The sequence below is a fragment of the Schistocerca cancellata genome, chromosome 3 (genome assembly GCF_023864275.1).
Source record: "Schistocerca cancellata isolate TAMUIC-IGC-003103 chromosome 3, iqSchCanc2.1, whole genome shotgun sequence".
Lineage (NCBI taxonomy): Eukaryota > Metazoa > Arthropoda > Insecta > Orthoptera > Acrididae > Schistocerca > Schistocerca cancellata.
In genome coordinates, this window is record NC_064628.1 from 453455456 (window position 1) to 453527544 (window position 72089).

At 42.7% G+C, this 72089-nt stretch overlaps 1 protein-coding gene across 1 annotated transcript; it reads right to left on the reverse strand.

Moving 5' to 3' along the window:
* Nucleotides 1–30041: 30041 nt before the first annotated feature.
* LOC126176744 (peritrophin-1-like) lies at nt 30042–46518 on the reverse strand. Its single transcript, XM_049923913.1, has 2 exons — nt 46388–46518; nt 30042–30783 (listed from the first exon to the last, which is right to left on the reverse strand). The coding sequence occupies exons 1-2, from the start codon at nt 46392–46394 to the stop codon at nt 30158–30160; spliced, it is 633 nt and encodes a 210-aa protein (XP_049779870.1). The 5' UTR covers nt 46395–46518; the 3' UTR covers nt 30042–30157.
* Nucleotides 46519–72089: the final 25571 nt, after the last annotated feature.

The window sequence follows — 72089 nt, forward strand, 5'->3', positions numbered from 1 at the left end:
AAGGAAACTAAAGCGAAATGGAGGCAGGAAAAATATGAAGAAACAAAACAATGATTGTCTGAAGGACTGACTCAGCATGTAGGAAACTCAAAAGAGTCTTCGGTGAAATTGAAAGCAAATTTGGTAACATTAAGAGTCAATGGGTATATCCCGGCTAAATGCAGAGGAAAGAAAAAGACTTGTCTGATGCCGTGATATGCTAGAGTATAGGTAGGCGGTCCAGTATTAGAATCAGAATTTAAAAGAGATTTTTAAGATCGAATAAGAATGAAAGGGTAGACAACATTCCATCACAGTTTTGAATATCATTGCAGGAATTGGTAAAAAAACGACTATTCGCGTTGGTGTGTAAGAGTTTGGCGATATACCATCTGAGTGTAGGAAAAACTTATGCACACAATTCTCAAGATTGCAGGAGCCGACAAGTGTGAGATTTATCGAGGGACACCTTTGAGTGTGCAGCTGCGGAGATTACAGGATAGGGCTAAGCGTTATGTAAAGAAGATAAATGTTGTTTCAGTTAAGGAGGGAGATGGTAGGGAGACTTTAAACGACTTGTTGGATAGCGCTGTGCGGGCAATCGTCATTAGGAAATTTTAGTCTGCGACATCCTTGCAGGATAGTTGCATAGATTTTAATGTTATTGGAGGAGGTTAATGAAGTGGAGAAGGTAGAGCTACAAAAAGTGGAAAGTAAAATGAGGAAAACACAGTTCATTGTTACCTCACCCATTAGAGGGAGTGATGAGTAATAGGAGGGTTATCCAGAAACTAAGGTTATGAGGCACGTAGCTTTAGCATGGAATGTCCATGGGGGAAGTTGGTACACTCACTGCCACGTAGCGGGATGCCAGCGGAAGGAACGAGCATTCGTAACTGTTGGAAACGAGCCTTCTCATTCCAGCTCGCGCCAAGTGCGAAGTGCGCGCTGTAATTCCCTACCTAAGTGTTAGAAGCATGAACGCCGCTGCGATTCAACGCGAAATTGTTTCAGTTTATGGAGAGGACGCAATTTCACGGCAAGATGTAACGAAATGGGTACGGAGTTTAAATTTTGGAAGGACGAATATTCACGATGAAGGCAGAAGCGGAAGGCCGTCTTTTGTGACAGATGATGTGATGCAGAAAATTGAAGAACATCTTCTCTCTGATCGCCGTTCGACAATTAACGACCTACAGGCAGTTTGTCCAAACATTTGACGAACTGGCTCATGAAACCGCAACTGATCAACTAAATTATCACAAGTTGTGGTGAACAGTCAGTGATGCTCGCGAATTTCTTGACCGTTTTGAGGCTGTAGGCGAGGCTTTTCGCAACTCTATAGTGAAAGGACATGACACTTGGGCTTATCACTATACTCCAAAGAGCAAACGACAGTCAATGCATTGACGCCATACTCATTCTCCTTCAGCCAAATTATTCAAAACTCAGCAAACAGCGAAGAAAGTCTTGGTGTCAGTGTTTTGGGACAGAAAATACGTTCTGGTCGTTAATGATTTTTAAAGAGGTGAAACAATAAATGCTGCAAGATATTGTCAGACCATAAAGAAACTTGTCAGAGCCATACAAAACAAGCTTCGCGGAATGTTGACAACGAGAGTCTGTCTCCTTCATGACAACGCGCGTCCGCGCCCCGTTCATGCAACACAAGAGATGTTGACTTTGTTTGGTTGGAATGTTTTAAGCCACCCCTCTCGCCCCTCGCACCTAGTAATTATCACCTGTTCACTAAACTGAAGGAAAATCTTCGTGGAAAACACGACGAGGTGAAAATCTAAGTGTCGAACTGGCTGACAAAGGTGGCGGAAGACGTCTATGAACAGGAATCAAGAAAATCATCCCACGGAAGACAAAATGTATTGAGGTAAATGGTGATTATAATGCAAGACTTATACTACAATGCATATAAATTTTAGTGAAACAATTTCAATTTTTGTATTTCAAAAAATTCTTGTAACCTTACTTTCTGGGGTAGTCTCGTAGTTTTCTTTGGATAAAATACCAGAAACTATAAATGTTTACACTATGTGGCTTCGCTAAGCGAACAGAACGAAATTATTTAGTTAAGGTGTCAAGAACTATTATATTTATTGTATCCCCATGCTGAAGGTAGTTTAGTACAAAGAACAGCGATTCCTGTCACTGAAGGGGAAATAGTTGGAGGTTTACAGTAACAATTATGTGGTAAGTTAATTCCATTTACAGCAATGCGGAAGTAGACGATCTGCCTCATAGCCGTGAGCAGGGAGTAAGACAGCTGTTCGGTAAATGTAAATAAAATACGAAAGTCTGTCATTAAGTCTTCCAGACACTGAGGCAGAAGTTGTAGGCAAAAAATGAAAGGGATCAAACAAGCTGATTGCTGGTGAGTGATGTTTCCCAGCCCGTTCAAACATTAGACTTTGACGAACTACCATAGTGGATCGAAGGATTTAGGTGTGTTGACGGGGGGAGAAGGTTTAAAGAGAGGAAGTTGTGGATCATGAAAGAACCATTTGATGAGAGCAAGGAGCAAAATCGAGGCGCTGTTTTCTCTGTGGCGCTATAGGCCATTTTAGGCATGTTTACCCATGCCTGCAGCATAACACTCGAACTCGGTTTGATATTAAGTGTGCAGCAGAGAGTGTGGGCAGGAAAACACTACTGCTAGTGGTTGTAGGACCATGTTTACGCTCCAGCGAAAAAGAAATTAGTGGTGAGCTGGTTTGTGGTCTTCAAATTTATCGACCTTCGAAGTGAATACGCTTTCTGGTGACAATTTCTCTGTACAATTATTATAATGCTGACAAGTTTATTTTATATGTGTGGTCTACAATAGCAACTTGTAGTCGTTTACATCATGGCCATTTATGCCTGCTAAACTTGAAATAGGACGATGACCGAAACTATAGCTCGCGTCACATTAGACGGCGCTTTCGCGCATAAAGTCAGAGCAGTGGAGGGACGAGAACTGCGCATGCGCAGCAGCAAAGAGCAGGCAAAGTCCACGTTCCCGAACTGCGTTGCTGCAGACAACAATCAAGCTCATTCGACTACGGAACACAGTATTATACATTCAAGTCTATGAGGGAAATAATAAATATTAAAACCAATTTCGATCAGTCGTCATGAGAGAAATATTAATTTACATCTTGACGACGTTGCGCCCACTACTCCACAGAATTACTCTGCGTGATGTCGGGAGTTGAGAACAGCTGACACAGTTTTTTGAAGATGTGAAGTACAATTTGTCTCAAAATGACAATTGTCTAACGACAGGATTATTGATATTGCTTGCAGTAATTATCATTTACTGCGATTTGAACTGTATTATAAGTAAAAACTTAATACACAACAAATATTACTTCGAGGACTAACTAAATCATTATATTTGCTTGACACAATAGAATTTTTAAAAATGTGTATAAGGTGTGTGTGTGTTGATGTGTTTGACTATAGTTGGGTGTAACCACTGTGTGCAAAAAAGAATTGGTGGTAGGAAAGACTAATGAAAAGACTATCGTATGAATGGTCAGCAAGTTGTCATATATTTCGACGTTAACGGGTATTATGAGCGTAAATTGACTCGTTCGACATTACAGTGAGAGACTGCATTTATAATCCATTGAACAAGCAAACAATTAACCATCATCTGTGAATAACTCCAGGGAATGATGACCGATAACATCTAAAACCATAGATATCTCGACCAGTAGCAGTTACTGTCATTTTAGGGCCTTCTAGTTCGTTCTTGGAAAATGACAGGGGTTCACATCTGCCCCAATATCGGACTTTTGACGATTTCATCCAGCTGATTTCTAATGTCATTAGAGCATACAACATGGTGGGAGAAGCTTAACTTCTCCTTGGGCAATAAGTTGAACATTATAGTCTTTATAATTCAAAGGATACAAAATCCTAATCAAAAAGGCTAGGAAGTTCTCATTATTATGTATGCAGCTGATATGTTGCCAAAAACGTTTTATAAACCACGAGTCTTTAAAACTAAGAAATATTATTACTTTCTTCCAAAGTCTACATCGTAATACCACCGTCATTCTATTTTAGTCTGTTTCACAAATTGTAAATTTACAATGATAGATTCGAGGCTTATACCCATCATCAATTCCCTGTCAAATTATTCTTTCTGAAGATTTCCAACATGCCGCACAGACTGTGGCCACGCTACAGTTGGGATGTTATCTACACTCCTGGAAATTGAAATAAGAACACCGTGAATTCATTGTCCCAGGAAGGGGAAACTTTATTGACACATTCCTGGGGTCAGATACATCACATGATCACACTGACAGAACCACAGGCACATAGACACAGGCAACAGAGCATGCACAATGTCGGCACTAGTACAGTGTATATCCACCTTTCGCAGCAATGCAGGCTGCTATTCTCCCATGGAGACGATCGAAGAGATGTTGGATGTAGGCCTGTGGAACGGCTTGCCATGCCATTTCCACCTGGCGCCTCAGTTGGACCAGCGTTCGTGCTGGACGTGCAGACCGCGTGAGACGACGCTTCATCCAGTCCCAAACATGCTCAATGGGGGACAGATCCGGAGATCTTGCTGGCCAGGGTAGTTGACTTACACCTTCTAGAGCACGTTGGGTGGCACGGGATACATGCGGACGTGCACTGTCCTGTTGGAACAGCAAGTTCCCTTGCCGGTCTAGGAATGGTAGAACGATGGGTTCGATGACGATTTGGATGTACCGTGCACTATTCAGTGTCCCCTCGACGATCACCAGTGGTGTACGGCCAGTGTAGGAGATGGCTCCCCACACCATGATGCCGGGTGTTGGCCCTGTGTGCCTCGGTCGTATGCAGTCCTGATTGTGGCGCTCACGAGCACGGCGCCAAACACGCATACGACCATCATTGGCACCAAGGCAGAAGCGACTCTCATCGCTGAAGACGACACGTCTCCATTCGTCCCTCCATTCACGCCTGTCGCGACACCACTGAAGGCGGGCTGCACGATGTTGGGGCGTGAGCGGAAGACGGCCTAACGGTGTGCGGGACCGTAGCCCAGCTTCATGGAGACGGTTGCGAATGGTCCTCGCCGATACCCCAGGAGCAACAGTGTCCCTAATTTGCTGGGAAGTGGCGGTGCGGTCCCCTACGGCACTGCGTAGGATCCTACGGTCTTGGCGTGCATCCGTGCGTAGCTGCGGTCCGGTCCCAGGTCGACGGGCACGTGCACCTTCCGCCGACCACTGGCGACAACATCGATGTACTGTGGAGACCTCACGCCCCACGTGTTGAGCAATTCGGCGGTACGTCCACCCGGCCTCCCGCATGCCCACTATACGCCCTCGCTCAAAGTCCGTCAACTGCACATACGGTTCACGTCCACGCTGTCGCGGCATGCTACCAGTGTTAAAGACTGCGATGGAGCTCCGTATGCCACGGCAAACTGGCTGACACTGACGGCGGCGGTGCACAAATGCTGCGCAGCTAGCGCCATTCGACGGCCAACACCGCGGTTCCTGATGTGTCCGCTGTGCCGTGCGTGTGATCATTGCTTGTACAGCCCTCTCGCAGTGTCCGGAGCAAGTATGGTGGGTCTGACACACCGGTGTCAATGTGTTCTTTTTCCCATTTCCAGGAGTGTATTTCCTCATGTACAAGCGACTCAGTGAATGTTAGCTTAAATGTTTTTTTCTCCCATATAGCCTTATCCCTTCCCCAGATTAATTCCATATGGCTACACTGGCAGTGATACGTGATTAAACGCAAAGCTGTGACACCCCATTAACATACAAGGAAGTTAAGTTTGTACATTCTGTCACGTGAGTTGCATAAATTAACGAACTGCAGGAGATTGGAACGAGTCTGGTTTATACTGTGCTTAGTATTTTTATTTTTAAGCCAGGGAAAAATATACGCTTTTCTTTTGTTTATACCTAGTGTTTTCTCTGTAACAGTTGAATTATAACTGGCAATGACCGACTTCGAATCAGGGAATGACAAGAATTGTGAATAACTTCACGGAACTGACAGCATTCAGTTCCTAATGGTGGTGCCGGCCTGAGTGGCCGAGCGGTTCTAGGCGCTACAGTCTGGAACCGCGCGACCGCTACGGTCGCAGGTTCGAATCCTGCATCGGGCATGGATGTGTGTGCTGTCCTTAGCTTAGTTAGGTTTAAGTAGTTCTAAGTTCTAGGGGACTGATGACCTCAGAAGATAAGTCCCATAGTGCTCAGAGCCATTTGAACCTAATGGTGGTCACTGGTGTTTTTCTTAGTTGTACGTAGATGTTTACTCTCAGAAACAAATACCAAAAGACCAGTCATCATGCAGAATAATTATCCGAGAGCCTGTTCCTATGAAAACTTTAAAACCGCCAGTACCATCACTCGTTTTCACATGGAGCACTTTAAAACATCATTGCTAAAACCATCCATTTGTGTCACAGGTTCCTTGCGTTTTCGATACTTTCCAGTCGACACGAAAACAACTTTTTCTACAGTTCCTACAGCTCTGATGCCTTCGTTTACAATTCTCTTTGCATTTCTCTTGCCAACGCCACATGGTTCTGGAGTCCGTTCTTGTGTCTTCAACTGTCAACAGTAGGAGACCTGCTTTTAAATTCACGTTTGAAAAAGTTATAAATGCAGTAAATAATCCCCCTCGCCTGCTTGTGAAGCACTTCAGATTTATTGTCGTTACCTGGCTTTGTTTTAAAACGCACTTGAACATTTGCAGATATACATTCACACCTATACAGCTACAAGAAAAAAACAGAAAACTGACAGTTGAATGAATAATTCGGTTGTCGCAAAGTACTGCAACATTGCAGCATGCAGGAGTGAGATTCTCGCTGTCTAGCTGTAACTCGCTGCTAGCCACTCGGAAAGGGAATGAATATTTTTGGCTGCCAGTCGCCAGTGGAGGTGGATGCGCAGAACGACTGAAAATTGGGCTGCCTTCCAACACGACGTGGACTTTAGTAGCACTGTGCAAAATAAAAGCCGTGGCAGCTTGCTCAGAGTCGATCTTCTACCGAAGGCAAACAGTATCTCTGATCGGTCACCACACGAAAGAGATAGGTGGCAGTCGGGCAGCGATGTGACGTGGTTCGTGAGAAACGAGTTACGCTGGGTCGTTGAAGTGGAGCTGAAGGTCTAACAAATGAGTTTGTGATGGCCGATGTTGCGGCTTTCATCGCAGATTTTGCGGCACGTGTTGTTCTGGGCCTGGCAGTGCACTGCTGTCGCCATCAACCTAAAACTGGACCTCTGTATTCATCGTGTTGTTTTATTTTCTTCAGTCTTTCCTCTTGGTGTCCGGGACGAACTTGAAAGGAATGAAGATTAAAATTTTGGAAGTTGATGTATTACGTCTTCGCGCTCTTAATCGTTGATTCGTTAGCGCTTTGTCCTGCGTTTTCACTTATTGGTGGTGTGAGAGAAAGGTAGCCTCTCAGTTACTATTAGAACATCGCTGCGTCTCGGAGATAGCAATACTTACAAGTACGACGTTGTATTGGTTTTAAGTCAGCTTGTGAGCGGCTTAAGTTTAATGCTTGGAGCACTTTGTTTGGAACTGATGTATATTTTAGTATGTACACAGAGAACGCTAAATCTAAGGTGTGCCCTGCGACACCTTGTAATTCTGCCGGTTGATGTCCAGGACGTGTTATTTACCTGCCTGCTTCCTGACGGGGAAGACGCAAACAATAAGCTGGCAGCGTTTTCACTTCTCCAACTTTCTAAATTTTACTTAATGCTAATAAGTGAAGGACGCCCCACAGGGCCCTGAGGTGCTTGTATTAATCCATTTAATAAAGTTGACATAGTATTTTTATTTTAATAAACTACCCTTTATGTTGTTGTTGTTGTGGTCTGCAGTCCTGAGACTGGTTTGATGCAGTTCTCCATGCTACTCTATCCTGTGCAAGCTTCTTCATCTCCCAGTATCTACTGCAACCTACATCCTTCTGAATCTGCTTAGTGTATTCATCTCTTGGTCTCCCTCTACGATTTTTACCCTCCACACTGCCCTCCAATGCTAAATTTGTGATCCCTTGATGCCTCAAAACATGTCCTACCAACCGATCCCTTCTTCTAGTCAAGTTGTGCCACAAACTTCTCTTCTCCCCAATCCTATTCAATACCTCCTCATTAGTTACGTGATCTACCCACCTTATCTTCAGCATTCTTCTGTAGCACCACATTTCGAAAGCTTCTATTCTCTTCTTGTCCAAACTAGTTATCGTCCATGTTTCACTTCCATACATGGCTACACTCCATACAAATACTTTCAGAAACGACTTCCTGACACTTAAATCTATACTCGATGTTAACAAATTCCTCTTCTTGAGAAACGCTTTCCTTGCCATTGCCAGTCATTGCCTCTCTACTTCGACCATCATCGGTTATTTTACTCCCTAAATAGCAAAACTCCTTTACTACTTTAAGTGTCTCATTTCCTAATCTAATTCCCTCAGCATCACCCGACTTAATTTGACTACATTCCATTATCCTCGTTTTGCTTTTGTTGATGTTCATCTTATATCCTCCTTTCAAGACACTGTCCATTCCGTTTAACTGCTCTTCCAAGTCCTTTGCTGTCTCTGACAGAATTACAATGTCATCGGCGAACCTCAAAGTTTTTACTTCTTCTCCATGAATTTTAATACCTACTCCGAATTTTTCTTTTGTTTCCTTTACTGCTTGCTCAATATACAGATTGAATAACATCGGGGAGAGGCTACAACCCTGTCTTACTCCTTTCCCAACCACTGCTTCCCTTTCATGCCCCTCGACTCTTATAACTGCCATCTGGTTTCTGTACAAACTGTAAATAGCCTTTCGCTCCCTGTATTTTACCCCTGCCACCTTCAGAATTTGAAAGAGAGTATTCCAGTTAACATTGTCAAAAGCTTTCTCTAAGTCTACAAATGCTAGAAACGTAGGTTTGCCTTTCCTTAATCTTTCTTCTAAGATAAGTCGTAAAGTAAGTATTGCCCCACGTGTTCCAACATTTCTACGGAATCCAAACTGATCTTCCCCGATGTCGGCTTCTACCAGTTTTTCCATTCGTCTGTAAAGAATTCGCGTTAGTATTTTGCAGCTGTGACTTATTAAACTGATAGTTCGGTAATTTTCACATCTGTCAACACCTGCTTTCTTTGGGATTGGAATTATTATATTCTTCTACTACCCTTTATATTTATTCATATTTGTTGTGTCGCGTAGGGCGAAAACTGTTCAAAGGGTCTCGTTGTCTTATGTTTATTAGTCGGCACTTGCTACTTTTTTTTGAGTCGTCGGTGTTCTGACTGGTTTGATGCGAACCACCACAAATTCTTCTCCTGTGCCAACCTCCTCATCTCAGAGTAGCACTTGCAACCTACGCCCTCAATACTTTGCTGGATGTATTCCAATCTCTGTCTTCCTCTACAGTTTCTGCCCTCCTCGCTCTAGTACCATGGTAGTCATTCCCCGATATCTTAACAGGTGTCCTACCGTCCTGCCCCTTCTCTTTGTCAGTGTTTTCCAAAAGTTCCTTTCCTCTCCAATTCAGAACAGAACCTCCTCATTACTTATCTTATGAGTCCATCTAATTTTCAATATTCGTCTGTAGCAAATACATCTCATATGCTTCGATTCTCTCCCGTTCCTCTTTTTCCACAGTCCACGTTTCACTACCATACAATATTGTGTCCAAAAGCACATTCTAAGAAATTCCTTCCATTATTTAATGTCTATATTTGATACTAGTAGACTTCTCTTGGCCAGGAATGCTCTTTTGGTCAGTGCTAGTTTGCATTTAATGTCCTCCTTCAGCAGATTCTGTAATTATTCTTCACTTTCATTCAGGATAGCAATGTCTTCAGTAAATTGTGCCATTGATACCCTTTCAACTTGAATTTTAATTCCACTCCTGAACCTTTCTTTCTTTTCCATCATTGCTTCTTCGATATGGAGATTGAACAGTAGGAGCAAAAGACTACATATTTGTTTACACCCTCTTTAATCCGAGAACTTTGTTATTGGTCGTCCACTCTTGCTATTACCTATTGACTCTTGTACATATTGTATAATATCCGTCTCTCCCTATAGCTTACACTTATTTTTCTCAGAATTCCGAACATCTGGCGCCAATTTACATTGCTGAACGCTTTTTCCAGGTCGACAAATCCTATGAACATGATTTTTATTTAGTATTCCTTCCATTATCAACTGCAGCTTCAGAATTTCCTCTGTGGTGCCTTTAACATTCCTAAAGAGAAACTGATATTCATCTAACACATCCTCAATCTTCTTTTCCGTTCTTGTGTACATTATTCAGCAAGTTGGATACATGAGGTGTTACGCGGATAGTGCTATAGTTCTCGCACTTGTCACCTCTTTGAGTCTTCGGAACTGTATGTATGATATTTTTCCGAAAGTCATATGGTATGTCGCCAGACTCATACATTATACACACCAACGTGAATAGTCATTTTGTTGATACTTCCTCCAATGATTTTAGAAATTCTGATGGAATATCATCTACCCCTTTTCTTTTATTTGTTCTTAAGTCCTCCAAAGTTCTCTTAAATTCTGAGTCTAATACTGAATCCCGCATGTCTTCTAAATCGATTCCTACTTCTTCTCTTATAACATCAGACAAATCTTCCCCGTCATAGAGTCCTTCAATGTACTCTTTCCACGTATCCTCTCTCTCTTCTGTATTTAACACTGGAATTCCCGTTGCACTCTTAATGTTACCTCCCCTGCTTTTAAATTCACCATAGGTTGTTTAGACTTTCCTATTTACTGACTCAATCCTGACCACTATGATTTCTTTTTCGATTTATTCAGATTTTTCAAGCAGCCACCTCGTCTTAGCTTCCCTGCACTTCCTATTATTTCGTTCCTGAGTGACTTGTATTTCTGTATTCCTGAATTTCCCTGAACATTTATGTATCGATCAACTGAAGTATTTCTTCTGTTACCCATCTGCGTGAAATCGGAGAGGAAAGGATTAAGTGGGAAACACAGAAAAAGAAACGGAACAGTATGATAGGTCATCGTTTAAGACATAAGGGGATGATTCCACGGTACTAGAGGAAGCTCTAGAGGGCAAAAACTGTAGAGGAAGACAGAGATTGGAATACGTCAAGCAAATAATTGAGAACGTAGGTTGCAGTGATAGTCTAAGATGAAGAGTTTGGCACAGGATAAGAATTCCTTGTGGATCGCATCAAATCAGTCAGAAGACTGATCACTCAAATAGAAACATGGTTTGTTCGCAGTTACCTTCTTTGTACCTACGTTTTTCTTTCCAAATTCTGAGAGTGCAATTTTTAGGAATGTCCATTCCTATTCAGCTGTAGTGCCTACTGATCTTTTCCATATTGCAGTGTCTATGGCCTTACAGAACTTCAAGCGTATCTCGTAATTCCTTAGTACTTCTGTATCCCACTTCTTTGCGTATTCATTCCTCCTGATTAATCTCTTAAATTCAGCCCACTCTTCATCACTACTACAACTTGATCTGGGACTGCATCTGCTCCTGGGTACTTCTTAAATCCAGTATCTGATTTCGGAATGTCCGCCTGAACATGGTGTAATTTAATAGAAATTTTCTCGTATCTCCCGGCATTTTACAAGTATACCTCCTTCTCTTGTGACTCTTGAACAGAGTATTCATTATTACTAGCTGAAATTTATTATAGAATTCAATTAGTCCTTCTCCTCTCTCATTCCCTGCCCCTACCCCATATTCTCCTGTAAGCATTTCTTCTCCTCCTTCCCCTACAACTGCATTCCAGTCCCCCCGTGACTATTACATTTTCATCTTCCTGTACGTGCTGTGCTACACTTTCAGCATCTTCATATAATTTTGAGAGAGGATAAGTCACTCTCCCGCCCATTTCTTGCAAACAGAAAATTATTAAAGGTTATTACAACCTCATGCACCTTGACGAGACTCCAGAAAGCCTGAGCAGATGTTGATGAAGCCTGGTAGGGCGCAAAAGGCGTGAGGTATTGTTATGATTCTTAGCTCGTAGAAACGGCTTGTTGGGAGTTAAAGTAATTGTCGACGAACCCATCCCTTAGTAAATCCTGCCGGACAGGTCCACAGGGTTACGGGGTAGACAGGGCAGTCCCTCGTCGAGACAGGGCTCCAGCAGAACAATGCCGCGAGACCTGCTGTGGCGCGAGCAGAAGCCTGGACAGGAGCAACGGTCTAAAGGAACGCGTCTACCCAGCGCAATGGTAAACCGGGCATTGTGTGCAGAGCCACGAGTAATAAAAATTCACATGTTTTTGTGTTCACCAATAGTGCAAGTGGACCAGTGAAGCACTTCCCTCGGCCGCCTCTGTTGAACAAGAAAACTCCGGCATCTGAGAAACGTTTAGAGATAGAATCTTTATTACACCTCATTTCTAGGACTAACAAGCTCCAAGGTACAGGCGATTTAGATAAAGATCTTTGATACTGCATCTGTTCCGTTGTTGCCGTGGGAAGCGACACGACTTTGGAGAAAATAATCTCTCCCCCTCCAATGAAAACTTAAAAAAGCCAATAATTGGCGATTCATTCTTAACTCAAGCCCTGATTCGATATGAGTTTATGCTGTCGTGCGAGAAGGTAGATTTAGCGCCTATAGAGCCTTGTTATTGGCTCAAGACGGGGCGAAGGCGGTGTCGTTTTGCACTTTGCGGGAAAACGGAATTTTATTCTGCAGAGGTGAGAAGCACTGGGGTGCGGGATTTTGGTCTGGTAATGGACTTCTAGTCGAAGCTCTGGCACGTGTGGTTGGTACTTGGGTCCTGTCCTGAGACTGACTTCACTTGCGAGTAGTTTAGACTGAGGAGCCTGTGGTGAAGTTCTTCCTATATCGAGAGTGTGACTCCAAACGCCTCGGACTACTCGGTTGCTGAGGGCACACTTATTCGTTTTTGGTTTACCAGTCTTGGCGTTTGGTATCCTTGTGTGTTCTGTCTTATAAGTCAGCCAAATTGGTCCTTGGTACGAGCAGCGAACGGATGTGTCACACACTGAAATCCACTGTGATTTCAGGGCTCTGGTAGAGAGTAAATTGCGATCCTTCTGATCGCTAGACCGTGAGATTTTTGCATTACTTTCATGGCAGAGATCGATTCACAGCTGCCGCCTCCACGTCTCACCTCCTCCACCGCACACATCTAGGCGACTGCAAGTCACGTCACCGCACGAAGTATACAGGGTAACATACTGCCGCTCCGGCACTGTCATGGCGTACAGATCTCAATCGCCACTTGCTCTCAGCTGCACCTACATAGAGAAACTTCAGTAGATTTGATCAGTCAAAGTCTGCTCAGCGTCAGATCAATTAAGTTTGTGTTACCCATGTTTTTTTGGGCCAGAGAACTCCACTCACTGATCACCTAGTTAAACTGTCTCTGACAACCAGGATCCACCCAGTGGAGCATTAAATCACCTGTTACTTGTGTAGGGTATTCAATCTATACCTTTTTTAGTATAATTTATGTCTTGTTTGAAAAAATTAATGTTGTTAGTACACTAAATTTTGCCAACATTCTCAATCAATTAAATAGTCCAAGCAAGTTACCCTTCACTTTCACTATTTCCTCATCTTCAACTTGCGACGTCGGCATCTATACCTGAACCATCGTTGTCGGTGTTGGTTTGCTGTCGATTCTGATAAGAACAACCCTATCACTGAACTGTTCACAGTTACACAGTCTCTGCCCTACCTTCCTAACGAATACTACTCCCGTTACACCATTTTCTGCTGATATTGGTATTACCCTATATTCCTCTGACCAGTAATCCTTATCTTCTTTCCATTTCACTTCACTGACCCCTACTATATCTAGTTTAAGCCTTTGCATTTCCCTTTTCAGATTTTCCAGCTTCCCTACCAATTTCAACCGTCTGAAATTCCACTCCCCAACTCGTAGGACGTTATCCTTTCCTTGGTAATGCAATCTTATCCCATGACCACCTTCCCCTTGGCATTCCCCTCCCGGAGATCCGAATGGCGGACTGTTCTGCGACCGAGGATGTTTTGATTACTAATCAAAGACCCCAGCCCTAGGTCACGGGTGCTGTCGTATATGTTATTGACGAACTGATGTCCATTGCCTTTTGAATTAGTCGAGATGCAGAAGAACTGATTTCCATTGCCTTCTGCATCCTGGTACCGTTGATCATGGCTGATTCTTTTAGGACAAAATTCCATTCCAAGGGCAAGAGGTTGCTCCGAAAAAACAAATTCATTGATAGAATGCGGGTGACTGCTTGTTCCAGTAATCTTCGGTCGCCATTGTGTAAGTTTTTTATTCCAAATTTAGGCACTGGCTGGGGTCGTTCCCGGCGTGTTGGATGTTTTGATTACTAATCAGAGACGCTACCACTAGCCGACGGGTGTTAGTTGTGTTAAACTCATAACAATTAATGCAAATATTCTATACAAGTGGCGTCAATCTCTGCACTACAGGATTCACCTGATGTGCTACATACATTGCGCCTCCATTGCATTGGTTTAAGGAAAAGTTAGTCAATATCTGTTGGAATCTCATATACACTCCTGGAAATGGAAGAAAGAACACATTGACACCGGTGTGTCAGACCCACCATACTTGCTCCGGACACTGCGAGAGGGCTGTACAAGCAATGATCACACGCACGGCACAGCGGACACACCAGGAACCGCGGTGTTGGTCGTCGAATGGCGCTAGCTGCGCAGCATTTGTGCACCGCCGCCGTCAGTGTCAGCCAGTTTGCCGTGGCATACGGAGCTCCATCGCAGTCTTTAACACTGGTAGCATGCCGCGACAGCGTGGACGTGAACCGTATGTGCAGTTGACGGACTTTGAGCGAGGGCGTATAGTGGGCATGCGGGAGGCCGGGTGGACGTACCGCCGAATTGCTCAACACGTGGGGCGTGAGGTCTCCACAGTACATCGATGTTGTCGCCAGTGGCCGGCGGAAGGTGCACGTGCCCGTCGACCTGGGACCGGACCGCAGCGACGCACGGATGCACGCCAAGACCGTAGGATCCTACGCAGTGCCGTAGGGGACCGCACCGCCACTTCCCAGCAAATTAGGAGCACTGTTGCTCCTGGGGTATCGGCGAGGACCATTCGCAACCGTCTCCATGAAGCTGGGCTACGGTCCCGCACACCGTTAGGCCGTCTTCCGCTCACGCCCCAACATCGTGCAGCCCGCCTCCAGTGGTGTCGCGACAGGCGTGAATGGAGGGGCGAATGGAGACGTGTCGTCTTCAGCGATGAGAGTCGCTTTTGCCTTGGTGCCAATGATGGTCGTATGCGTGTTTGGCGCCGTGCAGATGAGCGCCACAATCAGGACTGCATACGACCGAGGCACACAGGGCCAACACCCGGCATCATGGTGTGGGGAGCGATCTCCTACACTGGCCGTACACCGCTGGTGATCGTCGAGGGGACACTGAATAGTGCACGGTACATCCAAACCGTCATCGAACCCATCGTTCTACCATTCCTAGACCGGCAAGGGAACTTGCTGTTCCAACAGGACAATGCACGTCCGCATGTATCCCGTGCCACCCAACGTGCTCTAGAAGGTGTAAGTCAACTACCCTGGCCAGCAAGATCTCCGGATCTGTCCCCCATTGAGCATGTTTGGGACTGGATGAAGCGTCGTCTCACGCGGTCTGCACGTCCAGCACGAACGCTGGTCCAACTGAGGCGCCAGGTGGAAATGGCATGGCAAGCCGTTCCACAGGACTACATCCAGCATCTCTACGATCGTCTCCATTGGAGAATAGCAGCCTGCATTGCTGCGAAAGGTGGATATACACTGTACTAGTGCCGACATTGTGCATGCTCTGTTGCCTGTGTCTATGTGCCTGTGGTTCTGTCAGTGTGATCATCTGATGTATCTGACCCCAGGAATGTGTCAATAAAGTTTCCCCTTCCTGGGACAATGAATTCACGGTGTTCTTATTTCAATTTCCAGGAGTGTAAATGTTGAGTCTGAGGTGCGTTATCCTTTCAAGTGAGAGAAGTACAATAATTGTGTTGTCCAAGAGACCTTCGTCATTATTGCATTATCCAGGTACTGAACAATAAAGTAAATAAAAATAAAAATAAATAAAAAATAAAAATAAATAAAATAAAACGAGGAAAATAATACTTTTGCGATACTTTACTACATTAGGAAAGTATTAAATTCGTCTCACTACCTGTTTGCATTAAAATGCATTTGCACAATACCTAATAAGAATAAAATAAAAAATCTCAAGAAAGTTTCCACCACAACCTTAAAACTTTCTTTTAATTCGTATGGTTTCTGCTGCAATTTTTCGTTGTTTAATATTTTTTACAGCTAAAGTTAGTAAATACTGATTAATGTTAAAAGACAGTCTTAGGTTGCACAATGCCCTTAATTGGCTCAAAAATGACGCGTTTCACACTGGTGGGGCATATCAGGTTATCTCGTGCGATGTGTGTTATCAGTCATAGGAAAGTAGCTGCACATGCACTTCGTTCTGAGGACCTGTTAAAAGTACATGAGAGTGGTCTTACTCTACACCGCTTTGACTAATGACACTCATCGCACGGGATAACCTGATGATGCCCTACCCGGGTGAAACGCGTTATTTTTTGAGCCAATTGAGAGCAATGTGTAGCCTAGGACTGTCTTTCAATATTAATCACAATATAAGAGTGCTGTAATACCCACCATAGTGCACTGGAAAATGTATAAAATGTTGATTGTAAATTTCATTTTGTAATACTTCATAAAATATAGACTAGTCTATAAATTGGTCCTATAATCAAATTTCTGCAACTTGTAGACATTAAAATTACATTTTTACAACAGATGCGATACTGAAAAATATTAACCTTTTACTTTTCAACCGATATGGCATTTTACAATTTAACTGATTGGGTCTGCTACTAAAATAGTTACAGAAACGCTTATCTACAGCATTTTATCCAGATTGTAGGTAAAAGTAGTAACGTTGTGTTCTGAGCAAATATGAATGAGAAGACATTCAAAATCGCAATCGCTTTGAGTTCTGTGTGTGCTAAGCCGTCTTCGATTAATGGCAGTAACTTATGTGCTTTTTCATGACGTCTACCTCACTGAGAACATACGTGCTTACTGAGCTGAGATTTCTTTCTGAAGTTTTGTGATGAAGCCTTGGTGTCAGTATAGTAACTGTCCGAAAATAATTGATTCTTTGCAGGGGAGACATAGCTCTGAGACTTACACATGTAATCTACGAGTGCATGTGCGACAACACTGTTTGTCCGGATAGGAGGCAGAGTCATAATAAATATGACGGCTGGTTGTATCGTAAAAATTTTTAGTTTACGACACGTGTTAAGTAGAGATTTAACAGCATAAAACCAGGATCGAAATACTATTCGAGGAAAGGCGCTGAGTGACTCAGCTAAGAGGAAAGCCGTGTAGTAATTTTTGATTAGTGACTCTTATCTTAATGGAGTACTTCCTTGTTTGAATCTCCTGAAACACAGATATCAGCATGCAACGTCTCTACCTTCTTCCGACGTGTAATATTACTCTTGTAGCACGTTGTCGAGAGCTTTTATATGGTTCAAAATGATCGTAATTCTGCTTGCCTAATGCAAGGGATAAGGCACTTACAGCACATTATACAGTGCTATAAAATTCAGCATGATTTTGAATTAGGTGATAGCGTCGTTTCAAATTGCGCCATCCGAGAGGGCATACGCTGCTCTAAGTAAGAAGTTATTAGAGTAAATTCTTTTCACTTCTAAAGGTAAGCAATGCATAAACCGCTTTGGAATTACAACAGTTGTTTTATATAGTAATGTGCTTAAAGAACACCGAAATTTCAGTGTAATTTGGTCTTTAAAAGAATAAAAAGCTAATTTGTGAATGAAAACAAGTCAACGGAAGTTTTCATCGATTGGGCTCGTTTATGGTAGATTACGAATACTTATCTACATACTTTACATACATCAATCAGGATCATGACCGTCATTATCATTAACTTTAACTACGAAAACATCAGTAGGCCTATTAATATCTCTCAGACTAGAACAAACGTTGAATGTCAATACAACGCTATTGTCAAGGAAAGAACTGGAACTAACATGAAACTAAGTAGTACCAAAGAAACCCACGACTTTGCCTTAACGCAATGAAGATGAGCTGCAGGTAGTCGTAAGTTTTTCCTAGCACTGTCGTCCAAATAAACACATTAAAAAAAAGTTTTGCGTCACCACGGTTCCGAGAGTTCCGGAACCTGTACAGAAAAAGGGAATAGAGATCCACTTAAACATGATTTCCGCCCTTTTTATGGCTCAGGAAAACCGCACGTGCATGTTGTGCCGCCATACAGCGAGACCTTCACAGATGATGGTCCAGATTTCTGTAGACATCGGCACCTCTAACACCGAGTGGCAGGTCCTCTTGCACTTATTCTTGCCTGTATTCGTAGTGGCTTATTATCAACAAGTTCATTAAGGCAGTGTTGGTCCAGATTGTCCCACTCGTCAAAGGCGATTCGGCTTCAATCCCAGAGTGGTTGGTGGGTCGCGTCGTCCATAAACAGCTCTATTCAATCTACTCCAGGCATGTTCGATAGGGTTTATGTCTGGAGATCATGCTGACCACTCTAGTCGAGCGATGCTGTTATCCTGGAATAAGTCATTCACAAGATGTGCACGATGGGGGCGCGAATTGTCGTCCATGAAGACGAATGCCTCACCAATATGCTGCCGATATGGCACTATCGGTCGGAGGATGGCATTCACGTATCGCACAGCCGTTACGGCGCCTTTCATGACCACCAAAGGCGTACGTCGGCCCCACATAATGCCAAAAATAGCAGGGAACCTCCACCTTGCTGCACTCGCTGGACATTGTGTCTAAGGCGTTTAGCCTTACCGGATTGCCTCCAAACACGTCTCTGACGATTGTCTGTTTGAAGGCATATGCGACACTCATCGGTGAAGAGAACGTGATGCCAGTCGTGAGCGGTCCATTCGGCATGCTGTTGGGCCCGTCACTACCGCGCTGCATGGTGTCGTGGTTGCAAAGATGGACCTCGTCATGGACGTCAGGAGAGAAGTTGCGCATCATGCAGCCTTTTGCGCACAGTTCGGGTCGTAACACGGCGTCTTCTGGCTGCACGAAAAGCATTATTCAACAGGTAGCGGTCATCCACTGCAGTAGTAGCCCTTGGGTGGCCTGAGCGAGGCATGTCATCGACAGTTCCTGTCTCTCTGTGTCTCCTCCATGTCGGAAAAACATCGCTTTGGTTCACTCCGAGACGCCTGGTCACTTTCCTTGTAGAGAGGCCTTCCTAGCACAAAGTAACAATGCGGACGCGATCGCATTGCGGTATTGACCGTCTAGGTATGGTTTAACTACAGACAACACGAGCCGTGTACCTCCTTCCTGGTGGAATGACTGGAAATGATCGGCTATCGGACCCCTTCGTCCAATAGGCATGGTTGTTTACATCTTTCGGTGGATTAGTGACAACTCTGAACAGTCAAAGGGACTGTGTGTGTGATACAATATCTAAAGTCAACGTCTATCTTCAGGAGTTCTGGGAACTGTGGTGTTAAAAAACTTTTCTTTGTGTGTGTATTACTCCACCCATGTCGCTCATACACAGCAATGGTTATAGCCTTATGATTACGGATTGACAAGTAGTAATGCCTGTGTTGAAATAATTTCGGCAAAAGGACGAGTGCTCCAAATCCTATGTTGCGTAACCTCTTGGCATCCGAGATTAGAACTTCCAAGGCTGCTCCGTGTGCCTCCTCACAACAGTCTCCTGCCAATATGCACGCATGACCCACTCACTGCAATCTGCCAGCTTCCCTAACCTAGCAGCTCCCTTTGAGGCTCTTTTTATCATTTTTGCACAGTTTTTTATATATACATTACATAGTAATTATTTTAGCTGATCCCTGAAAAAGGGACAAAACTGTTTGTTCACAATATGATCAAAAATGTACAAACCCCTGCTAGTGGACGTCAGTATGGGTTGCGACCACCTGTTCCTTTCATGGAAATGGAAATGAAGTTCCATGTTGCTTGACAGAGCGTAGGGGAAAGTTGCGGGAGAGCCGCACCGTCGTACTACGCAAGATCCTAACGGATGTGGTTTGCCATTGTCTTCCTCCGACCGTAATAAGGGTGAATGATGATGATGAAGACGACACAACACCCAGTAATCTCTGGGCAGGTGAAAATCCCTGGCCCCGCCGGGAATCGAACCCAGGACCCCGTGCTCGGGAAGCGAGAACGCTACCGCGAGACCACGAACGGCGGACTTCCTTTCATAGCGGCTTGAAATCTGATGGAAATACTTTCAATGTCCGTTGAAGAACGACACCTCATTCTTCCTCAAGAGCAGAAACCAGAGAAAGTAACGATGTAAGACTCTGAGGCCTCGAGCGATGTCGCCGTTCTAATTCATCCCAAAGGCGTTCCAGTGGATTCAGGCCTCTCTCTTTCAGGGACGTTATTCTCCATAAACTATTGCCTCACAGATGCTGCTTTATGACAGCCTGAAACAAACAATTATTGTTCTGTATCTGTAATGTTCACTGCGCACAATGCCGTAAAATGTGTTCATATCCTTCCGCATTTAGCATTTTCTGAAGCGCCACGCGCTAATCAAAAAATGCCCCCATGCCGTAACATTTCCTACATTTTTCAGTGCTGGCACTACACATGATGGCACATACAGGAACCCTTTCAGATTGCCACAGGGTGTGGCGTTATTCGTCACTCCAAATAACGTGTTTTATTGCTTTTTTACTGACAATAGCCCTTGCGTTCAATTATACCGATGGGTCTGCTTCTCGTGACAGCTATGGTAAATTCCATAATGCACACGGGTGTCCGATTGCTGTTGATAGTGTGTACAGTACTTTTGAAACAAAGATATTTTTAAAGACGATTTATTGCATTTGCAATGAACAAATCAGAATTTACGTTTTTAAATATAACAGAATCAATGTTTCATATCAAAACTGCTTGTGAGAGGCAATGGAAATCTACTGGACTTGGCCCTCTGCAACTCAACATCCTGAACATTGGTGGTTTCAAATCTTCTTCGACCAGGTTAAGCGGATTCAGGAAATCATACAGTACAGGAAATCGCAAAGCAACGATGTTTACGTCAAATAAAAGTGTAGAGGAGATGCCATTAATTCATAAGTGACGTGAAGATAACGCTTGCTGTCATCGACATGTCAGCTGTGTCTAAAGCCAGTCAGTCAGGTTTCGCGAGAACTGCAACCAAATCGCACTTTACCATCTCCAGGCTATAAAAGACAGTGTCTTGTGCAATCGCTTATTCCTATGACATACTTATATACAAAAATGACAGTGACGAGTAGATTACTGTTTCCACAGCTTTATATCTACCTTCAGGGACCTCAAGGCATATTATTACCAAAAACAAAAACAGGACTGTTTAGTAGCAAAAATCTTATATTCGATCAATTAAAATCTGAAAAACTAAGAAAGAATAATTTAACATTACATTCGAAAAGGTTTCTAACAACTTGCAGAATTTAATTCATTTGCTTCTGTTGGACTCTTGGAATGGACATACGATACCTCTATCTAGCGGGACGACGACGAAAATACTGTTGCCATAATTCAGATTCCAAGAGGAACGATCAATGTGAGTTTCGATAAACAACTATTTCGACCGTGGAAAGTATTCTTAAGGAAAGTTTCGAACACTGTAATTTCCGATATCTCTTTGTCATTTTAGGTTATCAGGAGAACAGTAGTCTTTAATTTCAGTCATTTGTACCTCATCAGTTTGCATTGGCATGTTTTAAGAATTGTGCTCGGTATGTAGCGCAACAAGCAGAGCAACAGGAAGGACCATTTCCTGCTCCTCCCCAATTCTGTCTAAATAAAACCAATAATTACTGTGACGTGTCTGGAAGCATTAATTTTTGTTTCGTCAGGTGTGCCTGAGGTAAGGAAAACGAATGTTTTCATAATTTAAATGACACTTCGCTTTATTACGACAACTAAGGGAAATGCGCAAGAAACTGTTTCATTGTAACTGGAATATACGTTATTTAAAATGGCTCTGAGCACTATGGGACTCAACATCTTAGGTCATAAGTCCCGTAGAACTTAGAACTACTTAAACCTAACCAACCTAAGGACATCACACACACCCATGCCCGAGGCAGGATTCGAACCTGCGACCGTAGCAGTCCCGCGGTTCCGGACTGCAGCGCCAGAACCGCTAGACCACCGCGGCCGGCATACGTTATTTAAAAATTATCATAACAATTGTGCTGCAGGAATTGTTGTAATATGATGTTCGTGAAAGAAATATTCCCTTTCAGAGACTTAAAATCATGGTTGATGGAAGTCGTCTGCAATGTTACATCAAACACGGCCCTGAATAACAATATTGTGCTAGAAATACAACAATTTAGCTGTCCATGCGGCCTGCCTCTTATTCAAAACATTAAATCCGTGACTTTTTTTGTATCATTTAGGTGCTTTAGATTAGCTTGTGTGGTTCTAGGCGCTACAGTCTGTAACCGCGCGACCGCTACGGTCGCAGATTCGAATCCTGCCTCGGGCATGGGTGTGTGTTTAAGAAGTTCTAAGTTCTAGGGGACTGATGGCCTCAGAAGTTAAGTGCCATAGTGCCCAGAGGCATTTGAACCATTAGCTTGTGTCACTCCGGATGCACGACGCAGCGCTTTGCTCTCTTGTTACAGGCGATCGCTGGCTAGGAACGAAAGGCTGCAAACAGCTGTCATAATCTGTTCTTCATGGGACAAAAATGAGTAACTTCAACAGTTTTAATAAAATACTTCCTTTAAGTATTAGCAGCTGAAATTATGACTGTGCATTTCTTTCGCTCTATTCGACCTGTGTACAGAATTTCAAGGTGAGTTTTGACATGGCGGATTGGACAACTCCTTTGTGATTGATTCAAATGGTTCTGAGCACTATGGGACTTAACATCTGAGGTCATCAGTCCCCTAGAACTTAGAACTACTTAAACCTAAGTAACCTAAGGACATCACACACATCCATGCCCGAGGCAGGATTCGAACCTGCGACCGTAGCGGTCGCGCGGTTCCACACTAAAGCGCCTAGAACTGCTCGGCTACAGCGGCCCCAAACATCTGTGACATAGGCTTAGAGCAAGAATATACAAAGCGAACTTTAAAAAATATCTCTTCTAAGAAAGATAAAGCTGGTGTTCAAATAGTCAGCAGCGAAGATGAACACCGCAGAGCTATTCGAAATTTCATTTCATACTTGCAGATGCATAACCGATTTTAGCATTCAGGTAATGCACAAGTTCTTATTGGAGTAACGCACAGCACGCCCTCGACATGCCACCACAGGGGGGAAAATAATCATACATTAAAGTAATCGACGAGTGCGGTGGACAGACAATAGTTAGCATACTCTCCCATTAATACCAATACGGTTAGAGTAATACTGAATCAAAAGAGAGCAGGGAATGGTAAACGGAACTCTGCCCTGTACATTGGTAAGCTTAGCATGCTGGCATGCAAGGACTGTTGATGTTGTTGTTTATCCGAAGACTGGTTTGATAAAACTCTCTGCCCTAGCCATTCTGTGAAAGTGACTTCATTTGTGCGTAACGTTTGCAGCCAACATTCTTTTGAAAGTGCTAATTGTATTCAATCTATGGTCTGACTGGACAACCATCAAGCCCAATGCATCAGTCCACTATTAAATTCACAATTTCTCCGGATTAGTCTTATTCCGCAATCGCTTTTTTGGTCAATAGTTTCAGTTTTCCGCTTATTTGATTCAGTACGTTCTCACTAATTATTCGATTTCCCCAGGAGCTTCCACTTTCCTCTTACCTGAGCTTTTGTCGCCTAAGTTCCCTAAGTTCCACTTCGTAGAATGCTACGAACCAAATATCTTTTGTAAAGACTTCCTAACATTCAGCTGTCTTTTATTTTGCACAGTGTCACTAGTCGAATGGCAATAACAAAACTTGACCTTCGATGTGCATAAGCGTTTTGGAGACAACTGATCTGTACAGTTATTATAATTCTGACCGCTTTGTCGACCATGACTGGTCTTCAACAGCAACTTGTAGTCGTTTACATCATGATATAACATTGCTGCAATTTATGCCAGGTAAGCTTGAAAATGGTCTCTGACCATAACTAGTGGTACTGTGCAAACAAAGAATCAAGAAAAGTTAGACAGTTGACTTAAATGAGCAATATCAATCACAAAGACGGGGTACGTATGTCAAAGCTCACCACATTGCTATTGGTAGGATGACGATAACAAGTGCTTGCGGAGTAAGCGGCATAATTCCACAGAAGCTACCAATATAGTTGTTACAAGCGTCCTATCGTGAAACAAGCTAGTCATAAACAGACTGCCTTCACATGACGCTGCTTCTAATGTAAGGATGAGGATTTTTGCTTGTCAAAATGGCAATAACTTCAGCGTGGCTACCATCAGCGATTTGATCTGCAACGACATGGAGGCCAGAGAGCGTCGTGCCTATACTTAACTTGGTCGCCCCACTACAGTATTCACGCAGGGATACAACAAGAGTCCTGTTGCCAAAAACAACAGAGGGTGGAGATGTAAAAGCTACTGCTGCCGCAGACCGATGGGGCAGCACGTCCTCTTGGCGCACAAGCTGTCTCGGCTCTAGTCCTCTGTACATGGGAGAAATTAGTGCCACTATACACTGCCACGGCTCCACCTTAAATTCGAATGTAGTAGCCCTGAACTTCACGGATTTCACCATGTTGCGTATTTAGTAATTAAATGGTGAATGTGAAATTACTTCGCCCCACCAATCGATGGTCCACCACGCAGGCAAGTCATCTGTGGTGTCCGTTGTCTGGAGAAAATTAATCTTATTGCATAAAATGATTAATTTAGTTTCATGAATTTTTAATCAACTGACAGTGAGATCCATGATTGTTACCGACGAATTTGGCATTTCGCAGGCCACACAAGTCTGTGATTGAAATTACGAAATTAGTTTTATTTGGCTGTCTTTCTTTATTGTTGGAAGTGGACTGGACACACCTTAGGACTACGCCAGATGTGATATATGCTTACGATAAGGTTCAGTGTTACACTATTATTATTAACTGTGAAAAAGATTGTAGCATGGACTGGTATACTCATATCAGTCTTCAAAGATGCTTCCAATTTGATGCCTAGTCATGTTACAACCATTGTTGCCGCTAGAGATGGAAGCTCTATGAACTAAATTTCGCAGCTCCTATACTTTGAAATCATCCATGAATTTCAACAACAATCTTTCCACTGTACTTTTTATGCACAAGTAAAATTTCGTATTTTCTGTCCTTCCTGTTGTTGCAATTTCAGTGGCCATTGTAGTTCCATAAAATCCACCACGTCATCGAATACTGAATAGGTGATGACTGGGTACAACACAAGCTGTCCAGTTACAGGTGTATTTCGAAATAATAGTCTGCAGACAAATCAGAGAGAGAGAGACATAGCCCATATACACTCCTGGAAATTGAAATAAGAACACCGTGAATTCATCGTCCCAGGAAGGGGAAACTTTATTGACACATTCCTGGGGTCAGATAAATCACATGATCACACTGACAGAACCACAGGCACATAGACACAGGCAACAGAGCATGCACAATGTCGGCACTAGTACAGTGTATATCCACCTTTCGCACCAATGCAGGCTGCTATTCTCCCATGGAGACGATCGTAGAGATGCTGGATGTAGTCCTGTGGAACGGCTTGCCATGCCATTTCCACCTGGCGCCTCAGTTGGACCAGTGTTCGTGCTGGACGTGCAGACCGCGTGAGACGACGCTTCATCCAGTCCCAAACATGCTCAATGGGGGACAGATCCGGAGATCTTGCTGGCCAGGGTAGTTGACTTACACCTTCTAGAGCACGTTGGGTGGCACGGGATACATGCGGACGTGCATTGTCCTGTTGGAACAGCAAGTTCCCTTGCCGGTCTAGGAATGGTAGAACGATGGGGTCGATGACGGTTTGGATGTACCGTGCACTATTCAGTGTCCCCACGACGATCACCAGTGGTGTACGGCCAGTGTAGGAGATCGCTCCCCACACCATGATGCCGGGTGTTGGCCCTGTGTGCCTCGGTCGTATGCAGTCCTGATTGTGGCGCTCACCTGCACAGCGCCAAACACGCATACGACCATCATTGGCACCAAGGCAGAAGCGACTCTCATCGCTGAAGACGACACGTCTCCATTCGTCCCTCCATTCACACCTGTCGCGACACCACTGGAGGCGGGCTGCACGATGTTGGGGCGTGAGCGGAAGACGGCCTAACGGTGTGCGGGACCGTAGCCTAGCTTCATGGAGACGGTTGCGAATGGTCCTCGCCGATACCACAGGAGCAACAGTGTCTCTAATTCGCTGGGAAGTGGCTGTACGGTCCCCTACGGCACTGCGTAGGATTCTACGGTCTTGGCGTGCATCCGTGCGTCGCTGCGGTCCGGTCCCAGGTCGACGGGCACGTGCACCTTCCGCCGAGCACTGGCGACAACATCGATGTACTGTGGAGACCTCACGCCCCACGTGTTGAGCAATTCGGCGGTACGTCCACCCGGCCTCCCGCATGCCCACTATACGCCCTCGCTCAAAGTCCGTCAACTGCACATACGGTTCACGTCCACGCTGTCGCGGCATGCTACCGGTGTTAAAGACTGCGATGGAGCTCCGTATGCCACGGCAAACTGGCTGACACTGACGGCGGCGGTGCACAAATGCTGCGCAGCTAGCGCCATTCGACGGCCAACACCGCGGTTCCTGGTGTGTCCGCTGTGCCGTGCGTGTGATCATTGCTTGTACAGCCCTCTCGCAGTGTCCGGAGCAAGTATGGTGGGTCTGACACACCGGTTTCAACGTGTTCTTTTTTCCATTTCCAGGACTGTTTATTGAGCAGCCAAACCATTATCACCACTGCCCGACGCGCCGTTGGATGCCGCCTATCGGTTTTTCGAAAACGTGATATGGTAAGGAAAGTATGTATAAGGGGCAGAAACAGCCGGGAAATCATTGTAGGGAAGAAATGGGTCGCAAATGGGGAAATCCACTGACAAGGAGCGGCCTGTGAACGAGAATTTCGTAAACGGCGAAGCTGGTAAAATGTTCGCGTGTTACTGCCGTGAGCATCTACAGAAAACCGTAGAAGGGCAATGGCTTAATGGGTGGACGTCGTCGACTCTTCACAGAGCTTGGGATCCGGAGGTCTGTCTGCTCTTTAACGTAGGATAGATGGTGATCTGCGGCACCCATGGGGAAAGAGTACAATGCCGGGCGATGCACAACTGTTTCGGAGCACACCATTCAGCTGATTAACGGTGGGTTCTGCAGCAAGTGACTCCTACGTGTTCATATGCTGACCCAACGAGATAGGCAACTACAATTGCAGTGAGCAAGCGATCAGCGAGACTGGACCGCCGATTAAAGGAAACTTGTCACCTGGGCAAGTGAAACACGTTTCTTGCTAAACCAGTCATCTCCACAAATAACTTCACCCAGGCGTATGGCGACTCGAAACGTGCTCCACGCCGCGGACGTAAGGCGGTGGGAGCAGTATTACGCTATGATAGACATTCTTCTGCGCTTGCATGGGACCTGTGGTCGTAATCGAAGACACAGTGTCATCTGCGGACCACCTGCATCCCTTCGTGTTTGATGTCCTGCTCAACGGCTATGTCATCTTTCAGCATTTCAATTGTCCATGTCTTGAAGCCAGAATCGTGCTAGAGTGGTTTCGGAAGCATGATAATGAAATCACGTCGATATGGTGGCCACCAAATCGCCTGATGTGAATCCAACGGAACCCATCTTGATCGCCATCGAGCGCCATCACTACGTACGCAAAACGAGTGGCCCGTTATTTACGCGAATTACATGACCAGCGCGTAGACGTGTAATGCCGCATACCTCCACAAACTTACCACTCTGAGTCTGAGTGTACGTAGTTGAGGGTCACATTCATTTTTATTTGAAATCCCGCAATACTTGAAGCATCTCCGAAATTATGTCAGTGGAATTCATGTTTAACCTGCATAAAATTGGAAACGTTTTTTGTCTCAACAAATTTTTATAGCCATATATATATATATATATATATATATATATATATATATATATATATATATATATATATATATATGCGCTAAAGAACTTGTCGTAGGCATGCGTATTAAAATCTGAGATATGTAAACAGGCAGAATACGGCGCTGCGGTCGGAAAGCCTATACAAGAAAACAAGTGTCTTGCGCAGTTGTGTCTGGCGCAGTTGTTAGATCGCTCACTGCTGCTACAGAGGCAGGTTTGCAAGATTTAAATGAGTTTGAACATAGTGCTATAGTTGCCGCACGGGAGATGGGACACAGCATCTCAGAGGGAACGATGAATTAGCCATTTTTCAAGTATACCGTGAATATCAGGAATCCGGTAAAACATTAAATTTTCAACCTCGCTGCGGCCAGATAAGGTCCTGCAACAACGGGACCAACGACGACTGAAGAGGGTCGTTCAATGTGACAGACGTGCAACCCTTTCTCAGATTGCTGCTGATTTCAATGGTGGGCCATCATCAAGTGTCAGCGCTCGAACCATTCAGCGAAACATCCTCGGTATGGAATTTCGTAGCAGAAGGCCCACTCGTGTATCCTTGATGACGCACGACACAGTGCTTTACGCCTCTCATGGACCCGTCAACACCAACATTGGACTTTTGATGACTGTAAACATGTTGCCTGATCGGACGAGTCTCGTTTCAAATTGTGTTGAGCGGATGGACGTGTAAGGGTATGGAGACAACCTCACGAATCCATGGACCCTGCTCTTCAAGCTGCTGGAGGCTCTGTAACGGTGTGGGGCGTGTGCAGTTAGAGCGATATAGGACCCCTGATACGTCTAGATACGACTCTGACAGGTGACACGTACGTAAGCACCCTGTCTGGTCACCTGCATCCATTCAACTCCATTGTACATTCCGACGGACTCGGGAAATTCCATCAGGACAATGGGACACCTTACATGTCCAGAATTGCTACAGAGTGGTTCCAGGAACACTCTTCTCAGTTCAAACACTTCCGCTGACTACCAAACACCCCAGACATGAACATTATTGAACATATCTGGGATACCTTGCAACATGCTGTTCAGAAGAGATCTCCAGCCGCTCGTACTTTTACAGATTTATGAAAAGTCCTGCAAGATTCATGGTGTCTGTTACCTCCAGCACTACTTCAGACATTAGTCGAGTCGATGCCACATCGTGTTGTGGCACTTCTGCGTGCTCGTGGGGGTCATACACGATATTAGGCAGGTGTAGCAGTTTCCTTGGCTTTTCAAAAGGCACACACACACACACACACACACACACACACACACACACACACACACATATATATATATATATATATATATATATATATATATATATATATATATATATTTGTGTGTGTAAAAGTGCTCGTTTGCTTATTTGTAATTCATACAAATCTACAGTTTTATTCCGATCTTGATGAAGTTTTGCATTCCTTACCTCCAAGACAAGAGGAAGATCCTGTCTACGTAAGATTTCGTAATCTGGCTTTTAACATATATATGAGAAACCTTGTTACCAATCACCTCGATAGGTATTTGAGCGATTTTCGTGAATGTTCTTGGCCGATTTACTTAAAATTTCTACATTAAGATGAAACAATTAAGAAAATTAATGAAAAATCAAATGCCTAACAAACGAAATATAATGGTAAAGTGACAGTAATTCATATCGCTAGGATAAATTTAAGCAGCAATATCCGACTTGGAGATAGTACTATCGGACTTCAATATAACGGGGGACGAACTCGGAAATTTGACAGTGACATTGTTGTTAACTCTTATTTATTGATTTCCCGTTTTACATCTGCAACGGAACAAGGCTGGCCGTGAAGTACTTACTGCCGAACGTAACAGAGGCCACCATCATTACGAATCATGGCACTTCGTATAAGAAAACAGACTTGCATGATCGCCATTACAAAAGACAATGCTAGTAAAGTTTAACTAACCAAATTTATTTATTAGCTTTTCTGTACAGAAAAATTATAGATTAACGAACAAGCAATAAGTATATAAGCTGGAGACTGTTGTTCATTGAAAAAGTCTAAGATTACGAGGCTGGCGCCTGACTGCGTTTGCGTTCGGCTAACTTCTTGACAGGTTCAGGTATCAGGATCGTACGCCTCTTGACAGCTACCCAGGACCACCAGCTCTCAGATTTGGGAATTTTCTCACAGGGATACATGAGCTCCCAGTCACAGGTCTTCATCTTGTCCACCCAGACCTGGCCCTCCGGGCACTCCTCTGCGAACAACAGGCCGTTGTCGCACCTCCAGTACTTGCCGCAGTCGTCCTCGTGTGGGATGAAGGTGACGCTGTGGCTGCCGTCGGCGCTCGGCGCCGGGCAAGTGACGCCGGCAGACTCGGCGCTCACCGCGTCCTCTGCCTGGTGGGAACCGGTCGCAGCCTCCTTGCCGCTGGTGCAGTTGTAATTGAAAGGGAAGTCGCAGGAGTCGACGTTAGGGTTCCATACGAGGCCCTCGGGGCAGGTGCCGTTGTAGAGGTTCCCGTTGTCGCACTCCCAGTACTTGTTGCAGTCCTCGTCGTTAGGGTAGAACGTGATGTTGAGCGTCACGCCCGGCTGTGGAGGCGGGCACTCGGGGACGTCCCGCGGCGTGCTACGACCAGCCACGCACGTGACTGCAAGCACCACAAACGCTGCCACCAGCGCTGTATCTGCAGGGAAGTACACTATTATAGAGCTTCATATCATTTTAAGGAAACGACATTCAAGATTAATTGACAATTGGTACATTAAACAGGATTTTTTTAAATCCAGGTGTTAAAATTGTTAAATATAAAACAGAATGATAAGTTCGAAAGATCTCTCCAGATGTATCTGTTCAATTCAATTAAAGGTCCACAAAACCGGTTTCGCTACTTTGATGTTGCATCTTCTGGCGCATATAAAAGCTATGTCTTATGATGTGGGGAGTAGTTACAGAATGCTGCAGAGTAACCGCTGGTGTGGTTATTCAAAGTTCTCACACCCTTCCTCCAGATGTCAGAAACTCAGATCGGTACCTATAGTTGTATGTCGATACAGTATCAACTAAAACACCGATCTAGTTCGTGCTGTGTGCTGTCATCCAGTAGACTATGCGTGAACGGTAATTAAAAGTATCACCAGAGCTACGGAGCACAGGAAAAGTATATATGTGAGTGATTGTATTGTAGATCTCGCGTGGATGGAAAGGTAGATCGTTCCAACCTCACTAGAGACTTTTTTTAACTGTTCACGCGTAAAACTCTTATACGGGAGAACATTTTCCTGATGTAAAAAGAATTTTAAGATTTGTAGCAATGTTCTATCGGTAGTCTGCTTTCGCTTCGCTAGTTGAACGATATATATTCATTATAAATCTTGTTATTTTGTTTATTACTAATTATTATTACTGTTACTCCCCCTAGTGTGATGCAGGTGTTTCTTTATTTTCCTGTTCTGACTGCATATTCTATGAAACTGCAAATATACTCCATAGGTTTACTACTTTCAAAGAAACAAAGTGAAAGCAGACTGTCAAGCAAACGTTGCGGTAAACTCCAAACAGCCGTTTTACATGTCACAAACACGTTATCCCGTATAACACTTTTACGCATAATATAGTAAATGTCATTTGTCGTCATTGGGGTTTGAAGCCGAGCCTCATCCCGAGCATTTAACGCTCTAGCAACTTTCCCACAGAAGCTGTACGTATTAGCTACTCAAAGTTACGCTTTTCCTGTGCTTTGTAGTTCTGGTGTTACTTTTAATTAACGCTCACACCCGTTCTACTGGACGACAGCACATAGTACGAACTGAATCGGAGTTTTGGTTGATACTATATCGAAATACAACGTTCGGTACTTATCTGAGTGTCTGACATCTGGTGTTTGGGTGTCAGGCCTCCTCAGTTGATGAGAAAACCACATTCAATGACGAATGTCATGTGTTAGGATCACGAAATGTCATCACTTTACTCACTAAAGTATGTTCGTGCCGGCAACAGACAATTCTTGACATAAGGCCGACAAGAGCATATATTAATTAGTAAAGTGATGACAGTTCGTGATTTTAACACACACATGACACTCATCATAGATGGTATTTTTATCAATGGAGGAGGGCTGAGAAGTTTTTCTGAGCTATGCATACGCTTGCTCTGCGGCAATCTGTAACCATTCCCCACACGATATGACACAGCATTTATATACACCAGAAGGAGCCACTTAAAAGCTGTGAAACCAAGTGTGTAGATCTGTAATCGACTCAGATTACTGCAGCTACAGCTGACTTTTGGTCTTTTCATTCAGCTTTATATTTAATAGTTTTAACAACTGTATTAAAATATCCAGTTTACTGTATGAATTGTCAGTCAATCATGTATAACTATTTTAGTTGTAGTTGCCAACTTTTAAAATTATTAGTAAACGACGTTCATTAGTAAAGCCCGAATTTCTAAGCAAAATGCATGATTTGTCCATGCTTTTAGGTAGAAGCAGACTTCGTAAGAGAGACCTAGATAAGCAGTTTGAGCTACACTGGACAGAAGTAAGACACAATACCAACAGGAGTTGTGTGACACAAACGGAAGTTTGTTGTAGCGTCACTATGAGGACGCAAACCATGTTTGCTTTAAACGCATACCGCAACTGTCGTGACCGTTAGTTATCTTTGGGATTGGAAGTGGTGAAGTTGATGTCAGTTACGAATGCCTTTAAGGCGACAAAGACGTCATTACAAACACCTCACTGAGTTTTAACAATGTCGTGTCATTCGGCTACGAGAAGCGAAGCTGGATTTTTCTTCTGCGATACTGCAGAAAGACTTGGCAGGAATGTAGCCACCGTAAATGATTACCGACAGCAATAGTCATAAGAATATACGGTCGCAAGAAGACCAGCCTCCGAACAGCCAGACGGCACTGCCAAGAGGTAAGACAATCGTGTTCATTATACAGCTCTGGCTCATCGTACTGCACCTGCAGCAGCAACCTGGGCCGCAGTTGCCACTACGGTCACATAACGGACTGTTCAATGTCGGTTACTTCAAGAACAGCTCCGAGACAGACGCCCTTAGTGTGCATTCCACAGACCCCAAACCACCGTCGAGTTCACTGGTGTCAAGTGAGAGCTCGTTGGAGGGCAGGGTATAGGTCTGTTGTGCTGTCTGGTGAAAACTGATCCTACCTCGGTGCCAGTGTTGGCCGTAGGTTGGTTAGAAGGAGGCGCTTGACCGCCTGCAAATAACCTGTCTGTGTGCTAGACACACTGGATGTTCACCTGAAACGATTTCGTATGACACAAGGAGCATTCTCGTGACTGTCCCACGCACCCTGACTGCAAATCTGTACACAGTCTGGTGAATCGAGACGCTGTGCTGCCATTCATGAACAGGATTCCAGGCGGTGTTTTCCAAGAGGATAACGCTCGCTCACACACCGCTTTTGACCTATTCGGTCATCACATCTGTCTTAATAGAGCACATAAGGAACCTCCGAGGATTATGGGGATAGGACGTCAAACGGAACGACTTGGAGCAGGAGAGACACCACAGGAATTTTCAATTTACACAGTCTATACTTTTAAAAATAAATTCGTAAAACTTTTTCAGAATGACCAGAAAGGATTCAGGATTTACCCTTAGAGTGGTGAAAGTTGAAAGTTATAGCAAAACATTTTTTTTTTTAAATTTGTATTGCACCTTGTGTTCATTTACCATTGGCTGCATCTGTTGCAATAGGTTCACTTTTCTTCATAAGTAAGGGAGATTCTTCGATGACTTTTGCACAGCATACAAACCATACTTACAGGTGTATGAAACTCTAGAATTTTCCAAATCTATTAAAAACTGTGGTAAAAATTGAGATAATTAACTATAAAATTTGAGTTTTTTCTAAGCATGAAGTTTAAAATGTAACAGCACATTCATTTTTTCATAAATTAAATAATTTCTAGAGTTTCATACACCTGTAAGTATGGTTTGTATGCTGTGCAAAATTCATCGAAGAATCTCTCTTACTTATGAAGAAACGTGTACCTATAGCAACAAACGCAGCCAATAGAAGTGAAAAAATGACGAATTTTCACATATAAAAAAAATTTATTTTGTAATAATTTTGAACTACCACGAAAATTAAAATGTCCTGTGGCGTCTCTTCTGATCCAAGACGGCCCGTTTGACGTCCTACCCCCCTTAAAACTCCAGCGTCATCACCAAACAGCTCTAATCGTCCTTATATAAATAGGCCAGCTGCAACAGGCATCGAATTCATCCCACAGACTGACATCCGGAACCTGTTCAAATCAGTTCACGTGCCTTTGGATGCTTACATTCAACGTTCTGGCGGCTACACCGATTATTAATGTACCAGCATCTAGCGTTTTCAATGTCTTATCTCGCGCTTACATTAACCTGTGATTTGAAAACGTTAATCACTTACGTACGTTACCTAGAAAAACGTAACTCCGAAATTTCATTATGCTACATTAATTATTTTTTGGTGTTGCGATTTCTTCCGTCAGTACATGTTTGTTTGCGCTTATTTATGCTTATTACGGAAGAAAACGTTTATGGTTACTTATTTTACCATTTTTAATTAAAACAGCATATTTTACAGAAAACTATGATTTTAAAAGTGCATTTTTTAATTATAGCTATCATTTATTAAATAATGATTCTTCTTTTTATCGGCTTATAAAAATTAATTTCGGTCAAATACGTAAGAAATCAGTGTTAAGGTATAACCAGTATAACCAGGATGTTGTGAAATAATACTAGAAGGGGAAAACTTGCTGCGTCTGGGCTGATGAGCCATCACTTAATCAGTTATCGCATCCGAATGGTATCATCGCTGCAGACGGTGAATCCCGAGTTCTAAGCTTCAGTGCGTTGTGCAACGCTCGATAGTGTAAGTGATTTCTCGCTATTGGCATTAGGGAATACCGAGAAAACCTCTCATCAGCATTCTTACGCAAACGTGTAAACGAGTTTGGAAGAAATATTTTCAGTGAAGACGGCAGTGTCTTATTTTCCGAGAAGACTGTTTCTGAGAAGAAAAACCTATGACATTGTGCACCAAATTAACACCACGCGTCTTAAGAATAAATCTAAGTTAAACCAGCAACTGATTACAAACATTATTACAGTGGTACATTTTTCAAAGACTTGTGCTTAACATTACTGGGTTCGACATTCGTTTTTGGAAATTGAGTAATGCGCAGCTTCGTGTACTTTTAGAAAAATACACAAACGAAAGAATACCAAATGAATCTACAAGGTGCAAAAACAATATGCAGCAGTGTTTTGGAGAAGTGATTTGTAATAATGAGAATACACTGAAACACGAAAACATGGAGATTTGTATTGACGAAACCACAGATGTATCGGGACGGTGCGTGTCTAGTGCTGTAAAGCAGAGGGGAGATCATTTCTTCTTCATACAGAAATACTCAACCGCGTAAATCGTTCCATCGTTGCTACATTTTTCAATGACTTATTAACTTTCTTGTGACCAGAAGGGATACGGTATAACATTGTACTGTTATTTCTCAGTGATGCTGCTCCACATAGCGTTAAAGCGGGAACTGGATTAACAGGCCATTACCCTGACGTGCGTTGTTCACAGTTTACGTAGTATCGCTGAAACTGTCAGAACTGAGTGTGCCGATGTGGATCTTCTAGTTTCCAGTGTGAAGACACTGTTTGTCAGGTCACCAATTAGAACTCAAAAATTCCCTGAACTCTATCCAAATCTGACTTTACGTCCTCAGCCAGTTTTTCACTCGATGGGGATGGTGGTCCCAGGCACACGAAATGTTCACTTTCTCTGACAGACGAAATATATTCGTGTCAGTGGTGAAAGACATACTGAACATCTGTAATCAGTATGAAGATGGTATCTATTCATTCGGACATGTCCGAAAGAACAGATACCATCTTCATATAGTTAAAGCTAACCGGTCATTGACCATCGTGTGCTGGGTGCACATGTATTGCCGAACTCTTACTGGACTCAGTAAGATTGTCTGCAGCGAGTAATGAGTGTAATGGGCAGGGCACTACGAATGTAGTGTGTGGACATTAAGTGGGAATGTGGGTCTCACGGGGAGGGTGCAAGGGATAAATCCCTGCAATCGCACTATCCTCTGTGCCCTCGGTGGCTCACAGGGATAGAGTGTCTGCCATGTAAGCAGGAGATCCCAGGTTCGGGTCCTGGTCGGGGCACACATTTTCAATTGTCCCCGATTTAATTATCATTTCATCTGTAATCAGGGTTGGCAGGTTTTTTTCTGAACGAAATCGGGATTTTTGTACGAAACCAAGACAAAACACACATAGGACTAAAATTCTTAATAGATTTTAACAAAGCACTGCGCGCCAGAAACACACGAGGTTGCAAAATTAGAAGGTAAATCAGATGGTAGAGAAAAGTTCCTCATGCAAAACACTGCGTCAAATTTTAAAAACGTGTTCGGGTGAAGGAAAAATTCTGAAGAGGAATTCACCGAAGAAGAACTTCAGTGGTTATTACATGCACCTGCGATGTCATAAAAATATTTTCACAGTAGAACTCATTCTCCACTGATAAATGCAGCAATTTTACGTAAGAAAATCTGAGGATGACCTTCCTTGTCTGCTGTAAAAGCTTTCAAAAGGTAAGAGTTCTGTGAAACTATCTCCATGTATTTATTTTTACTTATTTTTGTGCTTACTTTCACCTTTTTTACAGCATATTTTTGCTTATTTTGCTATTTTCTCCTTAGAAATATGGGCTTTATTCACTATGAAAACAATTTTTCTTTCTACTCATTTATAACATCTACCACCTTAGAAGAGGACGCGAACCAAGTCTTAGTTTTGTGGTGCACCTAGAGGGTTGACTGACTGAACATATGCGAATGAATAAATTTTCATCGGCAGTATTATGCCAGCCATAGCAAAGCGGCAGGGCTTAAGTGTGCTCTCGCCACACAGTGTCCATGTGTCTTGGATTAAAAATGAAACATCTTCAATACATCTAATGAACCGACGTTTTCAAGGGGGGTTGTTTATACATCAACAAATTTTTCCACGCCCTTCTTTGCGTAAACATTTCTAGTAAGATAAGTTCTGAATAACATCGCTTAAGGCCTCAGCATAGTCATCTACACGAAACAGTTCATCTGATACATTTTATACTTTAGGGACTAAGATAATGGGACACAATTTTTCAGATGGTAGCGGTACCAGTTTGTAGCCAATCCGATATGTTACGCAATCTCTATGTCGAGCAAGGAGTAAAGAATATTTGTAAGCGGAATTAAAGTTTAGAGAAAAGAAACAGAAATGTTGACGTTTCCTGATGACATTGTAATTCTGTCCGAAATAGCAAATGACATGAAAGATCAGTAAGTGAAAACAGTCTTGAAAAGAGTTACGGTAAAGATCAGTAAGAGTGAAGCAGGGATACTGGATTTTAGTAGAATTAAATCATATGATGTTGAGGAAACCGGATTACGACATGAGACAGTAAAATTAGTCACAGGTTTTGTCGTTTAGGCAGTAAGATATAGGGGCTGGACGAGAATATGGAAACACCACCAACACAACACATTATGCCTAATTCGCCGCAGCAAAACCATTGGCATTCAAAACTTCTTTCAATCGTCTCGGAATGGATAGATCAGCTGACGATAATGGAGGTGGATAGCGATCACGCACCCTTCCCTCTAAAATAGAACACGAAGGCCTTAAATCTGAGAATCTTCAACATTCATAAGTTAAATCACCCACTTCGCCCTATCGTTGGCAGTACGGGAAGTGCCTATCATAAGCTGGCGAAATACCTGCATACTAAGATTAAAGAAAATTTCGTTTTTAGTAAAAACTATTCCGTTAAGAATTCCATTCATTTAGCTACCAGTTTACGCGAGGTATATTGTACTGAAGATTCTAAACTAGTATCGTTCGACGTAAGAAGTTTATACACTAATGTACCGGTCGACCACACACTGCAAATACTAAAGTGCAATTTACGTCACCATAAAAAACTTTTCGATAAAGAGGTCAATGAGTTGATGATGCTGCTACGGATCGTTTTAAAACACAACTACTTTGTATTTAATGGGAGATTTTACTTACAACCAGCAGGTTTGGCTATGGAAAGCCCCTAGCTGGGATTTTATCAGAAATTTTTATGAACTACTTCGAGTCTGATTTTTTTGCCAGTGACAGAGAGATTCTTAGGAGAATAAAATTTTACAAAAGATATGTTGACGACATTCTATTAATCATTGCTGGTTTTCCAAATGATGTAGACCATATTTTTCCTATGAGCTTCACCATAATATCAGTTTTACAATTGAGCGAGAATCCGATACTAGGTCCTTAAATTTTTTGGACCTCACTTTAACTGTGGTTGACAACCGCATTGAATTTAATATTTTTCGGAAAAACGCGTTTTCCGACGATATTATACCTGCAGACTCGGCCCATCCGTACGCCGCTAAGACGGCCTTTTTTCATTCTAATATTCATCGAGTTGCAGCTCTTGCACCAGATGCGGTAGAAACTGAACTGGTCACACTTGAGAATATTACTATAAATAATGGTTATAGGCCTCAGTTGGTAAGACAGATGTATAACAAGAAAATAAATAAAAATAATATTACGTCTTCCACCCTACGGGATGCGTTAGATGACAAACAGGTGTCAACGATATATATACCTTACATAGGCAATATACGTTACAAATTGGGGCGTTTATTCAGAGCCCATAATTTCAGAGTCGCCTATTCTACTAATAATAGTTTACATAGGAATTTAATTCACTCCTTGCAGAGTAAGAGCGATAAACTTTCCCAATCAGGACTATATAAAATTACATGCGGGTATTGTCCAAAATTTTACATCGGACAAACGGGACGAGCTCTGGGTCTCAGTGTAAAGAGCATATTCCTACAAGAAGCGGCGACGGTACTAAGGGATCTACTTATGCGGAACACCTTGTGCAAACCGCTCATGCGCCGAGCCCTCCAGTTGATATCGAGTTACTTCATGCCGAGGTTAAGGGCTTAAAACTGGATGTTTTGGAAGAAATGCAGATCTTTAAGCATCTGCAACATGTTAAAGACAATATCCTCAATGACCAACTCCTACTAAGAAAAAGAAAATTTTTTGAAGGTTTCGCGCCTTTACTTTGTTCTTAAAACTTGTAGATCTGGTGATCTGTGGGTTATCACATGCGCGCGCTGATTGGCGAGCGCTGTTGGTCAAGCTTTTCATCTTATTTCTTTTTATCCTCATTTTCCTTTTACGATGAAGGTGATTTTAGCCCGTTGAACACTTCACTTTTTACCCCTATATCTTTATTACCACGACTTTAGATTACATCCCCTCCGTCCCACCCCCCCAGGCTAACTACTGGCTTTAGGTATAGTTTTTAAGCGTTCCTCCTGTTGTCATAGGTAGCTTCATATATAAGTTTCTTTACTAGAATAAGCAACCGTGTGCGGTTATTTTAGGTTTTATCTCCTATTTAGCTCCTCTCTTGTTGCATCCATTTCATTTTTTGATATACGTTGATCCACGGTTGGGAATATATGGGCTATTTAGCCCCGACCCATGGATAAACTTTCTCGTATTCGTATGCGCATGTGCATACATAGCGGGTTAGGCTTGTAAGTGAACGACCGTTTGTAGCTGCAGTTTATGGCGGGTCATGGCCCATCGAACATAGGCCGGTGTGAGGTGGAGCGTACATCATTAAGTTAAGTAGTGGTTTTGCCTTACTACATATGTACTGTTTGTGTTTTCCTTTTCTTTTTCGTTTATAAATGTATAGCTATGGTGTTCTGTTAATCATTGACAAAGGTCTTCATAGGCACTTGTGGGTTTTATTGTGGTTCTGAAGAAGGTGTAGTTATCTACGCAGAAACCTGGGTTAACACTTACCACTAGGTGATTTTTTCGCAATCGAGGCGGGTTTTTAGTTTTTTAATGCTCTAAATCTGATTACAGTAGTGGCCAGGGGAGCTACGAAAATTCATCCTCGTTCTCACAAATCCACTCCTTGGCTATGCGAGCTTTGTGAAAAAGGCCCAGTCGTCTTGGAAGAAAGCACCGCCACTGGGAAAGAAACATTGTATGATGAGATAGACCTGATCAGCCGAAATGGCCACATAATCCATCAACATCTACTTTTATACTCTGCAACTTACCCAACGGTATGTGGCGGAGGGCACTTTACGTGCCACTGTCATTACCTCCCTTTTCTGTTCCAGTCGCGTATGGTTCGCGGGAAGAACGACTGCCGGAAAGCCTCCATGCGCGCTCTAATCTCTCTAATTTTACATTCGTGATCTCCTCGGGAGGTATAAGTAGGGGGAAGCAATATATTCGATACCTCATCCAGAAACGCACCCTCTCGAAACCTGGCGAGCAAGCTACACCGCGATGCAGAGCGCCTCTCTTGCAGAGTGTGCCACTTGAGTTTGCTAAACATCTCCGTAACGCTATCACGGTTACCAAATAACCCTGTGACGAAACGCGCCGCTCTCCTTTGGATCTTCTCTATCTCCTCCGTCAACCTGATCTGGTACGGATCCCACACTGATGATCAATACTCAAGTAAAGGTCGAACGAGTTGTAAGCCACCTCCTTTGTTGATGGACTACATTTTCTAAGGACTCTCCCAATGAATCTCAACCTGGTACCCGCCTTACCAACAATTAATTTTATATGATCATTCCACTTCAAATCGTTCCGCACGCATACTCCCAGATATTTTACAGAAGTAACTGCTACCAGTGTTTGTTCCGCTATCATATAATCATACAATAAAGGAACCTTCTTCTTATGTATTCGCAATACATTACATTTGTCTATGTTAAGGGTCAGTTGCCACTCCTTGCACCAAGTGCCTATCCGCTGCAGATCTTCCTGCATTTCGCTACAATTTTCTAATGCTGCAACTTGTCTGTATACTACAGCATCATCCGCGAAAAGCCGCATGGAATTTCCGACACTATCTACTAGATATTGTGAAAAGCAATGGTCCCATAACACTCCCCTGTGGCATGCCAGAGGTTACTTTAACATCTGTAGACGTCTCTCCATTCATAACAACATGCTGTGTTCTGTTTGCTAAAAACTCTTCAATCCAGCCACACAGCAGGTCTGATATTCCGTAGGCTTTGTTTTTCAGGTGACAGTGCAGAACTGCATCGAACGCCTTCCGGAAGTCGAGGAAAATAGCATCTACCTGGGAGACTGTATGTAATATTTTCTGGGTCTCATGAACAAATAAAGCGAGTTGGGTCTCACACGATCGCTGTTTCCGGAATCCATGTTGATTCCTACAGAGTAGATTCTAGGTTTCCAAAAACGACATGATACTCGAGCAAAAAAAAAAAAAATGTTCTAAAATTCTACAACAGATCGACGTCAGAGATATAGGTCTATAGTTTTGCGCATCTGCTCGACGACCCTTCTTGAAGACTGGGACTACCTGTGCTCTTTTCCAATCATTTGGAACCTTCCGTTCCTCTAGAGACTTGCGGTACACGGCTGTTAGAAGGGGGGCAAGTTCTTTCGCGTACTCTGTGTAGAATCTAATTGGTATCCCGTCAGGTGCAGTGGACTTTCCTCTGTTGAGTGATTCCAGTTGCTTTTCTATTCCTTGGCCACTTATTTCGATGTCAGCCATTTTTTCGTCGGCTTGACGGTAATCCAGTCTTGCAGAGTAACTGGGGAGGGCATGGTGTACCATGGAATTGTAGCCCAAATCGTTACCTAGAGGCTCCGCCGTGTTTCACTCATGGGACTAGGCCAGAAGTTGGAAATAGTGTGAGACATGACTTATCCGACCAAATGACGCTCTTCCACGGCACCTTAGCCCAAGTTTTATTGCTTCAGTGCCACTTTTCCTGCTAGGAGGATTAGCATCAGTGATAAATGGTTTTGGAATTTCATATCCTCGTTCAGATCCTTGCTGACATGGTTAGTGAGAGTGACACCCAGTTCTGTACTGACATTTGGAGCTGACGTCATCTTCAAAATTCTCTTGAATGACATTAGTATTCGTTGGGAGCAGATGTTTCTCCGCTTTCGTGTATGCAGTATAAGTCTTGGATGCAGTGCCTCTGGAAACACCAAAGACTCGAGGTATCTTCGTTACGGAAACAATCACCTTGCGACCAACAAATATTTGCTCACGATTAAGTGCACTGAACTCTGACATAATGTAGTCACAACTGCACAGAACAATGTTCTGATCACGACAGATACTAGCGACGTAATGAGGACATTGCCCAAGTACCGTTTGTGGTCAAACACAGCAGTGCCACCAGCAGGCTTGGCTAGCATCTGCGGTTATGTTTAAGCATGCATTTCTCGCTAAGGTTTCATTCTTTGCCCATCCTCTGTAACTGCCGTTGGACAAAGTAGCCAGGATGTAAAATGTTCACTGGAAATAGTGAAAGAATGAGTTTTTCAATAAGAGAAATATTTCAGAAAATAATATGGAAACTGTTTACTTGAAGCATTTGCGTGGAGTGTGACGTTACACGGAAGGATGATGAGTATTAGATGAGTAGTCGAGTAACTGATGAAGAGGTACTGAAATTATGGGGCAAAGAGCAACATAGTAAAGTTGACTAAGAGGTACAATCGTTTAGAAGGACACAACCAGAACCATCAAGGAATACTGATTTTGGTAATGGGATAAAACTTTTAGAGAGATTACAACATTTGAGTACAGTGAGCTTGTCCAGTTGAACGTAGGTATGCCGATGTGAAGAGACGTACAGGGGACATTCAATGTGTTGGATAGTGATTAATCGTGTACAGTCCAGTGTCACATACGTAGTTAATAACGATAAGAGAGTGTCAGGAAAAGTGAAGCTTCTTCATGCTATTTTACCGGTTTTAAAATTAATTCTCTAACTACTTTCAGAGTTGTGGAGTACTGCCAGCGGACCGTATTTTAGACCCTCGAATGACTCACCGCCGCACATTTGACAATGTAGGATAGCTGTTCCTTTTCTTTTTCTTTTTCATTAGAGTACGAGTGCTTTGTGCATTTTATAACTACATCTACGCCTATACCCCTACTATGCAAACTATTGTGAACTGCATGGTAGAGGACCCTTATCTCTTCTTACGGTTCCATACTCGTTTGGAGTGTGGGAAGAGTGACTAACTAAATGCCCCTGGCATCGGTGAAATTAAATAGTGTCTTTGTGACCTTCCGGGAACAATATTCAGGAATCAGTTACAGTCCTTGCTCCTTACTTTAATAATGGTTTTACGAACGTATCAAGTAGCCCATTTGGTGATAACTGACGTCCTTACTCAAGAATTTGCAGATTTGCAGTTCGGATTACTCAGCATTTCTATGGATCTCTCCTGAGAGTCAGAGAAATCTATGACCATTAGGGCCGACTCTCCTTTCTATACATTAAATGTATTTCTCAATTGTGCATATGGATAACCATAAACTGTAGAATGGAATGACAATGAAAATTTGTGCCAGACAAAGCCTCGAACCCGGCTTTTCCGCTTATCGCGAGTGGTCGCCTTATCATTTGGCTATCCGTGCACGACTCACGGCCAGACCAAAACTTCCATATGTCGTCAACATGTACGCCTACATCCATTATGTGTATTCCAAAACAGGTCAGACATTTTACTTGAAAGTCGCTTGCCCGGTGCCGGCGGACAGATATGACTTTGCAGTGTTTGTGTTATTCTGAATTACGAAGCATGATGGTCCAAAGGTACTTTGCATCGTAATTTAGAATAACACAGGCACTGCCGTATCGTATTTGTTTCTATATATTCAACATCCCGTATGAGTCCTATCTGGTATGAGCTCCACATACGTGAACAATATTCAAAAACTGATCGTACTTGTGTCTTGTAAGCAATCTCCATTGTAAACTTGACAGCATTTCCCGGTATCCTATCAGTGAACCGATGCTTGCCATAGGCTGAACCTACAAGGAGTCCCATCTGATCATACCGTTTGGTATTCCCATCAGTTGTTACACCCACCGAGGTGGATGAGTTGTATAAACTGAGTATTTCAAGTTGTGAGTCACTAATATTGTAGTCATACGATACTACTCCTCTGCAGTTTTATATTTCTGTACATTTAAACAACTTACCGGATTTTGCATCACTTCTGAATCTCACCAAAATCTGAAAATATGTACAACTCTCTTTCAGGTACTACTAAACTATTCTACGGAAAGTCTGAGATTACTATAAATATTGACCACCATGTCATTACTAAATAACAGGAACAAAACTGGTTCCCATAACCTTCCTAGGTTCACTCATGAAGTTGTTACTACGCTTGTCAATGACTCCCCATCAAGGATAACATCCTTCTTATTAATATATCCTCAACCCAGTCGCAAATTTCTTTTGATACACCATATGATCCTACTACAGTTGATAAGCGTTGTGATGACGCTGTTCGTAGGTGAAGTAGTACTTCATGCGAATCGTTGCCTTGATTAATAGGTTTCATCTTGTAATGGGAGACCGATGGTTATCGCATCGCTGGTGGTTGGAATGGAGTAGATAATTCTGTTCGAGATACCTCACCTCCCTAGAGTTCAGCAAATATCTTAATATTCTACAGTAAATTGGTAACAATGATACCATACGATAGTTAAGAGGATCACTTCTGCAAACGGGTGTGACCTATGCCTGCTAACAATTACAGAGAATTATTTTCTGTTCGAGAGATCTATGACGTATTACAGTTAAAAAAGACGATAACTCAGGCGCAAATTTTTTATAGAATCTCATAGGGATAACAGGTGATCCTTGAGTCTTGATCATTATAGCGACATCAGATTTTTCACAACACTCGTCATACTAACTCCAATATCATAGTCCCGTGGAACAAAGAATAATCAAGAGTTTACATCGTCGTGGAGGGGCGACTTCATTTTCCTTCTATCATTGTGACACTTTTCCAAAGTTATTTCTAATAGCTCTGTTGCCACATAAAACTTGCTATATGGGTGAAGAAGTAATAGATTTTGTTTTTGATAAGATCAACATGTAATAGGATTAAAAAGAACCGAATAATTAAAATAGTTTGATCATGTAACGTATATATATCTCTAGATCTGTTGTAGTCGGAGTTATTTCCTTTTATATAGATTAATTTTTTCTTTGCGGACATTTTACGTTCGTTCAGCAGGGTCATTTGTCAATTACTTGTGGTTTACATGCCATTAATATGGTTAGTAGACTGCCGGGAAAACTTCCCTCGCTGTGGTTGATCCAGTTTTCCACAGCTTCCCCCCCCCCTCCCCCTTTTCATTTCAGAGTAGCACTTGCACAATAAATCTTCAATTATTTGTTAGAAATATTCCAGTCTCTGTCTTCCTCTACAGTTTTCACCCTCTACAGCTCCCTGCAGCAGCATGGAAGTTACTCTGTCATTTCTTAAGACAGGTCCTACCATCCTGTCACTTCTTATTGTCAGTGTGTTCCATACAGTCCTTTCTTTGCGGTTCGGAGGAGAACATCATCATTCCTTTCCTTTCCAATCCAACTAAACGCTTACAAGAGTACAAGTAGTTACAAACATTGTATTAAATTACGACAAGCAAGCAGCTGTGCTTAAAAGAGCTATAAGCAAGTGGAAAGGAATTAACATTAATAGTTGTGTGTTATTGTCCATGGCAGAGTGGAAATATGTAGATTTAAGAGATTTAATACTTACAAGTACTAAATATAAACGTACTCCCACACGTATTTTTAAATGCGTAGTCATTGCAATTGCACTGTTGTGCACATACATGAGAAAATGGTGATGATTTCAAACGATCGTATCCGAAATCAATATATTTTCCAATCCTTTTTGGCAATACGTGGGTTCGGATTTCCCGTGTTAATATCGGGTTGAATGAGTTGTACCCGGTGCTCACAGAAATAATATCAAACGAATATTTAATTTATCTTGACAATTGTAGACATTGAACATTGCGACCGAAAGGAAGAGTAAATAATTAATGTGTAAATGACAACACGAATCTGGTAAAGCTACTCATTGCAGATTGTACGCAAATCATCAGCTAACGAAACTCTATTTTACCTAAAGTAAAAGTATAATTATATTTTAAAAACTTTTGTTTGTGCTAACTAGCAGGTGGTTATTGGAAGATCGAACAGTTGCGCATTACACGTAATACATCTCTTAACTTACTTCTTCTTTGATAAATCACCACTTATAATAAAAGACAATGCTATAAACAACATATAAGTGAGCTATATATAACTTGCTTCAACACTTACACCTCATTGTGAACACGGAGCCGTCGGAAGTTGAGGAAATTCGTCTTGTCGACCCTCTGGGCGTTTCTGGTGGGGCTTCACCGTTTTATATCATGTCCAATAAAGACAGTTTACCGTACATGAGCTCTAGCACTAGTACTGCCAAGATAACATTTTTTCCGTGTTGCGACCACATTGATACACACCAGTTTCTCCGTCTCGATAAGTTACTATCTCTCCTCGCAACATATTCCTGGTACATCGAATTTCTTATCAGAGATATGGCTGTTCATGCTTTCCTTGTTGCTCAGTGCTGACGTTTAAAGTATTTCTAATTTCTACTACGAATTCATCGACAACTTTCACTCAAACTGGTTAATCGGGAGGAAACATGAATCATTTCTGAGAAGAGCCCCCACTGGAATATTCTCGAGAGGGAAGTCACCAGTTTTTGCCTTATGCCCTTATAGACACATGAGATCATTTTATCTTGCAATCTAAATTTTTCCCTCACGTTTCGTCAAAACATGTGTCTCTTTCCAAGAGTTTCCATTCAGAATTTTCATTTCCTGCGCAGTCCTTACGAACAACTTCTAGTGGAAAGTGGTCAACTAAATATAGTTATATTTAGTTTCCGCGATGAAATGACTTCGATCAAAAAGAGCTATATGTTAATATCGAAGACAAATTTGGATGTTTGGAAGATTTTACCGAAAATATTTGTCCAGAGTATAGAGTTGTCTGGAAGTGAAATGTGAACGATTGCCAGTACAACCAAGAAGAGATCTGACTTTGGACAGCCTTCTTACAAAAGAATGCTGAGTTTTTGTTCTGTACATAAGATTTTCAACAAAAATGTACTGAGTAGCAGCTGTGAGAAAGGGTACATTATTGAAGAAACTGGGTAAAAGAAGAGAGTGTGTGATTGTTGAAAACTGTAAAACGAATCCAAGTCTGGATTCAAAAAATGTACGTTGCCGTAGATGCGCAGAGATCATGAGAATTCCACAGTCGAGACTATTGCAAATAGATGCATCAAATCAGTTTATGGACTGCACATAACAACAGAAAAAGTATAATAACTAGTAAATTGTAATGCGGCAAATACAATGCGTGAGGTTTTGAAAACAAGTACAGCAAATAGTGAATTGCCAAACGACGTATCTAATGTGTGCCGTATTCGTCTAACACGAGACGTCGATACAGTCTATAATGAGAGGGCTATTCACACCAGATTACAATGTGGTCATCCATATATATATATATATATATATATATATATATATATATATATATATATATATATATATATATATAATTGCCATCCGTTCATTATTTATTCTTATTTGTTTCTTACAATGAACCTGCCCCAATTTTAGTACAACAGATTCACTCGATATCGATATGATAAAATATTCATTTGCTGTATGAGGAATGAATACGAAACTTATAATACACATTAAAATGCTAACATAGGGTATTAGGATACACCAGTCAAGTTACAAGTCGTTTTGATCCACTAGAATGAAATGAATAAAGCAATGAAATAGATACGCAGTTAGGACCTACCACTCGTTTAGATTTTATACAAACTGCCTCTTCTAGGTAGTGATAACTTTCGATGAACTTCGGATCTCTAAACTTCAACAAGAAGTGTCACCTCATGATAGTGTAGCTTCATATATCATTCACGGGTTCCATGAATATAGCGTCTGGAACAGATAGACATGAGTCGGTCCTTCCCATGTAGATGCGTACTTCCCCTATGGCTAAATAAACTTAAATAGAATTACAAATTGTTGTTGCTGTTTAATACAATAGCTTTGCTTAGAAAGCAGAGGCCTCTCTAGGAGGCTGAGCAAAACATGGTCAAAATAACCTAACAGTCCACATTTCCAGAATCTCTTACTCGTAACTGCCCTGTTTGCATAGTGTGGGTACGGTAATTATAATGTTTGTAGCAGAGTGTTTATGAGCACTGTAGAGCATTAAAGCCAAAGTGAGTAAAATCTATAAAAAATCCACTTCAAAAGCCATCTAGCTCATTCTCAGTTCATTTGTCTTTATCACAAAAATATTGTCAAGTAACACATGTTCTAACAGAAGGACTAAAACTGCATGACACCATACTGTGAACGTCTGATCAGCTATAAAGGAGATGAACTTCTTAAACTGAGAACACAAATTTCACATGTAACGATGTAGGTACAAGGTTACATTACACAAACGTTAAAATGTTCATGAATTTTTTCGGTATCAAATAAAATTCAGAAAAGGTTAGGTCTCAAACTGGATTCGCCCACTTTTGGTAATGAAAAACACGTCCAGTTAATATGTACCGTACCTAGACTTGCATGCTACAAACACAAAGGCACAAACGACATAGTCCCGACGTACAAGGAACCTATGCATCACAGGAGTGTGCGCAATTCAGAAGCGAGTTGAAACACTTTGTCACTCCTCCGAGTTAGGAAGGAACTACGCCACTGTCGGAGGATTCACTAACGACAGTCTATTGTTCTAATTCCTCCTGCCCCCACCCCTTTCGTCATCTCCGACATCTCAGTGCTGCACTGTCTGCACCTCAGCAGAATGATGACGTAGAGTAACCTTCAGCTGTGCAACTGCATACACCATGCAGACTCCGTTGACCATTACGGCTTCACAGACACAGCGTCGTACCATACAGGACGCCGCACTTCACCTACTACAATTAGAGGCATAAGATATTCTCGTCAACGTTAAATAACCTGGGAATTTCAGACAACTCAAGTGATACACTTTGTGTAAAATAGTTAGAAATTTATCTTCTCTGAGTGTTAGAAGCGGTAACACCGTCATTAATTCAGTTTGGCTTGAATCGGTATTATCAACACACCAACATATAAGCCTTGCCCCCCCCCCCCACACACACACACAGACAGACAGCTTCACACGTAACACATGAGCCACTATCGTGGGCACTTGACGCAAACTAGTCGTGACAGTTTCTTTTCAGTCAATAATTCGTGACGTCACTACAGGAGCGACAAGCGAATTTCACGTCATAATGACGAAATGAATTTAAGCTAAATGTTTATTGTCTGATTGCCGTTTTCTGCAAGGTTTTGTGCCTCATAGTACACTAATATGAATTAATGCGCACAAGCACCTTCTCCAGCGCGCACCGCTGCGAGACGTGCAGGGTCAGTGGACTTCTGGAAGGTACTTGAGCCGTGCATGGCTCGCCGTCTCACCAGTTTATATTACCTGTTAGCCCTGCTCCACGGACCTCTGGGCTATGGGCTCAGCAAGCAGGGCTAACAGAGATGTGTTCTGGAAAGTACCGACAGGAATGTGGACCCATGCCGACTAGAGTGCCATGGCCATCCGCGCTGTTTCTCGGGTGAGGTTTCATGACACCCTGTCCGACCGAGGTGGCCTCACAAATTCTCGATTAAATGTAAATCCGAGGAGTTTGTTGGCCAGGGGAGTACGGCAAACGCACGCTGGTGCTCATGGAACCACGCACGTACACTGCGAACGTGCCGGCAGATGCCATTATGCGGAGGAAAGACAAACTGCATTTAGGAGTGGACATGATCCCCAAGGACTGATTCATACCTGTGTTGACCCATTGTGCCTTTCAGAACGACGAGGTTACCCAGGGAATGCCACGAAAACATTCTGCAAACCATAATGCTCCGCAACCGTTTTAGGCCGCACACCATACGGCCACTCAGTTGGTGTCCAACTGCGTTCCTGGCGTGCAAATTCCAGCCTTCGTCGCCGGTGAACAGCAGTCAGGATGGGTGCATGAACCAGACGCTTGCTGTGGGGGCCCATACACAGCAACGTTCGGTGAACATTAGTTGAGGAGACACTGTTTGTTGCCCCTTGGTTCATCTGGGCGGTCCGTTGATCAACAGTAGCACTCTGGTCGCCCGTACACATAACCGTAGTTGTCATTCACTCCTGTTATCTATGGCCCATGGTGCACAACAGTTGCCTCGGCACCTGGTGTGGATAGTGATATTTTGCTATCCACTCGTACTTTAACCACGGCGATAAGCCAACATTTTACAAACTTATCCATTTGCGAAATGCTTATACCTTTGGTCCGAGCGCCATGCCCTTTTGGACGTCAATTAAGTCGTTCCGTTTCCGCATCACTACAACAACTACATTGTTTTCCGCGTCCCCTCGACAAGTTTCATATATCCGTGACTGCTACTGCTGCCACCTTGTACGTTGAGGTCGAACATAAGCAGTGTCTACATCTACATCTACATTTATACTCCGCAAGCCACCCAACGGTGTGTGGCGGAGGGCACTTTACGTGCGACTGTCATTACCTCCCTTTCCTGTTCCAGTCGCGTATGGTTCGCGGGAAGAACGACTGTCTGAAAGCCTCCGTGCGCGCTCTAATCTCTCTAATTTTACATTCGTGATCTCCTCGGGAGGTATAAGTAGGGGAAAGCAATATATTCGATACCTCATCCAGAAACGCACCCTCTCGAAACCTGGCGAACAAGCTACACCGCGATGCAGAGCGCCTCTCTTGCAGAGTGTGCCACTTGAGTTTGTTAAACATATCCGTAACGCTATCACGGTTACCAAATAACCCTGTGACGAAACGCGCCGCTCTCCTTTGGATCTTCTCTATCTCCTCCGTCAACCTGATCTGGTACGGATCCCACACTGATGAGCAATACTCAAGTAAAGGTCGAACGAGTGTTTTGTAAGCCACCTCCTTTGTTGATGGACTACATTTTCTAAGGACTCTCCCAATGAATCTCAACTTGGTACCCGCCTTACCAACAATTAATTTTATGTGATCATTCCACTTCAGATCGTTCCGCACGCATACTCACAGATATTTCACAGAAGTAACTGCTACCAGTGTTTGTTCCGCTATCATATAATCATACAATAAAGGATCCTTCTTTCTATGTATTCGCAATACATTACATTTGTCTATGTTAAGGGTCAGTTGCCACTCCCTGCACCAAGTGCCTATCCGCTGCAGATCTTCCTGCATTTCGCTACAATTTTCTAATGCTGCAACTTCTCTCTATACTACAGCATCATCCGCGAAAAGCCGCATGGAACTTCCGACACTATCTACTAGGTCATTTATATATATTGTGAAAAGCAATGGTCCCATAACACTCCCCTGTGGCACGCCAGAGGTTACTTTAACGTCTGTAGACGTCTCTCCGTTGATAACAACATGCTGTGTTCTCTTTGCTAAAAACTCTTCAATCCAGCCACACAGCTGGTCTGATATTCCATAGGCTCTTCCTTTGTTTATCAGGCGACAGTGCGGAACTGTATCGAACGCCTTCCGGAAGTCCAGAAAAATAGCATCTACCTGGGAATCTGTATCTAATATTTTCTGGGTCTCATGAACAAATAAAGCAAGTTGGGTCTCACACGATCGCTGTTTCCGGAATCCATGTTGATTTTTACATAGTAGATACTGAGTTTACAAAAACTACATGATACTCGAGCAAAAAACATGTTCTAAAATTCTACAACAGATCGACGTCAGAGATATAGGTCTATAGTTTTGCGCATCTGCTCGACGACCCTTCTTGAAGACTGGGACTACCTGTGGTCTTTTCCAATCATTTGGAACCTTCCGTTCCTCTAGAGACTTGCGGTACACGGCTATTAGAAGGGGGGCAAGTTCTTTCGCGTACTCTGTGTAGAATCTAATTGGTATCCCGTCAGGTCCAGTGGACTTTCCTCTGTTGAGTGATTCCAGTTGCTTTTCTATTCCTTGGACACTTATTTCGATGTCAGCCATTTTTTCGTTTGTGCGAGGATTTAGGGAAGGAACTGCAGTGCGGTCTTCCTCTGTGAAACAGCTTTGGAAAAAGGTGTTTAGTATTTCAGCTATACGCGTGTCGTCCTCTGTTTCAGTGCCATCATCGTCCAAGAGTGTCTGGATATGCTTTTTCGATCCACTTACTGATTTAACATAAGACCAGAACTTCCTAGGATTTTCTGTCAAGTCGGTACATAGAATTTTACTTTCGAATTCACTGAACGCTTCACGCATAGCCCTCATTACGCTAACTTTGAGATCGTTTAGCTTCTGTTTGTCTGAGAGGTTTTGGCTGCGTTTAAACTTGGAGTGAAGCTCTCTTTGCTTTCGCAGTAGTTTCCTAACTTTGTTGTTGTACCACGGTAGGTTTTTCCCGTCCCTCACAGTTTTACTCGGCACGTACCTGTCTAAAACGCAGTGGTCACATTAATGTGACTGGACAGTGTATAAACAGAAAAATAATTATAAGAGGCATGTCAAGCCATAACGGAAAAAATTCCATGAAACTAAAGGCAACTATAGACCGCAATAATTGTCGGGGACGATAGGGATCAGAATAAGTACAACAAATACTTGAGGGAGTTAGGTATAGATGCTAAATTGCGACAGTACGTGAGAGAAAATATTTGTAGGTCGCATCAAACCACATTACTGAGCGGATGACTCAATTTTTTTGTATACATGGTACTTCGAACTGTGGTCGTATATATGGCAGTATGAAGCGTGGAAACCCAGTTACCTCAGTAGAGATGTATTGATCTCCAGCTTTGGTACAGATGTCAGCCAATTTTCTACGGTGGTTTGCTTTGGTATAGATATCAGGCAATTTTGTATGATGGTTAGAAATGCAGGTATACTAGTTTTTAGTGAGCAAATTTTTAGTAAAGTAACGGTTTTTGATCTTCGGAATTATTTAATTATCCGTTGCAATCACGTAATATTTCGCAAGGAGATACCGGTTCTGGCCATCAATGCCCTCCTGAACGTCGTCAGCGACGCCTGACACTAGTAATTTCCTTTTGAAATATTGCGTGACTGTGACGGACAGTTAACCATTCTGAAAGACTTATGTTCGTTCACAACAGAAGATGGCCAGCGACGACTGAAAGTACTACTTTCACTTCGAAGTTCTGTGTGTTTTATCCGGACAATTAACAATTCCCGACTAACTGTAATGAACGTCGGCCTGCCCCTCAAGACCGAACGGTCGTTGTTTTACAATAGAGAAACGAGTAAGGAACAATGGATTAGTTTGTGACTGACTGTTTGGCATCGGTGTTTGAAAATTACAACATTGAAATCACAGCAATTATGTCAAAAATCTGTGATAAGTACTTTGATTCTGTCCACATGATGGGCGTATAAAATATTTAAAAAGATGGGACTTGCTAAAGCATATATCTTGACAACGATCCTTACAAATCTTAACGTATTTCTGATCCCAGGATGCAAATCTAAAACAGTTCATATATTTAATCCTTTTCTTTTTTTAGTTATCAGTCTTCTGACGACTGGTTTGATTCCACTCCTGTGCCAGCCTCTTCATTTCAGAGCAGCACTTGCAACCTACGTCTTCATTTATTTGCTGCCTTGTACCTTGAGGTCGAACATAAGCAGTGGTCACATTAATGTGACTGGACAGTGTATAAACAGTAAAAGAATTATAAGAGGCATGTCAAGCCATAACGGAGAAAAGTCCATGAAACTACAGCTCCCTCTAGTACCATGGAAGTTATTCCATGATGTCTTAACAGAAGCTCTATCATACTGTCCCTTCTCCTTGTCAATGTTTCTACATCTACATCTATACTCCGCGAGCCACCTTACGGTGTGTGGCGGAGGGTACTTATTGTACCACTATCTGATCCCCCCTTCCCTGTTCCATTCACGAATTGTGCGTGGGAAGAACGAATGCTTGTAAGTCTCCGTATTTGCTCTAATTTCTCGGATCTTTTCGTTGTGATCATTACGCGAGATATATGTGGGCGGTAGTAATATGTTGCCCATCTCTTCCCGGAATGTGCTCTCTCGTAATTTCGATAATAAACCTCTCCGTATTGCGTAACGCCTTTCTTGAAGTGTCCGCCACTGGAGCTTGTTCAGCATCTCCGTAACGCTCTCGCGCTGACTAAATGTCCCCATGACGAATCGCGCTGCTTTTCGCTGGATCATGTCTATCTCTTCTATTAATCCAACCTGGTAAGGGTCCCATACTGATGAGCAATACTCAAGAATCGGACGAACAAGCGTTTTGTAAGCTACTTCTTTCGTCGATGAGTCACATTTTCTTAGAATTCTTCCTATGAATCTCAACCTGGCGCCTGCTTTTCCCACTATTTGTTTTATGTGATCATTCCACTTCAGATCGCTCCGGATAGTAACTCCTAAGTATTTTACGGTCGTTACCGCTTCCAATGATTTACCACCTATGGCATAATCGTACTGGAATGGATTTCTGCCCCTATGTGTGCGCATTATATTACATTTATCTACGTTTAGGGAAAGCTGCCAGCTGTCGCACCATGCATTAATCCTCTGCAGGTCTTCCTGGAGTACGTACGAGTCTTCTGATGTTGCTACTTTCTTGTAGACAACCGTGTCATCTGCAAATAGCCTCACGGAGCTACCGATGTTGTCAACTAAGTCATTTATGTATATTGTAAACAATAAAGGTCCTATCACGCTTCCTTGCGGTACTCCCGAAATTACCTCTACCACCTCTTTCCACATATCTCTTTCCTCTCCGATTCTGCAAAGAAACTCCACGTAGCTTTTCGTCTCAGTCCATATAGTTCTCAATATTTGTCTGTAGCACCCCATCTTAAATGCTTCGATTCTCTTCTGCTCCGGTTTTCTCATAGTCAATGATTCAGGCCACAAAATGCTGTGCCCCAAACGTACATTCTCAGAAATTTCATCCTCAGATTAAGGTCTGTGTTTGATACCAGTAGACTTCTCTTGGTCAGGAATGCCTCTTTTGCCAGCATCTGCTGTTTTATATCCTCATTGCTCCGCCCGTCATTGGTTATTTTGCTGCCTAGCTAGCAGAATTCCTTTATTTCATCTACTTCGTGACTATCTGTCCTGATGTTCAGTTTCTCGCTGTTGTCATTTCTGCAACTTCTCATTACTTTCGATAGTCTCAATCTATATTCTGTACTCATTAGACTGTTAGTCCCATTCAGCAGACCATGTAATTCTTCTTCACTTACACGGAGGATAGCTATGTCATCAGCGAATCTTATAATTGATGACCCTTCATCTTGAATTTTAATCCCTCCCCTGAACATTTCCATTATTTCCGTCATTGCTTCTTCGATGTACATATTGATCAGTAGGGATGAACGACAACATCTCTGTCATACACCCTTTTTAATACTAGCACTTAGTTCTTGGTCGTCCACGCTTATTATCCCCTCTAGGCTCTTGTACATATTGCCGCGCGGGTTTAGCCGAGCGGTCTAAGGGCACTGCAGTCATGGACTGTGCGGCTGGTCCCTGCGGAGGTTCGAGTCCTCCCTCGGGCATGGGTGTGTGTGTTCGTCCTTAGGATAATTTAGGTTAAGTAGTGTGTACGCTTAGGGACTGATGACCTAAGCAGTTAAGTCCCATAAGATTTCACATACATCATCACATCTTGTACATATTGCGTATTATCCGTCTCTCTCTACATCTATTTTTCTCAGAATTTCGAACATCTTGCACCATTTTCTATAGTTGACCCTTTTTCCAGTTGTACATCAACATCTACATGGATTCTCTGCAAATCACATTTAAGTGCCTGGCAGAGGGTTCATCGAACCACCTTCACAATTCTCTATTATTCCAATCCCGTATAGCGCGCGGAATAAACGAACACCTATATCATTCCGTACGAGCTCTGATTTCCCTGATTTCGTCGTGGTGATCGTTTCTCCCTGTGTAGGTTGGTGTCAACAAAATAGTTTCGCATTCGGAGGAGAAAGTTGGTGATTTCGTGAGAAGATTCCGTAGCAACGACAGAAGACTTTTTTTTAATGATGTCCTTCCCAAATCATTTCAGTGACACTCTCTCCTATGTTTCGCGATAATACAAAACGTACTGCCTTCTTTGAACTTTTCCGATGTATCCCGTCAGTCCTATCTGGTAAGGTCACACACCACGCACCATTATTCTAAAAGAGGACGGAATAGCTTAGTGTTGGCAGTCTGCTTAGTAGATCTGTTACTTTTTCTAAGTGTCCTGCCAATAAAACGCAGTCTTTGGTTATCATTCCCCATAACATTTTCTGTGTGTTCCTTCCAATTTATGTTGTTCGTAATTGTAATTCCTATGTATTTATTAGAATTTACGGCCTTTATATTTGACTGCCTTATCGTGTAACTGAAGTTTAACGGATTCCTTTTAGCGCTCATGTGGATGACCTCACACTTTTCCTTATTTAGGGTCAACTGCTCGACAAATCCTATGAGCGCATCTTAATTTTTCCTTAATATTGCTTCCATCATCAACCGCAACATCAGAAATGCCTCTCTGGTGCCTTTACCTTTTCTACAGCCAAACTGATCGTCATCTAAAACATCTTCTAGTTTCTTCTCTATTTTGCTGTATATTATTCTTGCCAGAAACTTGGATGCATGAGTTGATAAGCTGATTATGCGATAATTCTCGCTCTTGTCAGCTGTTGTAGTCTTCGGAAATCAGATGGTATGTCTCCAGACTCATACATTCCAAACAGCAACTTAAAAATTGGTTTTGCTGCCACTTCCCCCAATGGTTATTCATCCCTTGTGCCTTGATCTTTAGTCCTCCAAAGCTCTTTTAAATTCTGATTCTAATACTGGATTCCGCATCTCTTCTAAATCGACTGCTATTTCTTCTTCAATCACATCAGACAAATCTTCCCTCTAATAGAGGCCTTCAATGTACTCTTTCCATGTATTCGCTCTCTTCTCTGGGTTTAACAGTGGAGTACCCGTTGCACTCTTAATGTTACCACCCTTGGTTTTAATTTCACCGAATGCTGTTTTGACCTTCGTACGTATTGAGTCAGATCTTCCGACCATCATTTCATTTTCGATTTCTTCACACTTTTCAGCTTCTGTTGCTAAGCGCGTATAGCGCAACTTATTGCCAGTTCAGTACCGTCTGTGTTGTCGACATGGATCGTTCTGTTCATCTGCAGTAACTGTTATTGCGAGCTCTGTTTTTGTTCTTGTTTCGTTCTTTATGATGGAAAGTTTAATGCTCCTGAAACTGTTTTAATGTTGAAAACAGCTTACCAAGATGACGCTATGGGACAAACTCAACTGTAAGAGTCGTTTGCTGGATTTAAAAATTACGTCATGTCGATTGATGAAGAACGTCCATCAGCTGCACGAATCGACGAAAATATTGAAAAAATTCGAGTGATTGTACTCACAGAGAGTCAACAGACAATTGATCAACTGTGAGGGATTAGTGGGTTATCTTGGAGCTCGACTCAGTGAATTTTAAAGAAGGGTTGCTGCCAAGTCTGTTCCTTTGGTTTTGACCGACAGTCAAAAGGAACATCGAGTAGAAACATGTGCTTTGAAACAAGAGCTTGAAATTGTTCCAGATTTTCTGATGATGAGCCTTGGTGCTATGTTTACGATTCAGAAACACAGCAATACTGATGCCAATGGAGGAAATCATCGTCACAGCGCCATAAAAAATGTCGTCAAGTCAAAACAAACATCAAAACATTGATGATTTGTTTTTTTGATCTTAAGGACATAGTTCATTCAGAGTCTGTTCCCCCAGGTCAGACCGTCAATCAAAACTTTTATTTGGACGTTTTAAGAAGGTTGCGTAACAGTGTTCGTCCAAAAAGACCCGATTTGTGCCACATAGGAGACTGGTTATTCCACCACGATAACGCAACTGCACAAACAGCCATTTCTATTAGAAAGTTTTTGGTTAAAAATAGCGTGGTTTCGTTGGTCCTCGCGATTTACTCGCCTGCGTGCTCGGTGCGACCTTTTCCGATTTCCACATTAAAGGGCATGAAAGGAAGTCAAGAAAAAAAAGAGAGATGAGCTGTCAGCCATTTCTAAACATGACTGCAAAAGGTGTTTCGAACAGTGGAAACACCGTCTGGACAAATCTATTAGTTGTAATGGAGAATATTCTGAAGGGGATAAGGTTGTTTCGTAAACAATTTGAAAATATATAGTTTTTAAAAAATAATTCCATTTCTTTGGGGTAACCCTTCGTATTTCTGTATTCCTGAATTTCCGTGAATGTTTATTGCTTCTTCCGTTGATCAGCTGAACTATTTCCTGTGTTACCCACAGTTTCTTCGCAGTTACCTTCTTTGTACCTACGTTTTCTTCCCAGCTTCTGTGATTGCTGCTTTAGATATGTCCATTCCTCTTCAACTGACCTGTCTACTGAAATATTCCTTATCGCAATATCTGTAGACTCAGAGAACTTCAAGCGCATGTCTTCATTCCACGGTACTTCCATATCTCACTTCTTTGCGTATAGATTCTTCCTGACTAAACTCTTATACCTCGACCCACTCTTCCTCAATACCAAATTGTGATCTGAGTCTGTATCTGCTCCTGTGTACGACTCACAGTCCATTTTCTGATTTCGGAATTTCTGCCTGACCATGAGGTAATCTAACTCAAATATTTCTGTATCGCCCGACCCAATTAGCTAATTAGCGCTGCATAACTCGGCTGCTCCTACTTTCACCAAAGTAGCCCCTTTAGCATCCAGTAAAATGGTGAACGTTATGGAACTATTTGTGGTGTTCAGAAACTGACTGTGGGACTGCTTTTTCTCTCCAGGCTAATCGGAGGCATTTGGTGCCAGAGATATGGATGGTTACGGTGTTCCCTTCAGTCTTAATTCTAGCTAGCAAACACCCAAACGACTCTCTGATTAAATCTCACCAACAGGCTGATGAGGGGCCTACGTAGATGGACTGAAGAATGTTTGAATCAGCGACTTGATAGACGATTGCCATAGTGTGAGCCACCCTATCGGAATGTCCAAACACTCTCGGTCAACGGAACTCTAGAATTTTCCAATTCTAATAAAAACTGTAGTAAAAATTGAGATAATTAACTACAAATTTTTCTTCATGAATTTGGAAATGTAATTGCTCGTTTATTTTTTCATAAATTAAATAAATTCTATGAGTTTCATACACCTGTAAGTATAGTTTGTATGCTGTGCCAAATTCATCGAAGAGTCTCTCTTAGTTATGAAGAAAAGGGTACTTATAGCAACAAATGCAGCCAATAGTAAATGAAAAAAATATGAAATTTCACATGTAAAAAAAAATATTTTGTCACGTTTTTGAAGTTCCACTGCTATGAGTGTGAATCCTGAATCCTTCCTGGTCATGCTGACAAAGTTTTATGAATTTACTTGTCAAAGTATATATAGTGGAAATATGTTAACGCTTATTTCAGTCACGTGTAACCGTAGACATTATCAAGAAATTAGAGTAGAAAATGTGTTACTGTGAAGGCACTGGATATATTACATTGCTGAGGTAGGGAACGCGTACAGAGGCTGTCACAGCGGATGCAACGAGCGCTGGTTAGCTGAAGAGCTGGTACCGTCAATTCTTAAAGGAGCCGATAGAAGGCCGTGGGTCAACACGGAGCCCGAAATAGGAGGTACCAATGACTTGAGCGGCGTCATTCAGGACGAGGCTACTACCGAAAATAAAGTAGTGATTAATTAAGTTGATAAAATACGATAAAGATGAAGACCATTTCTTACACGTTGAAATCACAAGTAAGGGAGGCCAGTTTGTACCGTCTCGGAGATAGTTATTTCAAAGTTGAGACGTTTCGATACGGATTCCAGAGTTCACTGACGTAAATCATTCATTTCGAAGCATGCTGTGTTCCATCCAGAACGATGTATTCCATTGTGGCCTATAATACCCAATGTTTATTTCATGACCGTCAATATAATATATGCAATTTATGGAATAGCCGGTAAGCGCTTGGAGGAACAGAGGCATATTAAAATCATAAATCCAAATTATCGATGTTTCACAAGAACCCATGTTATCACGGAAGATAAATATCATGTATTTCAGTTTTTGATAAATGTAACTTTGTTTTCAGTCCATCTGGACGACGCCAATCTTGCTCCTCGAAGTACTCCATATAGAAATTCGAGACCACAGGTGAGAGTGGGCTCCCGATTGCGACTTCTGTTTGTTCATAGTATTCTCCATTAAACAAAAAAATACATGGAAGTCAGAACGTGCCTGAGAAGGTCGGTCGTCTTCTCGTGAAGTTTCTGTGCAATAAACTCAACTAACTCTCGAAGAGCACTATGGTGAATAATGAAACAACGTCAAAACTAGCCAGGATATCTGAGTCTTTCATCTTTAAGTTGTTGAGACGTTTAACGAAATCCACAGAATTACTAACGTGATGAGGCATTTACCACCATAAGGGCTTAGTAATTCTGCTAAGCATGTAGGTGTCCTAATGTTGCTGACAGTTGGGCGTAATGGCACCCCTTCGTTTTGGACTTTAGGGAGTTCATAAAGTCTTGGCGGTACAGGTCCTTGAGGTGATAATTTCTTGGCGACACCCTCTAGTAAACCCACGTTCTTGAGAAGAGCCCTAGTCTTGTTCTCCACCTGCTTTGTGGGGTCAGCGTTGATCTTCCTGTAAAATTCGTCATTTAGAATGGCAGATCAGACGTGCTCTACACCCAACCTCTATAGTACAGACGGAAGAAGAGAAAGAGATAGCCACTGCCTATATACACTATAGTGGTGCACTATCGGGGAAAATAGGACGAATATTGAAGAAACACCCAGTAGGAACTGTCATTTGCCCACCCAATAAAACACGAGCATTATTGGGAAGTGTCAAAGGCTATCTCGGTTTGCGGAAGGCCGGCATGTACCAGATCCCATGTCAGTGTGGGAGGACTTACATGGGACAGGCAGTGCACACCGTCGAAGGTCGTTGCCGAGAACATCAGAGGCACACTCAACTTAGGTACCTGGTCACAGAGCACTGTTTGTCCGAAAATCACGAAACGGACTACCAACATACCAGGGTCTTGGCACAGACATCTAAATACAGGGACAGCGTCGTTATAGAGGCTTCCGAAATTCGAACCAGAAACGGACTCATCAAGCGAGATTGCCGCTATAACCTCAGCAAGGCATGAGAACCAGTAGTGAGACGCTCAGCAAAGAAAATGAATGGGCGACCAGGGCGGATGAGGCAATTACACCGACGCCACAACAGACGGCGACGCCAGCGTCTCAGCCACCACGGACGGACGGCCGCGGGCGGGGACTATGGAGAGAACGCCTCGCAGGGGGAGGAGATTTATGACCGTCACCCGCCCTCAGGAGCCCAGTTCGTCAGCACACCTGACGATGGCGACATATCTGATCGCCGAAATATTGTGCCCGTTGGACACTATGGACAGGCAGTACACCTGTGGACTGTTCGAGATAGCTTCTTTATTTAAGTTACGCCACACATTTCTTTTCGCCATAATTCATTCTGTACTTCTCATTAGTTACTAATCCACTCATCCCTCAGCATCCTCCAGTAGCTCCACTTCCAGAAATTTGTATTCAGTTTTTACCTGAACTGGGTATCGTCCATATTTCAACTCCATGCAAAGCTGTGCTTTAGGAAGGATTTACTAACGTTAATATCGCCATTGTCGCGGCACATTTGAGGTTTCGCCTCTCTCAGCAAATGATGCTGAAGCTGCAGATGGTTTTCTGACTGTGGGCAAGCGAACACTGAAATCACCGGTGTCCACGTACTAGCGGCAGGAACGACATAGATGAGCCTTCAAGGAAGCAACGGAACGAGCACGTCACATGGAGAGGATCAAGGAGAGGACGCTTGGAGGCTGGCGGATTAGTGGGAGGACGAGATAGCAGTGGAGGAGCGTGCTAGGCGTCCGGTTGAGAGCACAACAGAGGTCCCTCTGCGGCACATTCTGCACGCAGCAATGCCGGCGGAAGCATGCCGGTCGGTTTCGTTCCTGGTGCCCACAGTCTTGATATGGACAGAGCATGGACAGTGCCTGAGCCTTGTACTGTGAGCCCCGTGCTGTATAGGTGAAACGCTGCTCTGATTCACGGACGTTACATTAAACTGTCTATATGTCCCATCCAGCAGCGCATGTCGTACGTTATGTGTCTTAAATAACTTACTGTAGTGCCCCTATACCGTAGCGCTGGTTCTCTTTTGAAGTTATTGAACACAGTGCTTGAAACAGATTTCTTCTTTTTAATACATTTCGTAATTTTGTTATTTTTTCTTAATACCCATAACGCCTTCTAAATGTATTTACGCAGTCTCAAAGTCACCAAATGGTGCATGATGGTGGGTACCGTGTACCACTAAAAGTCGTTCCTGTCGCAAAAGCAACGAGAGAAAAACGTCTATCAGTCTATTTACGACCCCTAACTTCTCTTGTCATTACATTACTTAAGCGGGTTATACTCTCGCGGCGGAAAAATAATCCTGCCGCTGCTCTAATCTTTGTTAATAGTGTTTCACACAAAGAACATCGTCTTCACTTAATTGATTCCGATTTGAGTTCACAGTGCGCTGTCACAACATTTGTATATTGATTGAAACTACCGGTAAATAATCTACCAGCTTGTCTCTAAATTGTTTCTGGTATCATCGTTTCATCGGACTCATTGAGGGTCCCAAACACTAGAGCAGTACTCAAGAATATGGTGCACAGTGTTCTGTATGCGAACTCCTTTACAGATCGGCTACGTACTCGTATATCTGTAATTCTCCCATTAAACCAAATGTGACGATTTGCCTAATTGCTACTTCACGTCGGTTTATTCCATGTACATTTCTTGTACATAAGACATTCTTACTAGTATTCTATCTTGCTGTACTAAGAAGTTTCATATACAGGGTGATTATAATTAAAGTTAAACTTTCAAAACGCTGTAGAAATAACACCACTGGTAAGAATGACGTCAAATTGCAACGGAATATTATCGGAGAAGGCGGAAAACGTATGGCAGAAGAAGAAAAATTACTGTAAAAATTGATCAATAGATGGCGCTGTATGTGTCAGAATACGTAAATGAAACACCTGTCATGCCCACGCCCCTTTGAAGTTGCTATAATCACGCCGGGTACACGGAGTTTCCTCTTTTTGCGTACGCGACGTTCGCCATGACTGTCTCAATGCTGGAGCGCGCTCTGCTTGTAAAGCTGTATTACAAGAGTGATGACTGGGCACACGTCGCTCTGCAGCCGTTACATACACTGAAGGGTTTGAAAAAAGGCGTTGGCCCGATGACTGCCGTGGGTCTGGAGAAAATGATTCGGAAGTTCGAAAAAAAGGGTTCTTTTGATATGCAACCTGGTAGAGGGAGGAAACGAATTGATTCGACGTCAGTGGAAGCAGTGGCCACAGGAATGCAGGAGGAGATGAGTGGTAGTGTGCAAACGTGCAATGCACGGAGAATTGCCCGAACATTACACATACCCTTGAGCACAGTGCGTAAAATCCTACGAAACATCCTTCTTTGCTATCCATTCAAAATTACCGACGTGCGCGAGTTGCTTCCTGCCAGCAAGAGAGGACTTTGCTTTAGAATTTCTTGTTCACATGGAAGTCGACAATGATTGCCCGTGGAAGATTTTGAGGTCGGACGAAGCCCACTTCCATCTGACAGAATATGTCATTGCATAGAATTGCCGAATATGGGCAACGGAAAATCCGCACCCAAATCAACCAGTACCACTTCATCGTGAAAATGTCCGTGTAGTGCCGGTTCAAGGCACCATTTATCATAGGGCCATATTTTTTCGAAGAGACTGGTGCTTCCGGTACTGTTTCCTGTACCGTCACTGCTAAGCGGTATGAGTGTCTTTTGCGCAACCACGTCATTCCAGCTCTCCAACAGCGTGGATGTGTGGATGGGATAATTTTTATGCAAGATGGCGCACCTCGGCACATTGCGAATCAAGCAGCTGCTGAAGCTTCATTCCGGAAATGCTGGAATTATCAGCCGGCATATCCCTACAGCCTGGCCGTCCCGATCACCTGATCATAATCCGTGTGACTTCTGGCTGTGGGGCTATCTGAAATACGTTGTGATTAGTGTTTCGATTGCAAACGTAGCTGAAATGAATACACGCATTGCGCAACACGTTCTGAACGTGACCCCGGAAACACTTCGATCAGTTGTGGAACGTGTTGTTTCTCGATTTCAACTTGTTGCAGAAGACGGTGGGCAGCACATTGAACAAGTTTTGCACCAGTTACACTGAAATTAATAATCCGATATGATTTTGATTGATGCTTTTTATGCGGTTTGTGGCCTCAGGAAAATTAAAAACTGATTTTTCCTATCCGGTGTGATATGACCTTGCCCTGTTGGATGGGTTTACGTAACTAACAGTATCACACCTGTACACCAAAGCACAATGAGTAGTACAGTTTCTTTAACGTCAAACGTACACCTCATGCATTGTTGTATGACCCATTTGCCTTTTTAGTCGAACACTGTTCAATTATGATGCGTACAGCGCCATCTATTGCTACATTTTGTATCTATTTATTTTTCTTCTGCCTTACGTTTTCCTCCTTCTCCGATAATATTCCTTCGCAATTTGGCGTCATTCTGACCAGTGGTGTTATTTCTACAGCGGTATGAAAGTTAAACTTTAATTATAATCACCCTGTTTCCGGTTGTACCAGAGACCCGCCTTAACTACAGGTGGGTAGCGCTAAGTATCTGCAGCCGCACGACTTACCTAACATAGAGTTAATATTGTTTATGGGCCTCTTATGATTAAATGTTCAGTTTGACGTACAGCTTTTTGCCGGTCTCCATAATACAGTCCAAGTCCACGGTGACCCAAGATTCTGTGTGAATTTTCTTGTATTTGCTAACACAACATTCCTAAGAAGCTCAACCCACCATGCAATACTGGTATGGAGCGCACAATAATTTTACAAAGTACCCTCGACCTCGCACAATCAGTATAGAGCAACCTTTGCCACTTAACATTGATATGGAGCACTGTATACCAAGGAAAATTGATTCAAAGCATCCTATGCCACATTACATGGTAAGCAACGCTCTCCACTACGCACCACTGGTACAAAGTGCAGTCTGCGTCATTTCATCGCTATGTAGCACCCTTTGTTACTAAATATTTGTACAAAGCAAAAAAACTTTGTTAGGGTGCATCCTCCCCATGCGATATTGATCTGTGGCTCGCTATGATACACAATATTCCCATGAAGTACCTTCTGGCATGCAAGATTTGTATAACACAGTCTCTGCATGGAACATCGGTATGAAGCGTCCTCAGCCACGCACTTTCGGCATGAAGCACCCTCAGCTGTGGGATATCCTTTGCTGATCAACAACGGTACAGTACGATGCCACATTGTTACAAAGCACCCCCTACCAGGCAGTATTGATATAAAGCTCCCTCAGTCAGGTAAATGCGTTATAAACACCCTCTGCCACGTAACAATGGTAACAAGCACCATCCCCCGCAAAAGACTGTCACAAGCACACTCTGCAACATAACATTGCTACAAAACACTCTGTGTTACACAACACTGACGCAAATCACTTTTTGCCATATAATTTTCGAAGGATGCTCCCTCTTCAACAGGATAACAAAACAAAGTACACTCCACGATGAAACATTGGTATGAAGCATCGTCTAATATTAACAACTGGTACAGAGTACCCTTCGTCTCACAGCACAGTACACATTAGTATGATACACACTGTATCGCATGGCATTGGTATGAAGCTCTGTCGACCAAACAACATATGTAGGAAGCACCCTCTGCCACATAACTTTGGTAAAAAAAAATATGGTGCTGCAGTCAGTATTCAGTCGTGAGGACATGAGGTGCACACTGCTTTGCAACTGAGAGAGCAGCTGTTGCATCATGACAATATGCAAGTCATTTTTGCTGAAGGGATCAAATCCCTATTCCATGCACACTATGCACTTACGCCATAGTGTGTGTGTGTGTGTGTCTGTGCGTTGTGTATGTTTTTCACAGGACATTTGTGTAGGTGTATATATCTGTGATTACATGTGTGTATGATTGCATACTTTGAGTTAGTTCTGTGTGGATGCTTATCATAGTATACGTGTATCGGGTTATATGTCTGTGATCACATGTGTGAATGATTACCTTCTGTGAATTAGTTTTCCACAATGTGTGCACGAGTTGTTTCTTACACAGATTGTGTGCGAGTGCACACTAAATGTGCAATTTATACTGATTTTAGCACACCATATATGTATTTTCAGTACAACACGTTAAGTTTCACTGCTACTGGCTATACCAAAAGAGATCGCATTTAGTTTAGTGTTATGTCCCACATGGACCTATAAATTTATACTCCATGTCAAGTGCATAAAGTGTGTAAGCCCATTAATTGTGCTGTGACTATTCCCAGTTGTTGGAAGCAAGGAAACGACATGTATATGCATCAACTACTTGCAAACTAGTCAACAAATGTTCCAAGCCGTTTGAATAAAAATATATAAGTGCACAAACTGTAGATACGGGAGCTTTTAACCTGTGAGACATAGTTTATAGACAAATTTCTGATTTTTGTAAATATTTTACATACATAGTTTCTGTGCCTTGTTTATTCCGTATTTAAGCAAATATGTGAATCTCAGGCGGGTGAGGCATATTACATTTTATGTGTAGACATATATTTCGTGAACTGAACTAGTTTCGTGATTTTTTCTTTAAAAAATGTGTCTTCCACATGTTGGAAGATACGCATTTTTTAAGGAAAAAAAATCACAAAACTACTTCAGGAAACAAATAAATTAAACTCCAGTCATTCGTTTTCATTCATGCTACCCTGTGACATACAATATACACAAAACTGTTTACAGCTTGCAGCTACATCTGCATTGCATGCATATTTTTCTATAAGAATGGTTGCATTTACACTTTAATTTTTACTGTAATCAGGCACATACATCTGCATAAAGCGTTCAGTTTTCTACAATAGGCAGACCCATCTACATTGAGCACATCATTCCTATAAGGAACATTTCCTTAAATCCAAATATGATCACATTCGACGTTAAACATATGAGTCGACATACAGCTAGCTATGTGGGGCACGTCACTGGTGAGGTTGCTGGCTGAGGTGAGGAGGCGGTGGGCACAGTTGTTTCACATGCAAGTTGGGAGGAGGAGGGCTGCGCCACCCACAGCCTGGTACTGACAGTATTGTAGCCCTGTTGCATGGTGCATGCGGCCATGGTCAACTACTGTGCACACCAACAGTGTGTCCAGAGACTACAGAGGGCATTTCCCTCTGGTGTGGTGTTAAACAAAGACTCATTGGTGCTTACCACACAACATGAAAGTAACAACCATGCAGTTCTAAAGTAAACTCGAAAACGACTTGCTCAAACTGTGACGTCTGAAGTGTGGTTGTTTAAACTTAGGGTAATAGGGGTTTACGATTTCTGAACTGAAATAACGCACTTCTGTAGAGGAAAAGTGGGTTTACGGTTTCTGCACTAACATAATGCATCTCTGTATAACATATGTGTTGGCCACACTTAATCGGAAGTTTAAATTGTAACACAACAGGGAAAAACCCTGCAAATCTGTAAGTTACCTGGCTACTGTCAGTAGCCACACACATCAGAATGAATAATAACTTGGAATAAGATGTTAGAGATGAGTAGACTGTCCTAGCATCTTGGATTCTGATGTCACAGAGATCCACTAGTATCACAGAGGTTTCTATACTTAGTGCTGCGACACTATAACAAAGCCTAGTAGCCATAATGAATTCAATATTTAGCACAAATGATGTACTACCACTAGCATAACAATGGACAATCATGGACTTCTTACTTTCCCATCCAGATAAACTTAGGTCAGTAGCTCTGCTTCCACAATGACTTTATAGGATTGTGGGGAAGCACTGTATCACAACGGAGCTTTTTTCAATTTCCCAACAAGTTCTTGAATTTTCTGTTTCTTTTTTTTTAATTTCCGTACTTTGATCCATATGGCAACTAGCCTATGACAGAGTGGTTGGACCGAGCGAGGTGGCGCAGTGGTTAGCACACTGGACTCGCATTCGGGAGGACGACGGTTCAATCCCGTCTCCAGCCATCCTGATTTAGGTTTTCCGTGATTTCCTAAATCGTTTAGGCAAATGCCGGGATTGTTCCTTTGAAAGGGCACGGCCCATTTCCTTCCCAATCCTTCCCTAACCCGAGCTTGCGCTCCGTCTCTAATGACCTCGTTGTCGACGGGACGTTAAACACTAACCACCACCACAGAGAGGTTGGGGGAGGGGACAACACGATGTCATTGATGACATCGTCAGAAATCTGTCAACAATGCAGGACACTCCCGTATGTATTCTGCGAACCGATCTGTGTTCCTTGCTGGTCAACTGAATACTTCAGGATTTTGCATATGAAGCTACAATCGTGACACTGTTTCATCCTAACACCGAGCACATAAACGCAGTGTTAATACTCTGTGCTCAATTCCGACCTCGTTGTGCTGGGCACTGTGTCGCAGTTTTGTGAACAGCACTCTACAGTCTCCGCATTGAACATCGTCCCCTCTGTCTCATGTTCAGATAAGAATACGTTATCTACACGATGCACAGATAAATTGTAGACAAAAATTCCGTTTCAAAGGCCTCTCTTTCCTGATTACATAAACGACGTTGGGATTGATTACTTTGACGTTATTACAAGTTGCCGTTTGTGAGCTAAATGCAGCGTTTGATGCGTACGCGATTGTATTTGTTAGCATGAAGGAACAGCACATAATTTTTCGATTTCTTTCAGCATTATAAGCATAGCATTTTATTTTCCAGACACATACAAGAAAAACCCTAGATATAGATAATACTGAAAAGGACTTTGAAGGTTGTAGACTTCCAGCGGCGACCTCAGTGATGATTGACAAGCGGCAAAGTTTTATTCACACAATAAAATGCCCTTGAGAGTAGTCCACGATAGTACTGTCACCACTGCGCTTGTTTGTGCCGATGAACGTCTTTCCCTGCTAGTAAATTCAACAATCCAATATTTTACCTAGACTCTACTGTTGTTGTGGTCTTCAGTCCTGACACTGGTTTGATGCAGCTCTCAATGCTACTCTATCCTGTGCAAGCTTCTTCATCTCCCAGTACCTACTGCAATCTACATCCTTGTGAATCTGTTTAGCGTATTCATCTCGTGGTCTCCCTCTACGATTTTTACCCTCCACGCTGCCCTCCAATACTAAATTGGTGATCCCTTGATGCCTCAGAACATGTCCTACCAACCGATCCCTTCTTCTAGTCAAGTTGTGCCACCCCAATCTTATTCAGTACCTCCTCATTAGTTATATGATCTACCCATCTAATCTTCAGCATTCTTCTGTAGCACCACATTTCAAAAGCTTCTATTCTCTTCTTGTCCAAACTATTTATAGTCCATGTTTCACTTCCATACATGGCTACGCTCCATACAAATACTTTCAGAAACGACTTCCTGACACTTAAAACAATACTCGATGTTAACAAATTTCTCTTCTTCAGAAACGCTTTCCTTGCCATTGCCAGTCAACATTTTATATCCTCTCTACTTCGACCATCATCAGTTATTTTGGTTCCCAAATAGCAAAACTCCTTTATTACTTTAAGTGTCTCATTTCCTAATCTAATTCCCTCAGCATCACCCGACTTAATTCGACTACATTCCATTATCCTCGTTTTGCTTTTGTTGATGTTCATCTTATACCCTCCTTTCATGACACTGTCCATTCCGTTCAACTGCTCTTCCAAGTCCTTTGCTGTCTCTGACAGAATGACAATGTCATCGGCGAACCTCAAAGTTTTTATTTCTTTTCCATGGACTTTAATACCTACTCCGAATTTTTCTTTTGTTTCCTTCACTGCTTGCTCAATATACAGATTGAACAACATCGGGATAGGCTACAACCCTGTCTCACTCCCTTCCCAACGACTGCTTCCGTTTCATGCCCCTCAACTCTTATAACTGCCATCTGGTTTCTGTACAAATTGTAAATAGCCATTCGCTCCCTGTATTTTACCCCTGCCACCTTCAGATTTTGAAAGAGAGTATTCCAGTCAACATTGTCAAAAGCTTTCTCTAAGTCTACAAATGCTAGAAACGTAGGTTTGCCTTTCCTTAATCTTTCTTCTAAGATAAGTCGTAAGGTCAGTATTGCCTCACGTGTTCCAGTATTTCTACGGAATCCAAACTGATCGCCCCCGAGGTCAGCTCCTACCAGTTTTTCCATTCGTCTGTATAGAATACGCGTTAGTATTTTGCTTTCTTGATTTCTTAAACTCATTGTTCGGTAATTATCACATGTGTCAGCACCTGCTTTCTTTGGGATTGGAATTATTATATTCTTCTTGAAGTCTAAGGGTATTTCGCCTGTCTCATACATCTTGCTCACCAGATGGTAGAGTTTTGTCAGGACTGGCTCTCCCAAGGCCGTCAGTAGTTCTAAAGGAATGTTGTCTACTCCCCGGGTCTTGTTTCGACTCAGGTCTTTCAGTGCTCTGTCAAACCCTTCATGCAGTATCGTATCTCCCATTTCATCTTCATCTACATCCTCTTCCATTTCCATAATATTATCCTCAAGTACATTGCCCTTGTGTAGGCCCTCTATATAGCCCCTCCACCTTTCTGCTTTCCCCTTTTTGCTTAGAACTGGGTTTCCATCTGAGATCTTGATATACATACAAGTGGTTCTCTTTGCTCCAAAGGTCTCTTTAACTTTCCTGTAGCCAGTATCTATGTTACCCCTAGTGAGATAAGCCTCTACATCCTTACATTTGTTCTCTAGCCATGCCTTCTTAGCCATTTTGCACTTCCTGTAGATCTCGTTTTTGAGCCGTTTGTATTCCTTTTTGCCTGCTTCATTTACTGCATTTTTATATTTTCTCCTTTCATCAGTTAAATTCAGTATTTCTTCTGTTACCGAATGATTTCTACTGGCCCTCGTCTCTTTACCTACTAGGTCCTCTGATGCTTTCTTTGCTTCATCTCTCACAGCTACCCATTCTTCTTCTACTGTTCTTTCCATCATTCCTGTCAATTGTTCCCTTATGCTCTCCCTGAAACTCTGTGCAATCTCTGGTTCTTTCAGTTGATCCAGGTCCCATCTCCTTAAATGTCCACCTTTTTGCAGTTTCTTCAGTTTTAATCTACAGTTCATAACCAATAAATTATGGTCAGAGTCCACATCTGCCCTGGAAATGTCTTATATTTTAAAATCTGGTTCCTAAATCTTTGCCTAACCATTATATAATCTACACTCCTGGAAATTTAAAGAAGAACATCATGAATTCATTGTCCCAGGAAGGGGAAACTTTATTGACACATTCCTGGGGTCAGATACATCGCATGATCACACTGACAGAACCACAGGCACATAGACACAGGCAACAGAGCATGCACAATGTCGGCACTAGTACAGTGTATATCCACCTTTCGAAGCAATGCAGGCTGCTATTCGCCCATGGAGACAATCGTAGAGATGCTGGATGTAGTCCTGTGGAACGGCTTGCCATGCCATTTCCACCTGGCGCCTCAGTTGGACCAGCGTTCGTGCTGGACGTGCAGACCGCGTGAGACGACGCTTCATCCAGTCCCAAACATGCTCAATGGGGGAGAGATCCGGAGATCTTGCTGGCCAGGGTAGTTGACTTACACCTTCTAGAGCACGTTGGGTGGCACGGGATACATGCGGACGTGCATTGTCCTGTTGGAACAGCAAGTTCCCTTGCCGGTCTAGGAATGGTAGAACGATGGGTTCGATGACGGTTTGGATGTACCGTGCACTATTCAGTGTCCCCTCGACGATCACCAGTGGTGTACGGCCAGTGTAGGAGATCGCTCCCC